General features: G+C 46.4%; 1 long non-coding RNA gene across 1 annotated transcript; it reads left to right on the top strand.

Annotated features, from left to right (window-relative positions):
- The first annotated feature begins 23,687 nt into the window (after nt 1-23,687).
- Nucleotides 23,688-42,533, top strand: LOC119965137. Its single transcript, XR_005460438.1, has 2 exons — nt 23,688-24,201; nt 42,263-42,533. It is a non-coding gene; the product is annotated as an uncharacterized LOC119965137 (long non-coding RNA).
- The last annotated feature ends 29,556 nt before the right edge of the window (nt 42,534-72,089 follow it).

Below are 72,089 nucleotides of genomic sequence, written 5' to 3'. Positions count from 1 at the left end.
TGGCCGGCGCGAGTTGGCGTATGCGCGGGAGCGCCAGTGTATGCTGGCGTGATCCCTGCGCATGCCCGCGAGGCCGCACAGGCCATGGCGGACCGTTACAGCGGCCTGTGCGGAGGGAAAGAGTGCCTCCACGGCACAGGCCCGCCCGCAGATTGTTGGGGCCTGATCACGGGCAAGTCCACCATGAAGGCACCCCTCCAGGCCAGAACCCCCTACCCCCCCCCCCCCCAAAGGACGCCACAGGCCTCCCGCAGAGCCAGGTCCCGCCGGTGAGGACCTGGTGTATTTCATGCCGGCGGGATCCGCCGAAAACAGGCAACCACTTGGCACATCTGCGGGCCGGAGAATTGCCGGGGGGGGGCGCTGCCAACGGCCCCCGACCGGTGCGACGCGATTCCCGCCCCCACAGTTAAACCGGCACCGGAGAATCCAACAGCTGGCGTCGGGGCAGCGGGGTGGGGTTCACGCCCCCCGCCCCCGGCGATTCTCCGGCCCGGCGGGGGGTCGGAGAATCCTGTCCCTGGTTTCTGAAGCAGAGTGAGACCACCAGTATGGGTCAATTCCTGGACTCGCTGTGGTTATTCATGAAGGTCTTGCATTCTCAGCCTTGCTCCTCACCTGAGGTGTGTTGATCTTCAGGTTATATCACCACCGTCAGCTCTCATTTTGATTTTATTCTTGGCACGTGTACCGAGGAACAGTGAAAAGTATTGTTCTGCATGCAGATCAGACATAATTCCTTAGATGAAAAGAAAATACATAATAGGGCAAACATAAAATACACAATGTAAATGCATAGACACAGGCATCGGATGTAGTACTGCTCGGTAGAGAAAATGTGTGAAAAGATCAGACCAGTCCATAAGAGGGTCGCTTAGGAGTCGAGTAACAGCGGGGAAGAAGTTATTTTTGAGTCTGCTCGTGCGTGTTCTCAGACTTTTGTATCTCTTGCCCAATGGAAGAAGTTGGAAGAGTGAGTAAGCCAGGTGGGAGGGGTCTTTAATTATGGTGCCCGCTTTCCCAAGGCCCTATCAAAGGGGAAAGCAGCCTATGGTCATCTGTCCCAGTAAGTGGTAACTTTACGTTTACACGATCCAGAAGGACTCTGGGCAAATAGTTAAAGTGTGAAGTACAAACTGTATCTTATAATTAAACAATTGACTTCACAACTTCACCTGTGTACTACAGTATTGGACAAAGAGAAACCTTTGTCTAATTCCCAGCTTGTTGGTCTCATTTCAAAATAATTGTTATTTATATCTGCACAAACTGGTGCGGTAGCACAGTGGCTAACATTGCTGTCTCACAGTGCAAGGGATCCGAGTTCAATTCCAGCCTTAGATGACTGACTGTGTGGAGTCTGCACATTCTCCCCATGTCTGCATGGGTTTCCTTGGGGTGCTCCGGTTTCCCACAGTCCAAAGATGTGCAGGTTAGATGGATGGGCCATGCTAAATTGGCCCTTAGTGTCCAAATATGTGCCATTTGGTAGGGTTCCGGGGATAGGGTGGGGGGAGTGCGCCAAGGTAGGGCAATCTTTCAGAGGGTCGGTGCAGACTTGACAGGCTGAATGGCCTCCTTCTGCATTGTCGGGATTCCATGAAGCCAGTGACTGTGCAACACCTCTTTCATTTGGTTTGATCATGTTCTAATTGCTTAAATGACCTCCAAAGCAATCAATGATGAACACTTTGCTTATTCAAATTCTCTTGAACATAACTTCCTTCCAATTACAATAGTTCAGCATTCAGTAGCAGAGGATACCTCAACAGAAGCACACATCAACAACAGCACATAGTGTCCAAGAGCTACATGGACAAGGATGAATTATATATAAAACTGGGAATTAAATGCCATGGGGTGGGATTCTCCAATAATGGGGCTACGTCCCCACTCCTGCATCAAAACGTTGGCGTTTCACTCTGGACATTACTAAAGAAAGTCCAGAGTGATTTTCCTACCTGAAGGGGGCTAGCAGAGCCTCGGAGTACTCTGCACAGCTCTGCCTACTGATACGGGGCCCTGCACTTCCGGTCAGGAGTCTGCGCATGCCCACGGCGGCGGCCTCCGGCAGCCGCCCCACGCGACATGGCGGACTCACAACACCGCGGAGCGTCCCTGAAAATATAGGCCCCCCCTGAGATTGCACGCGCCCGCGGATCGGTGGCCTTGGTGGCCGCCGAGCGCTAGACTGGCCGTCCGTGAGGCCCCCCCCCCCCCCCCCCCCCCCGTAAAGGACTGCGGACTGACTCCGCATCCGCCTCTGGTCGTTCCCAATAGGCAAATCGTGGTTACAACCACGCCGTTGGGAACTTGGCCAGTTGTCGTCGGAGAATCGGCGCAGGGGTTCTGTTTCAATGGCCCCCTACCCACACCGCGTAGACCACGCAATTCCCGGCGATTCCCCGGGGATTGCGGGAGTGGCGTTGTGCCGGTTTTCGGCGTCAACGTCCATTCTCCGCCCCTGCGTCGATCACGATTTTGGCATGGAGGCTCGGAGAATTCCACCCATGATATTTAGTTGAAGGCAGGAAGTCTGCAGGGAGACATGGGGTAGAGGTAGGGCTGGAGCAAAGGGAGGGGATCTGGAATGAACGGGGACATGGAGTTTCTGCTAATATTAATGGGAGAATCACATTATCGTTTTCTTGTAATTATTGGGAAAAAAGGCATTGTTTTTGGTCCCCAGTCCAAACTCTGTTCCCTTGTAATCAACTCCATCCCTCTCCTGATTACGCCAGTCTGTTCACAACCATGGTGCCACCTTTCTTCACGAGATGAGCTTCCAACTATATATTCATGCCATTGTTAAGACCGCCTATTTCCATTTCTGTATCAGCATCCAAATTTGCCTTGTCTCAGCTCCATCTGCTGCTGAAACCGTCATTTGTGCCGATGATACCCTTTCGCCCCCACTATTCTAGTGCACTCCTGACTGGTCTCCAACATTCAATCCTCCATTAACTTGAGATGATCCAAAATTTGACTGCCCAGGTCTTAGCTTGCGGTAAGTCTCCCCCCCCCCCCCCCCGCCCCCCTTTCATCCCTGAGCTTGCTGACCTTTTTTGCATCCAGTCAAGTAATGTCATTTTTAAAAATGTAAGCATGTTAGCACATAGCTTGGGCCATAGCCTGCGTATATGTACATGGTTATGTGTTATCAATAAATGCTGTTATCAAGCACGCTAATGTTACCTGTGAAGATATCTCAACTTCGAACACAAGTTTGTGGGGGTGTATAGTTCTGTTTTTATGTGAGGAGACATGTGAAACTCCAGTGAGAATAAATAGTCCAGTCGTCACGTTACAATTATTAGAGACTATTGAAGTAAAGACAAATACACACAAACAGGACTACCCTATTCTCATGCAATTAAGATGTATGAATCACAAAACACACACCATTTATACAGAATGGACCCCTTGTTCCAAAATATATCTACAATGCCTGAACTCCGGAAGACTTCTCTGTTTCCCCAAACAACATCAAAATTAAATAACCAGCTTATTGTCACGCACAATACAGGGATGATACTGAAGTCTGGAAAATGTCTTTTCCTGGTCCAGCAAAAATATTTAAAACTGCTGTCACAAAGGTTTTCTCCACTGTCTTGGCTCTAAGATTTGGAGGTTTGTTTCATGTAAACATGACATCTAGGCTGCTGGCTGGAAAAACTAGCTTTCAGCCTTGATGACTGGAAACTGGCCTGTCTGCGTTATGAGACTGTCAGATGTTAACCGCCTCCTTGCATTCTCAGGGTGTGGTCAATTATACCTTTGTTCCTCTTTGATTATGCCTTCTGTGTATTTAGCTGTCTGCCCCTATCAACTTCCTTGATTATACATTAACAAATGTATATCTCATGGATGTTTCCAATCGTCTATGAACTGTTCCTCCTCATAAGCTATTTACACCTGATTATTATCTAACTAGGCTTCGAATCCCATTATTGTAGGAGATGCAGATCAATGGGGTCTTTTAAAAACTATTTACTGCTGTCTCTAGGCAGATTTTGAACTGTTAAATGTGTTTACTGCTATTGTTAGGCAGGTTCATGACAGCACTTAATGTTCAACCATACAAGAGTCAGAACCTCTTTGTAAGACTAACTGAACGTGCAACATACACCATGATCGCAGCAAATGGAAAAACATAAAAACTCAGAGAAGCTGGAGCCGAAATTCAAAAGCTGGAAAATTAAAGGAGCAGCATTTTGATCTGCCTGAAAACACCTGAAGTGAAGACGCAGAAGGAGATCACCTGAGAGAAGCTCCTTTGCAGAATTGGAGATGGAGGAGGAAAAACTCCACTGTGGAGCCGAGGGCTGCACAAAATCTTGTAGAGGTCCATTGTGAATGTCCAGGGTGTAGAGTCAAAGGACCTAGCGGGTTGAGCAAAACATTCAGTTCTAAGCCAGGATTAGCTTCAAAAGATTCAGCGCTATAAAAAATCTGTCTGAGCAGATTGTTTCCGAAAGCATCGTGGCCAGTCTGGGTTCAAAAGCAGCATCACGTGATGGTCAAGCTCATTGCAACGAAGTAAAGAAAATTAATTTGAAGGTTTAAAAACCTCCACCAAAGCACTGCAAAACAACTGAAAATCTGCCAATATCACTGGAAGGCCCAGAGTTGTTGATTGAGTCAATCGTTGCACAAAACAAAAGACAAAGTGGCCGGGACGACCATCGCTAAGCGAGCCGGTCAAATCTCGACAAGCATGGGAAGATGCATTGAAAATAATGGTTACTGTGGCGCCATCTTTAAAACCTGTGCTGCACATACAGCTATATTCCTCTGAATTTAAAGCAACCATGGACAACTGTTGCACGTTTTACTATGGGCGTAAAACGCGTTTATTGGAGTGTATTAACACGCCTCCGAGTTCGACGTGTGCTTAACACTGCTAGGCTCTGTTCTATGTAATTATTTAGCTCTGGAGTCGCCAGTTGCCGTATAGGCAACGTCACAAGTATTCCAAGGTCAAGTTCAAAGTAATAAAGACGATACACCGATTAGTAAAGTTCAAACGATCAATATTTATTATACAGTTATAATAAATACTCATGCACACTAAGAGACTAAGCTATAACTAAACTTAAGCAAACAGAATACTTATCTAACAGGAACAGGCAAGGTCAGAGAACGAGGCCTTCGTCCTGGTTTTGTCTGCAGCCTTCAGCAAGCGTTCTGGTACTTGGGAGTCTAGTGGGCTTGGATCGCGTAGCGAGCGTTGAACTTACGGTTTCGGCGGCTGGTGCTCAACGGCTGGAGTCAGGATGCGAGATGTCAGTCAGAGCCGGAGCACGGGTTTAACAGACCGGACAACACGAGGTCCCTATCTTTTATAGGGGTTCCATTGTCCTTCCCTCTTCTCGGGCGGACTCTACCTATTGGATCAATTTCTTATCGATACTGGATTAATTCCCCAATGCGAGGGGGTCTCCGTGATGGAGGGGGCGTTTCTTATGTCCTTTTGTTTGGAGGTTTCTGGTGCCTCGATGTCTGGGTCTTGATTAGAATGTGTCCATTCAGAACCAAATGTATCTATTGTGTGGGTGTTCAAGTCTGATGGCCTCATTAGCATGCAAAGCGTTTTGCCATTTGCACCTAGCTAAGGTCTTTTCACCTGAGCCCAAACTGGTTTCTGCTGCTGCAGAATGCAAACTGCTCTTTGCAGACTGCTGTTCTGGCTAAACTGTCTGTTTCCCAGCAGCCTTCCATTTTAGTTTGGCTCAGTGTCCATTTTGCGTGGCCAGCATGGCTACATTCCCTCCTTGTGATCCTCACAATCATACTATTGTGAAGGATCACCTATGTACTTTGCCTCCTTGTGTTCTGACCTCTTGCCAGTTCCTGTTCTACTCTGTTCTAAACTATGGGAAGAAGAGAAAAAAATTTTTTTAACTAACATCTCTACTTGGCCCTATGTCAAAAGGGACATGCATTACTACAACTGGGAACCTCTACCTATCACTATTAACCTTAACCTTAACTTAAACATTTAATCACTCTAAAACCTTAACCATTCACACCACAACATCACACTTCCCAACTCGGCAGTCGAGTATGGAACAATATAATACATGGCTGAATTTTATTTACAGAGTGTTGTAATCAGTGAGGGGTTGAGGGGTTTGGTGGAATCCGAAGATGGGGGATTGCACTCTATAGATGGGTGAGGTGCTGGAACGAGAGGCTCTTCTCTTCCATTTCCTCAACCTGAGGGTCTGCACTAGGATGATGAGGATCGCGATCACCAACAGTGATTCGATTATGTAGGACATGGAGTACCACGTCATGAATTTAGTACACCAGGTCTGAACCTCGCTGATCAGAGCTGAGCACTGGGGGTTTGCTGTAATGGAAACATTTACGGTGGGGGTTGTGGGGGAAACGTGTCTTGTTTCCACACATATACATATGACATTAAACAGTAATAAGTGGGCTTCCATCATTTTGCTGTTCTTCCTCTTTCTCTTCCTTCTTCCTCCGGTATTGACAATCCTGGCTTCGACCTCTGTCTCGTCCTTTGAAACCTTTGGGATCAAGCACAGTATCTGTCAATACACAGTTTAAGACCTTTACTTGTTAGTGCATCTGTCTTTCAAAACCCAATTGACCCTTTAAAATGACTGGCTAAGTCACACCCTGTGACTCCCCTCATTTTTTTTTTTCAAAAAGCGAATTTAAAGACCAGCATACACCTAACAATCCTTCCTTCTGCGAGCCGTCTCGCAGGCTTTGCTGATTTACCGTCCGAATGTTCCCGGATGTAAATAGCATGTGGGATGGTGGCCGAAGGGCTACCTAACTTAAAATGAAAACAAACTTTGAAATAAACATCCGAATGAGTTGCGTATGGGCCGCTACGGGTACGAGTTGGATGGAATCCCCGGGTAGGGCGTGCTGTGCCATACCCGAGCTTGGCTGACCAAGGGTTGGTTCTCAGACAGGGCGGGTCCTCAGTGCCGTTTGTCCACTGCCTGAGTAACCTGGAAAAACGGGTACGAATGTGTTGACCATGACTTGCAGCCTCTATTTCGCCGAATAGAGGGGCACCTAAAAAACCAAGGGAGCCAAGATGCTCCAACTGAGGACATCACTGAAGTTCTCAGCGATATCTGCAGATAAACTATTTGGCGTGTGGCCTTACAACTTTGGAAAAGATCTCCAATCAAACCGAAGTTCTCAAAGGTATCTGCGGACAAGCTAACGTGTATGTGAGGTGGTCACAATCTTTTCAGCTGAAAAGAAGATGTCCATCCTCCAACTGAAACATTTACATTCCTGAAAACAAACAAACATAAAACGAAGACAAACATACGTGCAGGTTCCATCAGAAAGGACATCGTTTCCCTCAAACGATTCCTATCTTACATCATCTGGACACCTCACTTTGATTCTGCCTCTGTGAACAGGGTCACAAAGGGGTTGCCGTGTCGGGAGTCAGACACCGTGTCGTCCTGCTCTCCCGGATCCCACACCCTTGTGTGGATCAGGCATGCTATTTTGGAGTTGTGTGACCGGGGGTCACTTTCATCATTGCGGACAAGTCTGTAGGAATTGTCCCTGTGCCATTGTGTAGTGTCGAGTGTGTTGTCGGGGTAGTCGGGGTCGGGTGGTGGTTCTGGATATTTGAGGTAGGTGATTTCCATGGGGTCACTGGAGTCGGGGTCGTAGTTGGTGCAGTGTGGGCTGTATGGCTGTGTGGTGTCGCTGTCTTCAGAGTCAGTGTCAGTCCTGCTGTCTCTGCTGTGGCAGCTTGTGGGCGTGTCGGGGCGTGGTCTGTAGTGGTCTGTGGGCGGAGTCGTGGGCGAGTCCGTGGATGAACTGGTCTGTGAGGGGGATGGTGGAAAAGTGTCTCTGGTGGGCGGGGTGAAGTGTTCTGCTGCGTCTAGCAGGACATGGTGGGCATGGTTGGCCTGTGTTCCATATGCCTTTAACTGGTTTATATGGAACCACGCGGTCTTCCCATTAGGATACTTTATCCTGTAAACGGAGGGCCTAATTTTGTCCGAAATTGAGTAGGGACCGGAATATTTTGGAGCCAAAAAACTGCTGGGGTTATAAACAGATAACATTACCTGTTGCCCAACCTGGAATTCTGTGGTGTGGACGGTCTTATTGAAACAGGCAGTCCGTTGCTGTCGGCGTTTCCCTAGCTGGACTGCGGCTGCGAGCTGTGCAGACCTCACAGTCTCAACTAGATCTTTAACTGCCTTTTCATGTGTGAGGGCCGTCACTTCGGGGCTTGTCATGTCCAGTCCTAAAAGGAATTCTGTACCTTTCATAGGGCGTCCGGTCATGAGTGTGTGTGGTGTGTATCCTGTAGATGTGGAGACAGTGTTCCTTATGAACATGAGTGCAAATGGGAGCACTGAATCCCATGTGGAATTGTTCTGTTGAACCATTTTCCTAAGGGTCGTTTTTAGGGTCCGATTCATGCGCTCCACAATCCCGCTGGACTGTGGATGATACGCAATATGGAAGTTCTGTTTGATTCCGAATATTGTCAGGACGTTCCTCATGACCCGTCCTGTAAAGTGAGATCCCTGGTCCGAATCGATACTTCGGGGTAAACCCCATCTCGTGAAGATGTGGTGGGTCAGGATCTTTGCAGCTGTCTTTGCTGTATTTGTTCGTGAGGGAAATGCCTCTACCCATTTGGTAAAGGTATCTATCACCACCAGAACGTATTTATAGCCATTCCTACAAGGGGGCAATGGACCTATAAAGTCGATCTGGAGGTTTGTCCAAGGGCCGTTAACTGGGCGAGTATGCCGAAGTTGTGCTTTCTTAGAATACCGCTCCGGGTTATTCTGAGCACAAATCAGGCAATTCTCTATGTAGTGCGTTACATCATTCCTGAGATTAGGCCACCAACAGAGTTGCCTGAGGTGCCTCGTTGTTGCATCAATTCCCTGATGCCCGTGTCCGTCATGGAACAAGGCAATCATCTGATTCCTGTCCTGCTTCGGGACCACATAAAGTTGGTCCTTAATGATCACACCCTCATGTGTGGTCAGTGCGTGTTTAAAGTGCTCGTACGCAGGCACAAAGTTTCCCTTGAAAACCTCCCTGAGGTCTCCGTCCAGTTTCTGTGCTGCCACGAGATCTTTAATATCAGTCTGTGAGACTTGGACTGCGCTCACAGGGGTGCTAGCTGGTGCGCTAGCTGGGGGGGTCCATAAGTGTCCTCTCCTGGAACCTGCCTTAGCCAACGCGTCGGCCTTTACATTCCCAGGGGGTGATGACCTATGGTGGCTTCGAACTTTTATAATGCCGAAGGTCCTGTCCTTCGCTTTCTCTAGGATATGCTGGAGTAAGGGGGCTGATGGAAGGGGTTTTCCGTCTGCGGAGACAAAACCTCGTGTCCTCCACAGGGGCAGAAAATCTGTTAGGCTATTGCATACATATAAGCTGTCTGAATATATGTCTGCTGGGCTGGGGAAAGAATCGGGGTGGTCCACTATGTACGCTATGGCTGCTAGCTCTGCTGCCTGCGCGCCTAAGTGACCTGGTAACTTAAGAGCTATCTCTTCGAGAGCGCGCCCCTGCGCGTCCTCTACATAGATGCCGCATCCTGTGATACGCTCACCATTTAAAACTGTGGAGGAACCGTCTACATAAATCCTCAAGGGTCCACACGTGTCTGTGGGCTGGGGGCTTTGTTTCGGGTTCCCTATCTTCCTGGGGGGTGTTTTTGCTAAAAAGGGTCCTGTGTTATGCAGGGGAGCTACAATTTCACAGTCATGGGGCTGTCCGGGGTATTGGAGGTTGTCTGCTAAGTATGTGTGGGTGCGTGTCCGTTTTACTGTAATGTCCCGTCCTTGTAAAAGTAGGGTCCACCTAGCTGCCCTAATCTGGCTAACTGAACCGTCCTTCAGTCGACCGTCTAGTAGTAGCTGTGTGGGTGTGTGTTCGGTTAGAATGGTGATGGGGTTTAGTCCGGTGATGTATGAGAAATACTGCACTGCCCAGAAGACAGCAAGGAGGTGCCTCTCACAGGCTGAAAATCCTTGTTCTACCGGGTCTAACAGTCGGGAGGCATAAGCCACTGGTCTTAGCTGCTCGTGCCGTTCCTGAAGCAACACGGCCGAGAGGGTTAGATCGGTGCTCGCTACCTCAATTGCGAACGGTGAAAGTTGGTCGGGGACTAGCAGCGCGGGTGCTGCACTAAGGGCTCGTTTTAACTCTTCCACAGCGCCTGTATGCTGCGGAAGCCATTCCCAGGGGGCTCCTTTCTTAAGGAGGTCTGAAAGTGGGGCGGCTTTTGTCGCGAATCCGTCGATGTGGTTCCGACAATAGCCAACCAGTCCTAAAAACGACCGGAGGGCTGATACATTTTGGGGAAGGGGCAATTTGACAATCGAATCTATTCTTTTGAATTCGATCTCGCGTTTGCCGTGCGTGATGACTGTTCCCAAATACATCACTTTACTTTCCAATATTTGGGCCTTTTCGGGTTAACTTTACAGCCAATTTCAGTTAAGAGTTCCAGGAGTTCGGCCAGAAGCGAAACGTGCTCTGCCTTTGTGTCTGTCTGCAGTAGTAGGTCGTCTACATACTGTACCAGACATTCGGGTCGGGAAAATTTCTCTAATCCACTTGCCAGCTGTCGGTGGAAAATGGAGGGGGAATTGTGGAATCCTTGTGGGAGGCATGTCCACGTGTACTGCTGTGTTTTGAAAGTGAATGCGAATTTGTATTGGCACGCTTTTGCCAATGGTATTGACCAGAATCCATTACTGATGTCCAATACCGTGAAGTACTTGGCGTTGAGACCCTGCTTGAGCATGGTCTCGGGACTAGTAGCTACCGTTGGGGCTACTGCGGGGGTTACTTTGTTGAGTTCCCGGTAATCGATGGTCAGACGCCATGATCCATCGGGCTTCCTCACTGGCCAAATAGGGGCATTGTTGGTGGAGGCTACCGTTCTCAGTACACCTTGGTCCAACAAGCTGCCTATAACCTTTTCTATTTCCACCTCTGCTTCAAGGGGAAATCTATATTGCTTTTGCGGTCGGGGGTCCTGTCCGGTAACATGAACTTGTCCAGTCATTCTGCCACAGTCATGACGGTGACTTGCAAATGCTGTCCTGTGTTTGTTTAGTAGGGCCTTAATTTGTCTGTCGGTGTGGAGTGTAGTCAGGTCGAATGAGTACTCTCCCACTGCGCTAATCCGATTAGCGTAGTCTCCTACTGTGAGGGTGGCTGGGGCTCTGTCTGATCTCGCCATTCGCCAGACACACTGGTTCACTGGGTCGAACGACAAGCTATGAGCGTTCATAAAATCTATCCCCAGGATGTGCTCTGCTGTCCGGGGAAGATTTACTAAAACTACGGGGTGCCTTGTGCTAATGTTCCCTAGCTGGATCGCTACGGGTGCTGTGATATGTCCCTGCTGCGAGTGTCCGGTGAACCCGCTAAGTGTGATGGTGGAGGTGGTCGGCCACGTGTCTGCGTGTGCCGTGGTTGTGGAGTTAATGGTGGTGCGGGATCCTCCTGTGTCCCACAGTAACTCTATGGGCTTCCCTTTGACTTTTGCCGTGACTACGGGCCTCCCTGATGAGTCCCATAGTGTGTCACAGACCCAAGTGGGGGAGCCCGAACACCGTCAGTTCGTCTCGTCCACATTGGTGGGTCCTGACTGTACTGTTACATTGTGGATGGGTTTTGCCTTGTTGCGGTTCAGAGTGCCTGTCTGCTGGCCTCTCTGAGATCGCTGGGGTGCATTACACTCTTTTGCCCAATGCCCTAACTGTCCACAGTTATAGCATTCCTGTCCTTTCTGTTGAGGGCTGCTCTTGCCTTCATTTACCCATGCGGGCTTCTGGTGCTCTCTGACTGCTTGGATATCTGCAGCAGCCTGAGCCTCTTCTGGGGATCTAACTTTTCCTTTTGCCTGAAGCGATTGCTCCCAAGCGCGGGACAATCTTTTCAGGACCCATTTTTCGTTATGGGCCTCTTCTGAGGGGTCGTAACTATTGCAAGCGCTCTGTCCTGCTTCTGTTGCGTGTGAGATAATTGTGCGCGTCCACTTAACCATGTTTTCACGGGTTAAATGCGCTCTATCTAGCTGTCCGAAAACTGCGCTGAAGTGAATCCACAGCCTTCCTGCGAATGCTGTGGGGTGTTCGGATCTCTTCTGCCTGCACTTATTCAATCCTTCTACGGGGTCACCTCTATTGTACCCGATGGCATCTAAAATGGCAGTGTGCATCTCCTCTAGGCTGCCTCCTGCCACGTTTTGTGGGTCGGGGAGGGCTGCCACTACACTCTGGTCTAAGCTCAGCACGGTGAGCTTAACCTGCTCTCTCTCATCCAGGCCGTACATGGTAGCCTGCTGTTTTACTTTAGCAAAGAACTGGTGGGGGTCTGCGGTGGGGAGGAACGGAGTGATCTTTTCACAAGCGTCCCTTAGCTGGGTTACTGTTAAAGGGGTGGTGTAAGTTATGTCTGGGGCGCCTTCTGATTCGGCTTTCCTCTGTGTGGTTACGGGATTCATGGGTGCGGTTATGATCTGAGCTGTGGGGGGTTGGGGTGCCTGTCGTTTCTGCTGAGCTGCGGGCGCACATGTTCCCTGAACATAACGCTGCGCTGTCTCGCTTAATTCCTGCCAATCTGGGGCATTTTCCCCATCTAACTGAGCTCCAAAGGTGCTTTGGAAGCCATTCTGCACCGAAAGCAGAGATTGCAGTGCCGCAATCTGTTTCCTGCATTTCGCGTGGTCAACTGTGCTTTGTCTTTGTTCGGTCGTTGCAGCGTGGAGTGCTCTCAAAGCTGCTTTGAGATCGGAACATTGCCTCTGCAATGCCTCCACCTGCTTTTCCGATTCCTGTCGTATCAGAACGGCACGTTGCACGTCCTGATAGGCTTTCTCATACTGGGTCTGGGAACTGCTCAGATGAGCTAGACAAGACTGGTGAGCCCTCTTGGCATCATCCACCTCTCTATCCTTCTCTGCCAACTTCCCTTTAAGATCCAGGTTCTCCTTCTCGATGTCCCTGACATCGACCTTACTCATTCGGTTCCTTTCCTCTAAATCTGCCCGGAGCGTCCTGATGACCTCCTCTGCGTATAGGCAACGTCACAAGTATTCCAAGGTCAAGTTCAAAGTAATAAAGACGATACACCGATTAGTAAAGTTCAAACGATCAATATTTATTATACAGTTATAATAAATACTCATGCACACTAAGAGACTAAGCTATAACTAAACTTAAGCAAACAGAATACTTATCTAACAGGAACAGGCAAGGTCAGAGAACGAGGCCTTCGTCCTGGTTTTGTCTGCAGCCTTCAGCAAGCGTTCTGGTACTTGGGAGTCTAGTGGGCTTGGATCGCGTAGCGAGCGTTGAACTTACGGTTTCGGCGGCTGGTGCTCAACGGCTGGAGTCAGGATGCGAGATGTCAGTCAGAGCCGGAGCACGGGTTTAACAGACCGGACAACACGAGGTCCCTATCTTTTATAGGGGTTCCATTGTCCTTCCCTCTTCTCGGGCGGGCTCTACCTATTGGATCAATTTCTTATCGATACTGGATTAATTCCCCAATGCGAGGGGGTCTCCGTGATGGAGGGGGCGTTTCTTATGTCCTTTTGTTTGGAGGTTTCTGGTGCCTCGATGTCTGGGTCTTGATTAGAATGTGTCCATTCAGAACCAAATGTATCTATTGTGTGGGTGTTCAAGTCTGATGGCCTCATTAGCATGCAAAGCGTTTTGCCATTTGCACCTAGCTAAGGTCTTTTCACCTGAGCCCAAACTGGTTTCTGCTGCTGCAGAATGCAAACTGCTCTTTGCAGACTGCTGTTCTGGCTAAACTGTCTGTTTCCCAGCAGCCTTCCATTTTAGTTTGGCTCAGTGTCCATTTTGCGTGGCCAGCATGGCTACACAACAAGCCTTCGAACCTCTTTGTTAGACCGACTGAGCATACAATATAAGGACCAGATAATAGGCAAGATTCTCTGGCGTGTTTCGAGGGGCGGGATGCAGCTGCTGGAAAAAATCGTGGTGGGGTTGCACCATCGGAGTGAACAAACGGAGGATCTAGCCAATAGTATGAAATGCTGGGAATATTTAGCAGGTCAGGCAGCATCTGTGGAGAGAGACACAAGGTTAACTTTTCAAGTCAATCGTGCTGATGAAAGGTCATCAATCTGAAATGTTAATTCTATTTTTCTCTCTCCACAAATGTTGCATGACCTGCTTAATATTTTCAGAATTTCTGTTTTGGTTTCAGATTTACAACATCCCCAGTATTTTGCATTTACAGTTGTTTTTGGAGTTGCTAATAGAGGGATAAATATTGGCCAGGAAACCAGGGACAACTCTCCTACTCCTCTTCAAAATACTGCCATGGCATCTTTTGCATCCAGTTGAGAGGGAAGAAAGATGGCCTCTCCAACAGTGTAACACATTTCCGATCCTGTGCTGGAGGGGTAATGCAGACCTTGTGCTCAAGCCGCCACGGTGAGATGCAAACCAAAGGGAAAAAAACAATAGGCTGCAGCTGGATTTTCCCAAAATGATGCTGGAGCGTGGCAACTCTGGGCGAGCTCTCCCCTACATCTTTAATAGCTGTTCTGTGTTTTCATGTATGCAGTGATCTGCCGGGACTATAAGCAGAACAATACTTTTCATTGTACCTCGGTACACGTGACAAGAAATAAACAAATCAAATCAAACCCACAAACTACTGTTTCATCGGCAAGAATGCGACCACTGAACCACAACTAACAATAATGACATAATGACCATATGACTTCAATTATTACACTAAATCTACGCCAGAAAACCTGAATCCTTTAGAATAGGGAAAAGCAATCAAACTTGTATTATATATTTAATTGCTGACTGCATTGCACTTGAATAAATAATCTTAAAATAATATTTATTGCCACAAGTAGGCTTACATTAACACTGCAATGAAGTTACTGTGAAAAGCCCCTAGTCGCCACATTCCAACGCCTGTCGGGTACACAGAGGGAGAATTCAGAATGTCCAAATTACTAAACAGAATGCCTTTCGGAACTTGTGGGAGGAAACCGGAGCACCCGGAGGAAACCCATGCAGACAACGTGCAGATTCCGCACAGACAGTGACCCAAGCTGGGAATCTAACGTGGGACCCTGGTGCTGTGAAGGCATAGTGCTAACCACTATGCTACCATGGTGCCCTAATGCTTTTGTCATCCCTCTCCGGTCTCGCCTTTACCTTTTTTCATTTGAGAGACGCTTGAAATGATTCTTCTATTAAACGCATTTTAGTTGGTTTTGTTATTGTTGTATAACTGTTACAGTGAGCAGAGAAAGAAGTCTTTCACCCCCGCAGCATTGGATAGAGTTGAACCGAGATGTCAGAAATGAAATGACAATTATAATTCATTGTGATACTAGTTCTCACAGAGATCAGTTACATGGCACAGTGCACCATTTCTTTGATTAGGTCTTGCATGTGTGAGATTTGAGGCCAGAAATACTGCAACAAGGGCACTCTCAAAATTAAGTAGGACAAACGACTCATCATTCACTCACATGTTTAATAGGAGCTGGAATTACTTAGGCCAATGAATATCAAACAACGTGGCTTGAATTAAAATGAAGGAGCCACAAAAAGCTTTGGGATCAGACCTTTGCCACTTGTCCAGATGTCCCTCTGCCACTCAGGTGCAATCTAACATTAGAGCCACATTTTCATTAAGTTGTCAGCTGTGCACATCCTACTTTGTTTTTCAGTTTTGACTGTGGCTGAGAACCAATTTCTTCTGAACTCAAAGATAAGGATCCCTAAATTTGAATACAGTCCAGGCCGGAGGGAGGTTGGGCCTCATTGTGCCCCCCTCCCTCCTAATCGCTTACATTAAATAGATATCATTTGGAAAAATGACCACTGTACTTTTCAGCATTTATTTTCCGCTGTGTTCGTAGATTCTCCTGCAATAATGCAGCTGCAGCTCTCCTGCCTTCTGAACTATGTTGAATATATTCAGATTTTCAAGTATTTTACACTGAATAACAGCATATTATGCATTTATTTTTCTGAAGTTGGACAGTAAATTAAAAATTACATTTGATGGAGCACTGGTTGATAGCATCAACATCCCAGTGGGAAAAGCTTCAAAGGCGTTTCATCATCACAATGTAAGATCGGCTGCGCATAATGAATTCTGTTCCCTTGAGAAAAATGTTGTTAACAGTTTGATTGTTTTCACACTGCATGCAAGAAACACAGAGATTTCATTAGCATTTAATGATTAACCAAAAACAATGTGTCCAGTAATTTGTCATGATTGCTGACTGCATTTGTTCTTTGCCTGGCCTACTATTATTTTCAGATTACATAATCCAGAAGGTGTACGGGTCTGAGATGCAATGAATGTAATCAACAGATAAGATTGACCATCTCAAGTCAGGATCGTGTGATTAACAAATGCTGGTAAAGATCACTATGTCCTTACATCAACAGCGCATAGCTGGGAAAACAACAAACCATGTAATGTTCCATACTGACTCAAGATTCTGTATCTCATAACTAGTTAACTGCATGAGAAGCATTAAATATTTTTTTAGTATGTAGCTCTGTACTTATAAGATGCACATTTGGTGGAACGAAAAGCAAGAAAGCAATGTTCTCTTCCAAGACTACCTCCAAAAGTGGGGGCTAGTATCTGAAATCACAAACAGAGTTGACTACGCCCTGTAAGTGAGATGGATTTGCACTGTGGTTTGGATAGAATCTTAGTTGGGACAACGATATAGCAGAAAGCGTAGTTCAGTGGAACACTAACCCCAGTGACCTCCTTACACATCAGGGTCATTCAATTTGGCCACACATTGACTCGAACCATTACTCTGTGATAGATGCGTGCAATAAATAAGACACAGGACAGGGGCAGTGATTAAACTGACCGTATTTACAGAAGTGCTCAAGCATATTCTACAAAAGGGTTTCCAATAATGATTATTAAAAGGCACACACAGAAATCCTTTCTCAGAAAGGGACGAAAGAATGAGTCACACACACACACCCTTTATTGTTTGCCTATCTCTCAAAACAGAACATGCAGATTTCTACACTGAAATATGTGCGAAGCTGTTTCTGAGAATTGGACCTTGCTTATGCATGTAGTGTCTTGAAACGATATAGGACAAGTTAAATTCAGAGCTAAATAATGGTACTGCCACAATAAGACACCACAGTAAATGTGTACAGTGCACGTACTTAAGCATTGTCTTCATGAAAAAAGTGTTTCTGGAGTTTGCAGAGGCAGAGAACATTTAGGCTATTTGATGTTCCGATGACATGAAAATGACACAGAAATACACATCACATAGTTTGCATAATTATTTTGTACACTTGCAAATAAAAAATAACTGCATTTCAAATGTTTTTTTGGCTGCGAATTACTTTGGGACATCATGCAAACATGAAAGGTGCTATGCAAATGCCTCGGTTTGTGATAGTGGAGTCGGACACTTTAGGAACTTTCAAGCGGTTATTGGATAGACACGTGGAGCACACCAGAATGACAGGGAGTGGGATAGCTTGATCTTGGTTTCGGACAAGGCTCGGCACAACATCGAGGGCCGAAGGGCCTGTTCTGTGCTGTACTGTTCTATGTTCTCTTGCTGAATACCACTTTTCACATTCTCATGGTGTCCCAAGGTAATTCACAGCAGAAACATATTTTTGAAATGCAACTAATTTTATTGATAAGGTAGTAAATGTGCTTGATCCCACAGACAGCTGTCACACTTAAAAACAAAATGGAGGTGTAAGGTGACCATCTTTTTGTCTACTAATATACAAGGAACCACACTAGGCTTGAAGTGCAGTCCCAGTCAGTCCCGGAGGCAAGGCCACTTGGAAGGAATAGATTGAGCCCAGCAAAGAAGGAAACCTGCTTAAAATCCACCCTCAAGCAGGTAATTAGGGCTTGCTTTTTACCTACTAATTTGAAGAACCATGGTCAATCCTTTCTTTAGAGGTTCAACTGCACTTTAACTGGAGCAAAGCTAAAAACCTGCTATTATGAGTAGTAAACAACTGCACATTTGTCACTAGAAACTTCCAACCCTCATTTGTTCAGTGAATCAAAAGGGAATAATCAGCCCTGCAATGTTTCAAGCTTTTATCTGGAGACTCAAGTATAACAGTGAATCTTCTGATATTTTATAAACATAAGTGCATGCTACCACTTTTGCAATCACCGTTTCTTGTGTGTGAGTGGGGTGATTTTACGAATACATACAGTGTTCAGAAATGAACATTTATTCTACATTTTGCTTGAACGACTGAGAAATCTTGGGCGGGTTTCTCCCAACGGGCGGCTAAGTGCCGACGCCGGAGTAAAAACGGGAACGTTTTACTCTGGCATCGACGCCCGTTCCGGGACACCATTCTACGGCCCACAGGGGGCTAGGAGAGCGCTGGAGCAGCCTACGCCACTCCAGCTGCCGATCCCGGCCTGAACCTGGCGCTGCTGGGTCCGCGCATGCGCAGGAGGGCCGGCGCCAACTAGAGCATGCACAGTCGACTTCTTCCCCACATCGGCCCCGATGCCAAATGGCACAGGGCTACAGGAGCCGGCGCAGAGAAAAGGAGGCCGGGGCAGAGGGGCCGGCCCGCCGATCGGTGGGTCCCAACCGCGGGCCAGGCCACTACGGAGGCCCCCCCGCCGGGTAGGACCCCACTCCCCCCCCCCCCCCCAACAGGCCGCCCCCGCACCCTTCAATGCTGAGGTCCCGCCGGCTCAGAGGATGTTAGAACAGCGCCGGCGGGACTCGGCTTTTTGATGACAGCCGCTCGGCCCACCCGGGCCGGAGAGTCGGCGCATACCCCGACCAGCACCCCGCCGACCACACCGGCGACGATGGCGCCGAGTGCAGAGAATTTCGTCCCAGCATCCAGACGGCATGGCGCGATTCATGCGGCGCCGTGCTGATTCTCCGACCCGTCGGGGGTTCGGAGAATTCCGCCCGATGTCTTTTGTCTATTTGTGAGAATCACAGCATCCAAGTGTTACAAATGCTTTTTTCTGAAAAGCACATGTATCTGTGGTCAGTCGAGAGATAGAAAAATCATACCATCTCTACCGATAACACAGCAACTTAGGCAAGTGACCAGATAATCCATTTTGGGTGGTCTTGGTTGCGTAACATTTCCCGACTCCATCCTTATTTCAATTTATCTCCTGCAGGCACCCTCATTCAATCCTTTTGTTGTGCCAAACTTCAATATTCCAACATACTCTTGCTTTGTCTCACATGATCTACCCTTCATCAACTTGAAGTCGTCCAAATTCTTTGCCTATGTCTCGTTCACTTACTCGCTATACCCACTGACATACATGGATTCCTGGGTAAAGAAAACCTTTATTTTAAAATTCACATCCTTTCTTTTAAATCCCTCCATGGCCTCCCCCCTCCCCCCCCCCCCCCCCCCCCCCCCCCCGTCCCCTACATCCGTAATCTCTCGCAGTCCCACAACCTTCCAAGATTACTGTGCTCCTCAATCCTGGCATCTTGAACATCCTTGATTTTAATCATCCACCATTGGTGACTGTGCCTTGACTTGCCAGTGTCCTAAATTCTGGAATTCCTTCCCTAACCCTCTCTCTCACCTTTATATTTCTTTTTCCTTTGAGACACTGCCTAAAAGCTACATCTTTGACCAAGTTTTTGTTCATGTGCCCTTATATGGTTCGATGTAAAATTGTGTTTGATATCATTCCATGAAGTAACTTCGGTTGGTTTAGGTTTAATGCCTTGAAGACTTTATATAAAAATGCAAGTTGTTACTGTTGAATCAGTGAAGTAGAGGGTAGACATTCTTCTCCAGATCAGGCCTCCTGTAGAGGTCTTACCACATATTTCCAGTTGACCAGAGAGTTGGGATCTTTGTTTACAACAATTTGGATTTATATAGACCTATCCGTCAACATTGAGTGAAGGGAAAAAGAATGCACAAAATGCCATCAGTGGCATGAAAATTTTAGAAGGTGGGGTGAAGCTGCAGAGAAACATACAGAGGCAAGGACGGAACAGATGAGTGAAAATTAATGAACATTTTGCAGGGAAATGTAGAAAGGCTGGCAAAAATTCCATTGGCAGAGTACAAGGGTTAGAGATTGCGTGAGATGAATGAAGTTGAAACATGGATGGAGCAAAGGGGGGAAGGTCAGTGGGAGAGAGTGAGGTGGTAGCTGGGGTTGCTACTTGTAAGAGAGTTGTGATGAGTGTTTTCCTAGACCTTATAGAAAATATCAATTAAGGCACAGAAGGTAGTTTCAAGGGCTTATTGAAGGGGAGTATGAGCCTGGACTGGAGGTAGGAGAGCATAAAATCAGAGAAGTAGTAATCGGTTGGCTTAAGTAACAGAGGAAAGAAATGCAAGTTGGTGTGACTGGGTACAGCAGGAGAATGATGGAGGAGCTCGGTATAAAAAACGAAAAAAGAACAAAAAAATAAGATGGGTTTTGTGACTCCAACTTTTCTTATTTTTATCCCCGAAGTACATTTTTTTCTTATGCTTCATGCCCAATCTTACGCTCAATTGGGTACTTTATGGAATCCAATCATTTCAACATGCTACAAAACTAAAATATGCAAATTTATCAAAAATCTAAATCTTAATGCATTTTTTTGAAGTAGGTTAGGTCACTTTCCCAAGTGGAGGTACTTAAGAAGAGGCTTTAGAGTAATAGTCCATTGCTAACAGCTGAACATCAGATTCTGTCTGGACCAGCCATGAGCAATGTTAAAATACATTTGCTGCTGAGTATTAAAACTGATCATTTTAAGTGGTTGATTCTGGGCATTAACCTTCTTTTCCAGTTTGAAATACTGCTGTATCGGGCAAATGGCTTGGAGATCAGCAGTAGCTCAACTGGGAGCACTGAGTCAACAGGACATGGATTCAAATATCACTCCAGAGACATCAGCACAGAACCAAGCTGGTGCATCACTTCAATAGGAGTGTTTTTCTAAATGTATTTTATTCCAAACGTATATGAAAAGTTATAACAATTAAAGAAACAAACTTCCCAACACACGACTTTATGGTTTGTACAAATTTTCCCCCTTTTTTGCCCTCCCCACACCCCCCAGCGACGAACAGCTCCGCAAATACAGTCTCAAACATCCCCCACCTAGCCTCGAAAACCTCCGCTGAATCCCTTAACCCGTATTTGATATTTTCTTGCCAAAGGAAGTCATATAAGTCCCCAGCCAGGCTGCTATCCACGGTGGCATTGCTGACCGCCACTGCAATAAGGTTTGTCACTGGGGAATCAGAGAGACGAAGGCCACAACATCGGCCTTCCTCCCCTCCATCAGCTCCGGCTTCTCTAATATCTCAAATATTGCCACCGAAGTGTCCGGCCCAACCTCCTCCCCCACTAGGGAGAGGCAGCGAACACTCCAACGTTTCGGAGCCCCAGAGCATATGTGCGTGGTTCGCTGGTCCCGCCCACACTTTTCACACTCCTCTGCCACCCCCTGAAAGAGCCCAGTCATTCTTGCCCGCGTCATGTGTACCCTGTGTGCGACCTTGAGCAATAGGAGTTACCGTTGGCGATGCCACCATTTGGGTTTGCAGCACTCATTCCACAAGCCGAGAAATAGTGCTGAAATGCTGAAGGTTTATCGATCACATAGAAGAGGGATTACAGACCACACTGAACAGTCGGCAAAATGTCACAACAAACTGTTGGTAGCTTGCATGAATTGCGATATATTATATTGCGCAATGCCAGCTTGCCGCTTCTTAGGCGACTTCCTTAAACTATTAGTATTTATCCTCATCAAATTCAGTGTCCTTTGGATTTTTGGCACCACATTTTTTCTGGCAGCTACTTAATGCATAGAAAACTCTTCAGTGAGATAAGTGCCCTAGGGTCCCACTTCTTTCTGAAATACGCTCAAAATTGAACCTGAATATAAGGCGCTTTGGATTAGAGGCCTGCTATGACTTGTTAATGTGTATGACCTTGGAAAATTCCACAAGATCAGAGCGCTGCAGTATCAGTGAGTACTAACCTCTCTGCTCTGTCATTTTGCTGCTTTACTTCCCAGATCAAAAAATTAATCTCGGCAGGATTATAGCCACAGAGATATTTAAGTGCTTCTCATGAATTTAGGCTGTCCCAAATGGTTTACAGACTCTAAAATCACAGGCAGCCTGAGAAGGCAGGTTAAAAACATTTATTTAGTTGCCATTAAGTAAAGGCAATGCAACCTGAAACTCAAAGGTCCCAATCGGACTACCAGAGGTGCCGGTCCTGGGTCAGGTTTACGTGCGCAAGCTGGGTCGACCTCCACCCACTAACGGGGAAGATCATAATTTACAAGTCTCATGGGGGGTTCAATCTACGTGTCCCCAAGGGTCTTGTGAGGGTTATTGTACAGACAATGAAGTACTTTTGAAGTGTCCCTGTCCATATCCGAGGCCAAGTCACCCACATCAAGCTGATCCGGGCATAGGTCTTCCTGACTAAAGGATGGCAGATAGGGTGGTCGAGGCACAGATTCATCCAGTGTGGCTTCCCCTGAAAGGAATTCCCTACCCTTGAGGTTGTCCACGTGCTTCTGCACGGGCCTTTTCCTAGTCCTGACCGTGTAAGAAAACAGTTCCCTTATCGCCACTATAGTCTCTGGGACCCATTGGGCGCCGTCCCCAAAATATCGAACATAGACAGTGTCCCCTGGTTTAAAACCTGTCACATGTTCGGTGATCGTGGTTTTCTGGAGTCCTTGCTTCATTTCTATCTTCCTGCTAAGACCCGGAACGTTAAACTCAGGTGGGTACGGAAGGGTTGGCCCATTAACAATTCGGCCACGCTACCCCGATTGTGACGTGCAGCATTGTTTGGTAGTTGAATAAGAACCATGACAGCTTTGTTTCAAGCGAACTTGTATTTTGTTCTATTTAAACATGTGTTTTGTCTGGTCAGCCAAACCATTTCAGGACAGATGGTACGGAGTGATTTTGAAGTGTTTCACCCCGTTGGCTCTCATAAATACCTGGAACTCCTCGCTGGTAAATGGGGTTCTGTTGTTTGTGACAAGCACCTCTGGAATTCCACAGGTTCTGAATGATTGATGCATTTACTCCATGGTGATTCACAAGTGGAAGGCATTCGATAATGTCCAGCCATTTTGAGTGGACGTCTATAAGGATCAGAATCATTGATCCCATAAATGGCCCAATGAAGTCGGCATGCAAACGCATCCATGGGCATCCGGGTCATTCCCAAGGTTGGAGCAAGGCTGACGGTGGGAGGCTATGGTGTTCCTAGCACGCTGCACATTGCTGTACCGTTCGCTCGATGTCACCGTTGAGTCCTGGCCTTCACACATAGCTCCTCGTGAGCATTTCTATCTTGGAAATACCCATGCATATCTTGTAAGATTGTGTGGTGACCTGGCTGCAGGATGACCACACGAGCACCCCACAGGAGGACACATACTCTGCATTGAGCCCCTGTTGCTTTGTAGATAGGCCCGCAGCTCCTCTGGGGGACTTCCTTGTAACACGGCGTGCAGGACTACGTGGTTACTTTCACCAGCACAGGGTCCCTTCAGGTCTATGTGCAGATTTGTGCGGCTGTCATGAGTAGAGTGTCCATGAAGTTCAAGGTTAATATAACTTTGTCCATTACTGGCAGCAATGTTGTGAGTACTCCTCATCAGTTTCTGGGAAGATGTTCGGTCGGACTGTGGTGACTCTTGGCCATCAAATCTGTTCATGGTATTGCACCATTGGTCATTTTGGTGGTGACTGAGTCAAGCAAGCACTGTCATTAGAGAGTGCCGCTCTCCGGAACGGGGACTGCCCAACACTGTGTACACCACAATCATTGGAAGTCGAGGGCTCCTGGGTCCCATTCTCGCGGGTGAAGTACATTTCTATGGCCCTATTCAGGTCCAAGGCCCGCTCCGCTAATAGTTTTCTGATACGTTGCCATATTGTTGATTCCATACATCAAATGATCTCTCAACATTTCAGGGAGGGATGGACCAAAATCACAATGTTCTGCCAACTTACGAAGATGCGTTAGAAATTCCGTTACCGACTATCCAGGGATTATGCTGGCCATATTGAACCGATACCTCTGCATTATTACATACGTCTTGATGTCACAGTGATTCGTGACAAGTTCTACGAGCTCACTGAAGGATTTCAAGTCCGGGACTGTCAGGTAGGTGAGACTCTTGATTACACTGAATGTCGGGGGCCCCAAAGGTGGTCAGGAGTATTACCTTCTGCCGGTTTTCTCCGCTGATGCCATTTGCCTGGAACAAATACTGCATCAGTTCAGTATACTGGCCCAGTCTTCTATGCCTGAATCAAAGGCAACCAATTTATGCACAGCATGGTCGCATAAACAGCAATTAGATCAATGACCAGATGATCTGTTTTAGGTTTTTCTTTTCTTCAAATTATGTTTTTACAATCATTAGAGGGGGCAGAAGGGGCCTCAGTTTAATACTTCGCCTGGAAGTATCAGGGGAGATAGTAACATGATGATGATGTGCTGGACTAGTAATCCAGTGGACCAGGCTCGTGGTCTGTGTTCCAATCCTACCAAGGTAGCTGGTGGAATTTAAATCCAATTAATAAAACCTGGAATATAAAGCGAGCCTCAGTAATGGCGACCATCAAACTATCATTGATTGTTATAAAGACCCATCTGGCTCATTCACTAATGTCCTCTACCGCACTTATGTATTGCTGAAAAAGGAGACATCTTAAACCCATCAGGGCATTCCCAAGAATACAAAGTAAGTGAAATTGTTAAATTTACACTGTCTGCGGAGAGAGGGCTGATTGGTTCGGAAGTCAGTTCTGATTAGAGGTAGAGGTGTTGACATGGAAAGCGCACCAGTTGATGGTGGTTAACATTTAACTGCCAAGCATTGTTTGAAATTTAAGACAGGCAGTTTGACTCTGATTGGTCAAGGCATTGCTCCAAGGAATGAACCAGCGAATGGTTGTCATTTATTTTGTTTAGGTGAAACAGGTACAATGTGTGTACATGTTCTTTCTGTCTACAATGAACAGGGCTCAATGTATTAATATATCTAGCTTCCAATACACGTAAATGCACCACCCTATGATCACAACTGAAACTTTTGAGGTAACTTGCCCTTCCAGGGTGATCTAAGGGAGACTGGGCACATTTCGGAGCTGAAGGTCTTAGGCCCGCTCATGAGTTTACATGATATACAACTCAAAATGATCTGATAGGATGCATCAGTGACCTTGTAAATAGGCATGATGTGGAGATGCCGGCGTTGGACTGGGGTGAGCACAGTAAGAAGTCTTACAACACCAGGTTAAAGTCCAACAGGTTTGTTTCAAACACGAGCTTTCGGAGCACGGCTCCTTCTTCAGGTGAAGAAGGAGCCGTGCTCCGAAAGCTCGTGTTTGAAACAAACCTGTTGGACTTTAACCTGGTGTTGTAAGACTTCTTACTTGTAAATAGGGCCCAAGCTATTTTCTCACCATGCAAACGTGATGTTGAAATAGGACACACCAAAGCCATTAAAGCATCTCACATATTTGAGCAACGGGTAAAGCAAGCTGTTTCAGGCTGCTACTATACAGTACCAACATGCGTGGTATTTACCACCAACAGGGCGCTGCCAACAAGCCAAGAACACATTCTTCCTGTCACATAAATCAGTAACGTGGTATATGACTTTTAGCGTCAGTGTGATGTTCAGTATGTAAGCCATACACCCAAAGGCTGGCAGATCGTATCAAACAGCATGTACCTCCCCTGTTCACAGCGGGCAAGGTACAGACTGTACCCAACAAGCCCATGTTTGCAAAACTCAAAACATAGTATCCAACATTAGAAGTGATTCTGCAATTGGATAACATTTGCTAAATTATTATTAGTGTGCTAAAAATTACGCTGACAACCACTTTTGAATTGCCAGTTGGGCTCAGAGATATTTCTAGTTTTAAGGACAACACCCTTCTTGTCGACATTTCTAATTTTGCTGATTAATCCTTACTTCCTGAGTTCAGTATCATGCATGAGGACACTGGGAGCTAAGAATGGGAGAATACGCAGCCTTAAATGTGGAGATGAGATCTACACGCAGAGACAATGGAAGCCTATGGGATTTGAAGTATGATACACTTTCTTCATTACCTCAGGGTGCGATCCAACAGCCACTATGCGCCCAAAAGGCAGTGCACCGTGGCTCAGCATGGCAGATAAAATCTGGGAGACCCCGCTCCTGGGATCTACCTGGCTCGCAACACCTCACGAGATCTAACAAGACCTTGTGAGATGTTGCGATGTAAAACCCACCCATTGTGGCTGGAATCACCTTTTAGCAAATCTGCATATTAGAGCAAGACAACTAGTCTCACTTTATTTTTTAAAAATAACTTTAGAGTACCCAGTTTTTCTTCCCCAATTAAGGGGCTGTCACTGCCTCTGTCTGCTGTGGATCCATGTCTGTGAGGTGATCACTGGACTGTGAATCTGCCTTAGGACTAGGTCTCACCAAGATGTGTACATCTCCACTGGTCGAGGGTGTAGGTGAACACCAGTGATGGTCCTTCATTTGAGGATAAGTCTGCTTTCTCCTCCGAGATGATCTGGGGGCTGGGGGGCTCTGTCATCTTCTCAAATAAGTCATCCTGCTTTTGTTTCATATACCTAGAATAGAGAGAAGAGAGAATTAGTCATCGACTAAGCAGGCTCATCCATTAAAGATCACTCATAGTCATTTCTCACATCTTGTCAATGTTTACTGGGTGCATCTTCACTGGCTTGTTGGGGGAGGCCAATCTCGCCTTTCGCACAAGAATGATCCCTACCCTCACCAGTAACCTCTTTGGTCTGCTCTTCAAACATGGAGAGGCACTGCAAGTCCAGGGTTCCCCCTCCTGTCTTAGCTCTCGCCCTTTTGTTATGTGAGACATTGTCCTGCATAAAGACAGATGGCTTGACTGTGAGTTCGATGAATAAAAGAGCATTTCAGAAGCATGTGTATGCTGAGTCATCTCTGGTAAGGGATTAAGACATCAGTTGTGCAGTAAATGAAGTGGTGAGCTTAAACCGGCTGGGACACATATGTTGCTGACATCCCCGAGGATTCCAGCCCTTAGACTGCCTGATATCCTTATGAGAGTGTGAGTTTGCAGTGAGTCGAAGTTTCCCTTACTCTGGCGAAGTGAAGCAGATCATTCATCCTGTTGCAGCACTGCAGGATGGCCCCTGGCAACCACCTCCCAGGCCGAAGTGGTCAGGTGGGAGGACCTCCTTCTCCTAGCCCTTGGAATGAGGACCCCCCGCCTTTCCTAGATGGCTGGAGCAGAGTACTCAGGAAGGCTTCGCTGAATCGGGATGCTAATGGTTTGCTTCTCCTTGGGAACATTGCTATCCTGTCTGACACACATCTGCTAGCAGTGAATAAATGTCTGTGCGGATGCTATTTAAACAAGGCAGCAGGACTTTATCCCCACTAGGTAACGAGCAGGATGGGAGAATCCCTGCCCTCCCTGTCATGAGATTCGCTGGGCGCCTTCTTGATGCATAATTAATGAGCTAAAAGGCAGAAGATCGCATATATTCACCTGTCCCACTGTCCAATGGGAATCATGCCAACTTTCGCGTCCACTATCAGACTTAGTCTCCAGAACAGAAAATTCCACCCTCTGGTTTTATGACAAGTTTAATAAATAATTTTTTAAAAAAAATACATTTAGAGCACCCGACTCATTTTTTCCAATTAAGGGGCAATTTAGCATGTTCAATCCACCTACCCTGCACATCTTTGGGTTGTGGGGGTGAAACCCACACAAACACGGGGAGAATGTGCAAACTCCACACGGACAGTGACCCAGAGCCGGGATCGAACCTGGGACCTCGGCGCCGTGAGACTACCACTGCGCCTAGTTTAATAAATAATAAGAGTAAATTCCATAAATTCTGTGCAGACTACATCTTAGTGAACTTTGTGCATTGAATGGCGGCAACTGTTGTGACACTCACCAGAGAAATATTCCAAATGAGATCCCAACCTGTCCACAAGATGACTGAAGAGCAGTTGTTGAACTCAGTAAAAATTGACAGCAAAGTTGAAATGTTTTCAAGCAAATAAATTAAGAATTCATTGGCCAGCTAGGTTCTATTTTCTGACTGAAGTATCTGAACTATTTTGATAGAATCATTGATTGCCAGCTGCTTGGAGGTGAAGTTCAACGTTCAAACCTGTGGGCCATACCTCTCGACTGTCACATTTTAAATTGGCCCTAAATAGTTGTAGAGGCAGACAAGACTCAAAATCTGACAGGATCAGTTGGTTGCCAGTTATACAAGAGATATGCGCCCCTCATTCCCGCCTCCCAGATACATATCTTAACTTTTCAACACATTGTGCATTATCCAAAGAGCTGCATGGCTGCCTTGCCGGCCGTGGCAATGGTATTCCGTGCCCGTCCATCCCAACCCCACAGCCCACTTCCTGGTCAACCCCCGCTACTCCCTCCAGCCCTGGCAGAAGGCCCAACCCCCCCCTCCCCCCCCCAGGCCAACGGCACGACTGTCAGCAAACTATGGTCACGTTGGACTCCTTCCGTACCCCATCCCTCTCTCCCTCATCAGCCACGGTGCCAATTTAACGATTTTTAAACCTCGCCATCGGGAATTCGCCCAGTTAAGGCGGAGAATCGCGGGGCCCTGGAGAATATCGGGTCAGGCCCTCTAATGACATGCCAACGGCATTTACTGTATGTGCATTCTGGATTTCATTGTCGCAGCTGTAGAAGCATCAGAGAATTGTGTTTCGGCATGAGCCTGGAGCCCGCCATGATTTCATCGTCAAAACCGATTCTCCGCCCAATCGCATTTCCCGATTCCAGCGTCAGCCGACAGAGAATCCCGCCCATGCTTTTCCCCTGGTGTGCAACATAACATGACAACAAAATTAAGCCTTACCTATCAGAATCTAATTAAATATTGGTGGTATCGTCAAGCATGCAACAAAAATTGCTCTATCCCCTGTGACTGACATTGAAAGTAAATAGAAAATAATTTGTGTTATGTGTGATGACACAAGGTTACAATTGTGTTCTTTACCAGCCATAATCGGCACTGTCACTAAAAGTGCCAAATAGAGTCCCAAATCTGATCTGAAAGGCTGCTATTTATATTAGCAACTAGTGTGATGATTAAAAAGCTGAGGCGGTTAGAAATGTGGCCTTGGCTGTCCTGTGAATTATGTAAATATTCCTACAATATATCAAATGGAAAACAAAATTCAGGAACATTTTTATAAAAACATTTCTGCTTAACACATTTACTAACAGGCTGGTCTTCAGATGGTCTCTGATGCCACACTATTTTAGGCTCTGTGAATGGGGGACAGAGGGGAATGTCCAATTTGGTGCCTTCACTCTCTTGGTTGTGTCCTTGTCCTTATGGTTGACCATGCATTCCCGAGGGCCTGCGGATACCATCAGGAACTGCTTTGTCTTACCTAATTTAATTTAGTTACACAAAACCAATACTATTAATGTTGGCTTGCTTGTTCTGGGTAAACTGAAGCACAATGGAAAATTACAAACCAAACTAATGAGTGAAAATGTATTCTGGGGCCAAACAATGACACCGTTGTTCGTTGTTTTCTTTTTTGCAAACAAATACTGGAAAACAAATCAAATGTGCAGAGAATGCTAGACAGTTGGAAATTTAAAAGCTTACAGGTCTATAAAATAACAATTGAAATTAATTTTGCCATAATATCCTTATGGCATACAGAAACAATACAGAGATAAACAGTTAGTCACACGACAAATGCTGTCAAACCAAAGGGACAGATTTGTATTCCGGCTAACACTGTGAACAACACGTTCACCAATTCCCCACTGCTGCATGACATGGCTAGAATTTTAAAGGCCATATGTTATCAGGAGTTCCTGGCTCAGCTAACACATTCCTGTTTACCAAAAGTGGTTGTTTTTCTCCAATTTGCTTTTCCTATCCTCAACTCCTCTGTTGAAGGCAGTGATTCATACAGCAGGATGCTTCCATAGATGCTAATGAATCCCTGATGCCCCAAACTCCCAACAACAGCTTAACGCTAGAGGTGTGATTTATAATTAAAATGTGAGAGTCCATTTGCAAACTTTATTCATGCTCACGGTGCTGCATTTAATTGTTTGATCCTTTTTTAAAATAAATTTTTGTGTACCCAATTCATTTTTTCCAATTTAAGGGGCAATTTAGCGTAGCCAATCCACCTAACCTGCACATCTTTGGGTTGTGTGGGGGAGGGGAAGCCGACGCAGACACGGGGAGAATGTGCAAACTCCACACAGACAACGAACCAGAGCTGGGATCGAACCTCGGACCTCGGCCACGTGAGGCAGCAATGCTAACCAATGCGCCACCGTGCTGCCTAATTGGTTAATCCTTAACAATGTCCACACATAGGTGGCATGTGGCACAATGGTTAGCACTGGGACTGCAGCGCTGAGGACCCGGGTTTGAATTCCGGCCCTGGGTCACTGTGTGGAGTTTGACATGCTCCCCATGTCTGCGTGGGTTTCACCCCCTACAACCCAAAAATGTGCAGATTAGGTGGATTGGCCACACTAAACTGCCTCTTAATTGGAAAAAAAAAGAATAATTGGGTACTCTAAATTTATTTAAAAAACAATGGCCGCACATTGACTGTCCATTTTTAATAAAACCAGCAGTCACAATTAATTTAATTTTTTAAGATATTGTCCAATTTCTTCCTTTTGCTGCCCTTGAAGACAGGTATCTTGCTGCGTAAAGCTTCATAAGTGACGTAGTTACCAACGTTATCACAGTTTAGAATTTCTGTGCCTCCAGCTTCTTGCAGGGATCTCCTTGACACATTTCCAGGTTATCAAAATCTGGTGCCATACAAATGCTGCCCAGTCACTGATACCTCGTTTGCTAAATAGTCCAATTATATCAATTTTGCCACAGGTGAGGTCTCTCAAACCCTGCCGGCTTCACCACAATGCTGGATTTCCTTCGGCCCTGAGCCTTTGATTGTATTCATGTGGCAGTTAAGACACCCAAAGACCCGCCAGGCATCTTCATTAATTAGAATGGCTTCCACTCCATCCAGTTAGTTTGTGACCACTCCAGGATGCTGTGCATATCTGTATCAGATATCCAGGGAGCTACCATAACTTCTTCACTCTTCACCAATCATATCTGCCACAGGTGTTCTCTCCACCCTACCAGCTAAGTAGATCTTGGAGTGTCCAGTACCTTCTGACAAGAATTCTCAACCACTGTTCCTGTCTCCAGCACACGCAACTGCTTCTGCTCACATGATGTGCTCCTCGTCATGTGCAAACTATCTCTACTGTAGGGCCCACTGAGGTGTGCGTATCGGGGCTGGTGGATAGTGCAAAGGAGGCTCACCTTCAGAGTGCTCATCCTCCTCTGAGTACTACATACCTTAGTTCCTCATTATTTTCATAGAGGACCTGTACGAGATGAAGGAAATTAGTTAGTGCAGCCATTGAGAGAGGGTGCAAATTCAGCATTACACATACAGTTATGTATCAATTCAGCTTCAGTGACTGTTTAGTGCCAAGTGGCATGGTCACATGTTATGATTCATATCTAATTCTGCCTCTGGAGCAGCCCCACCTTTCCAGTGGAGATGCCCAGAGTTTGTGCCAGCCTGTCAACCACCAGGGTGACCTCCTCCATTGCAGGGAAGGTGGCAATGGCTGTTTGTCCATAGCCAGTTCTCCACTGGAGCTGTGGGCTCTCATCTCCTACAATAAAAAACATATGAGTGTGAGAAGTGGCAGATGGAACGGTAAAATTCATGGAGGGTAATTGTGAGGGATGGGTACAATAGGGTAAGTACCTGTGAGTATTGTCTGTTGATGTGGAAAATTGTGGAAGAGCATGGAGAGAAGGGTATGTGTGGAACGACAAATTGTGTTGGGCAGAGGAGTTCTGTGCAAGAATACCATGTGGAGTTTGCACATTCTCCCCGTATTTGCGTAGGTTTCGCCCCCACAACCCAAAAGATGTGCAGGGTAGGTGGATTGCCCCTTAATTCGAAAAAAATGAATTGGGCACTCTAAGATAGGTTCTTGATTAATAAGGGGATGGGAGAAGGCAGGAGAATGGGGATGAGGAACGTTTCAGCCATGATTGAATGGCGAAGCAGGTTCAATGGGCCGAATGGCCTAGATCTGCTCCTGGGGCCAGTTTAGCTTAGAGGGCTGGTTTAGCTCAGTGGGCTAGACAGCTGGTTTGTAATGCAGAACAAGGCCAGCAGTGCGGGTTCAATTCCCGTACCAGCTTACCTGAACAGGCGCCAAATGTGGTGACTAGGGGCTTTTCACAGTAACTTCATACGTGTGACAATAAAAGATTATTATTATATGTTATGATCTTATTATTCATTCCCCAGTTTCACCCTTTAAGGATCAATGCTCACTTTAGATTTTCTTTGCCTTTTTATAATACTTGTAGAAGCTTTTACTGTCTGTTTTAATATTTCTTGCTAGCTTTCCCCTATACTCCAGTTTCTCCCTATTTATTATTTTAGGAGTCATCCTTGGCTGGTTATCAAAACTTTCCCAATCTACCACCCTGCCTGCCGATCATCACAGCATTATATGCTTTTTCTTTCAACTTGATGTCTGCTTTAATTTCCTTAGTTAGCCACAGATGGTTCATCTTTCTGGTAGAGTCTTTCTTCCTGAATGGAATATCCACATGATTCATCTCAACAAGTCCCTCTGGTAGTGTGTTCTACATTCTAACTAATCCCTGGGTAAAGAGAATTCTCCATCACATATTCTCACACAAATCTGGGTTGGTAACATGGTACAATCATTTTCTGTCGAGAATAATCTGTAGCAGTCAGTAGGAAAGCTGCTAAACTGTGATCCAGTGATTAAATCAGTGCCCACATATTACTGCCATGGACAAAATAAACAGACATTATGCTCCAAAAATGCAGATTTATTTTGGAGTCAGTGGGAGAGAACAAGATTTTCTGCATTTCTCAGCTTGTCAGTGCAGGAAGAGATTGGGGTGTGGGGGGAGCATTTTTAAATGTCGCCCCAATTTCTTGACCCTCCAGAATTCCCCAAATTACCAATTGTGGTTCCTTGAGCCCCACCCCGACCCCACCTCATAAGGACAGGGCGTGTCCAGGTCCACTCCCCAACAGGGGCAACCTGGCACTCGGACAGCTTGGCATTGCCATGCTGGCACCCTGACAGTGCCACCAGGGCCAGGATGGGCAGGGCATAGGGCCCGGGCAGGCACAGGAGGCCACACAACGTTGGCGCCTTGGCCATCGCGCGTGCAACGCTCTTACCACCTCCAGGTTTGCCGACTAGGGGGCATAGCTGACGGTGGCAAGAACAACTTGTCCCACCTCCATAACCACCCCCCCACCCCAGCCGACCACCTTGTCCCATGTGCACCCTCCCTGCATCAACAGTGGTGTTCCGGTCCGCCCAGCGGGTGTCACCGGATGGGACCCATCACTTCCTCCTCCCTTTGGGTGCCAGATGGCCCTAGGCTACTCCTTGGGACTGGGGTGCAGCCGGAGCAAGCTCCGGGAGCTCTCCCGCCACCTGGTACAACCAGCCCTGGAGACCTGCTCTCATCTCGACCAGGATCTCCATGCATGCCTCCCTCCTGCCCACCTCCTTCTGGCACTAGCTCAGGTCAGCTAGCGCCCGGACAATGCCATCAACATCTGCAGCCACGACCCATTGTGACTGGGCCAAGCTCTGGAGTGCCGCTGTAATGTTCAGGTGGCCCTGGTACATAGCTGCCTGTGACAGGGCAGCCCTGCCCTTGCCTCAGTGATCACCCACACAGAGTGCCCCAAGCCTTGGTTATCCTGACTCATGGCCGATTCCTCACCCCCAGAAGCCTCTTCACTAACATGCCCAACCAAGGTGAGTTTCTCTGCGATGGTGTAGGGTGTTGGAGATAACTGTGACAGAAATTCGGTGCCTTCGCCGGACTTTGCTCTGGGGTGTTGTGGGCTGGCATCTGGCAGTTTGTGTTGCTGTCCATTGCTGCCTTATTGCTGGTATTGGTGTGGCCTGGGGCAGGGGGCTCCAGAAGGGCCCGCCTCATCACCAGGCGATCCTGCAAAACATAAGACATGAAGCATGGTTAGGTCATGGGTTGGGGTGCTGTGGGGGTGTTGGGGTGCTGTGGGGGTAGTGGCTGTGGTGTGGGGGTGGTGGGATGGTGGTGTTGGGGTGGTGGGCGTTGAGCCGCACGTGCTTTAGGGACTCGGCAACTTGAAGGGGTCTCATTTATTTGCCCAATGCCGACCTCTGGCTCGACAGCTTTTCTCCGGGCCCACTCTAGTGCCTGGCGCTCCGTAACGGTGAGTGGCCGAAGGTCCAGCGGTCCCCCTCCGGTCTTCTGTCTCTCCCTGCCGTTGTCACTGCCTTCTCCTTGGGAGATAGGGATAGACAGAAAGTGCAAAATGTTAGGCAGTCGGACACGTGCGTCACAGGAAGTGTGCAACTGGTGGCTTTTGTGGCCAGGTCAACCGGCCATGGTGTGTAGTATAAGTGCTGGCATGTGGTGCAGGGTGGGGTGCGAACTGACTGCAGGCGGGTGGGATTCGGTCACCCATTGGGTGGGGGGGTGAAGCACGGGTTGGTGGCAGAGGCACAGTCCTGGCTACTCACCCTGGCTGCCCTGAGGATGTCATGCAGCTTCTTCCGGCACTGCTGGCCGGTCTTGGCAGTGGGGCCCATGGCGCTCATGACCTCTGCCACCTGCGCCCAGGCCCGGTGTACGGTGACTGGTGGCAGCTTCTTTCCCACTCCGGGGAACAGGGCAAACCACCTCTCCTCCATGGCTCCATCAGGGTCTCCAACCCCACATCCATGAACCAGGGTGCCACTCTTCGTGCTGCCATCTTGTTGGCTGGGATGCGTGTGTGTGGGGACTGGAGTGCTGATATGCGGGTGCAGCTTATCAACCTCTTGAGTGCCAATCCTGACGCCGATGAATCAGACACTGCTTGTCATTGGAATGGCTCGTGTTCCACCTGGTGCTAGTGCTAGTTCAATAACGGATCATGAATTGCTCCGGGACTGGCGCCACTTTAGTGGTCGTAGAAGTCCACCGATTCTGTCCCGGCATCAACACAATTAGTTGCTGAAACTGGGAATATCCTCCCCTTATCTTTCCTTCACATATGCCTTCAGATTTATGTTCTGAACAAGACAAAATCAGAGGAAAAGGTTGTTGTGAAAAGCAAGGCTATCAACATTTCATTTTAGTATGCTTGTGACAATGTATATCTGCTGATTTAAGACAAGGAAATCATTTTTATGAATGCAACAACAAATATTTCTCAATTGAGAAGTGTGTCGTAATTCTAAACCATAGCTGAATGTTGAATAAAAACCTGTTTGAGAATCAGCATCAAATGGGCTATACATAAAAGGCAACACGGGCAGCACGGGGGCACAGTGGTTAGCCCTACAGCCTCATGGAATATTCTAACTGCAACAAATAAACTAACAGCGCCCCGGTTCGCGGATGCAGAGTCGGAGACCCTGATGAAGCCATGGAGGAGAGGTGGATTGCCCTGTTCCCCGGAGTGGGAAAGAAACTGCCACCCGCCGCCGTACACCGGGCCTGGGGCAGCACAGTAGCACAGTGCTTATCACTATTGCTTCACAGCTCCAGGGTCTCAGGTTCGATTCCGGCTTGGGTCACTGTCTGTGTGGAGTCTGCCCGTTCTCTCCGTGTTTGCATGGGTTTCCTCTGGGTGCTCCGGTTTCCTCCCACAAGTCCCGAAAGACGTGCTATTAGGTAATTTGAACATTCTGAATTCTCCCTCTGTGTACCCGAACAGATGCCGGAATGTGGTGACGGGGGGCTTTTCATAGTAACTTCATTGAAGTGTTGATGGAAGCCTACTTGTGACAGTAAAGGTTATTATTATTATTATAAAATGGACAAATTCACACCCCCTGCCTGCGCACCATGAGGTAAGGGGTTATCTTATATTTAATTTCAAATCCAACCTTTCATGCTTCAGCAATTAGATAGCATGCCTTAAATTTAGTTACCACAGTGTTACAAAAAAGCAGAACTGAGCTCCAAGCTTCAACTTTTAGTTCAAACTTGTTAAACAACCAGTGACTTACTCCTAACTATTTTCTTTTAGCAGGTTTTATTATAGATACATAGAAGCAGATAAATGGCAAGTAGATACACTTAAGAGCAAATCATTAACGTCCACAGTTTACTGCTAAGGCTCCCTGCAGTAAGCAGTGATGTTGTGCAGCTCCACTCATACCTGCTTCATTGTCATTCTGTAAGCACTCATACTTAATATGTGGAGAATAGATTAATTCCATGGGCCTTACATTTTCACTGCTCAGAAAGGGAGAGTTCAGCAATTCAATCTAGTATTTTTGTTTCAGTCAGAACCTTGTTGTGCATGATACAATTATTCCATAATAATGAACCACCTTACTCCCAACGCCAATTACAAATAGCAATAGGAGTACATATTTTAAATTAACATCTTGAGTGAAAAAACAGATTATATATTTTATACATAATGATGAAGAAACCCACTGATGTTTCAGTAAAATCAATGTGTTTTTGATCCTAGCAAATATGGTGGCAATCCATTTAAATCAGCAGTAATTTAGAAGCCCTTTTGCGCTTTGTTGGGGGGTGAACTTCCTTAAAAGGCATTTCTGAAGTAAACCATCGAGTATTATTTAAGGGCGGCACAGTGGAACATGGTAGGGTGGCACAGTGGTTAGCACTGCTGCCTCACAGCTCCAGGGATGTGCAGGTTAGGTGGGATTAAGGGGATAGGGCAGGGGAATGGACCTAGGAAGGGTGCTCTTTGCAAGGGTTGGTGCAGACCCGATGGGTTGAATGGCCGCCATCTGCACTATAGGCTTCGATGATTCTAGGTATGGTCTCATAACACCAGGGATAATCTCCAGGATACGGGTTCAATTCCAGCCTCGGGAGACTGTGTGGAGTTTGCACGTTCTTTCCATGTCTGCCTGGGTTTCCTCCGCGTGCTCCGGTTTCCTTCCACAGTCCAAAGGTGTGCAGGTTAGGTGGATTTGCCATGCTAAATTGCCACTTAGTGTCCAAAAGGTGGGGTTACTGGGTTATGGGGATAGGGTGGAGGCTTAAGTAGGATGCTGTTACCAAGGACCGGTGCAGACTCAATGGGTCAAATGGCCTCCTTCTGCACTGTAGGGATTCTATGATTCTATGATTCTAAATAGAGAGAGACGGCAGAATTCTGCAGTAGAAAAGGATCATGAATAACTGAATAAGAAACAGAAAATGCTGGATACAGGCAGCAGGTCTGGCAGTATCTGTGGAGAGAGAAAAAGTTAATGGGCTGGATTCTCCGCTGTTGGGATTCTCCATTTCGCCGGCAGCCCGGGGATTTCCCGACGGCGTTGGCCTTTCCCCCAATGCTAAACCACACGGGGAGATGGAGAATCCCGGGGGCACGCTGCACCAGAAATCTGGGGCAGGATTCTCCCGTACCCAGTGGGGTGGGGGGTCCCAGTGGGACGGAGTGGCGTGAACCACTCCAGCGTTGGGCCACCCCAAAGGTGCAGAATCCTCCGCACCTTCAGGGGCTAGGCTCGCCCCGGAGTGGTTGGCACTCCGCCGGCCGGTGGGATAGGGGCTTGGTGCCATGCCAAATGGCAGCAAAGGGCCTCCGCCGGCCGGCACGAGTTGGCGCATGCGCGGGAGCACCATTGCGTGCTGGTGTCATCCTCGCGCATGCACGCCAAGGTTCGTCTCCGCATCGGCCATCGCGGAGGACCACAACGGCCGATGCGGAGTAATAGAGTGCCCCCACGGCACAGGCCTGCCCGCGGATTAGTGGGTCCCGACCGCGGGCCAGGCCAGCGTGGGGGCACCTCCCGGGGCAAGATCCCCCCGCGAATCCCGAGAAACCCTGGAGCCCGCCTGCGCCGCCAGGTCCCGCCGGTTAGGGACCTACTCTGATTTATGCTGGCGGGACTGGCTACAGACGGGCAGGACTTTGGCCCATCGCGGGCCAGAGAATTCGAGTGGCTCCGGCGTCCATTGAGTCACGCCAGACCCCGCCATTCTCCGAGGCGGTCGGCGCGACTCACGTCGGGCCAGTTTTTGGGGGGCAGAAGAATTCGGAGGACGTCAGGGCAGGATTCACGCCGACCCCGTGATTCTCCCACCCGACGGGGGGTCGGAGAATCCCGCCCCTGGTGCGGTGGGATGGAGAATTCTGCCCAATGTTTCGAGTCTATTGAATATGGACTCAAAACGTTAACTCTGTTTCTCTCTCCACAGATGCTGCCAAATCTGCTGAGTTTAGCCAACATTTTGTTTTATTTCAGATTTCCTGCATGTGCAGTATTTTTCTTTTATTATCATGAATAACAAAATCAGCAAGAATTTAGGAAGGTAAATGCAATGGTTAGCCGTTATTGCTGGAGTATAAATATAGGGAAATCTTGCAGGGCATTATGAGACCATACCTAGAATCATAGAAGCCTACAGTGCAGAAGGAGGCCATTCAACCCATCGGATCTGCACCAACCCTTGAAAACAGCACCCTTCCTAGGGACATTCCCCTGCACTATCCCCTTCATCCCACCTCACCTGCACATAACCGAACACTAACGGGAAATTTAGCATGGCAAATTCACCTAACCTGCAGATCTTTTTGTGAACCCAGAGCACCCAGAGGAAACCCACGCAGGCACAGGGAGAAAATGCAAACTCCACACAGCCACCCAAGGCCAGAATTGAACCCTGGTCCCTGGCGCTGAGAGGCTAGCTGTGCACAGTTTTAGTCCCTTTATTTTTGGGAGGCATACTTGTTTTGGAGGCAGTTCAGAGAAGGTTCACTGGGCTGATTCCTGGGATGATGGGTTTGTGTCATGAGGAAATGTTGAGCAGGTTAGACCTATACTCATTGGAGTTTAGAAGAATGAGAGGTGATCTTATGAAACCTGTAATATTCTGAGAGGTCTGGCAGGGCAGAGGCTGTGAGGATGTTTCCTCTTGTGGGGAAGTCTAGAACTGGGGGGCATACTTTCAAACTAAGGGGTCTGCCATTTAAGATGGAGATTAGGAGGAATTTCTTCTCTTAGAAGCATACAGTTCTTTGGAATTCCCTTCCCCAACAAGCATTGAAGGCCGGTTGATTGAATATATTCAAGATTGTGATAGACAAATGTTCGACCAACAAGGGGAGGGGAAGGGGGGGCGTGGTGCAGATAGAAAAGTGGAGTTAAGGCTGCAATCCCATGAGCGATGATCCTATTGAATGGTGGAGCAGGCGTGAGAGGTCAAATGGCCTACTCCCACTCCTAGATTTTGTGTTCTTTGGCTCTTATGCAGATATAAAAGGTTTCAGGTTTGATTCCTCAAACCAACACAATGCTGCCCATAGCTGGTTCTGAATAAAGACATTTGAATCTTTCCCCGAACAATTGGTTAAGTGAAATATACCATTGGTATAAATTAATAATTCCATGTTAAATCTATTTTTGGATTTGTGACTCAGCATCTGTAACCTGCCTTTTGTAAGGGGCGATGAAAGGATTCCATGCCGAGTTGTAGAGAAAAACAAAACTTATTTTATTTAACACATTAACAATTATGTACAGCTCTAGCCATAACCCTAACCCTAACTATAACCCTAATGTAGTACCCTACTCGGTCTTCTCTAGTCGGTGCCTGACCACCGACTCAATACAAAGACATATGAAATTAGCTTAGGGTTCCCCGCCCCCTTATCGTATTTTGCAATGGGGCAGTGGATCATCCTTACCCCGTAAGGCCCGTGAGGGTTATAACAATGCTTAAACACCTAGGGCGCGATTCTCTGCAAATGCGGTGAGTCGTAAAGGCTGCCGTGAAACTGGGCGTGTTTCACGGCAGCCTCCCCACCCCCTCCCGGGACCCGATTCTCCCCCCCAGGCGGGGCTAGCAGCGGGGCCCCGTGAAGCACGGCATCGCGGGCTTAGCGACCGTCGCTAAGTCCGCGTGCCAAGCGTCACGCCGGCTGACGCGCACGATGATGTCAGCCGCGGATTGGACGGCTCCAACCCACGCATGCGCAGCGCCGTCATCTCCCTCGGCCGCCCCGCGGACTGATCCTGCGGGCGGCGGAGGGAGATCGCGGGCCCATGCCCCCCTTGGCACGGCCGTGGTACTGCCGTGCCAATCGGGGCCCTGGATGCCCAGAACGGGCATGTTGCGGCCATTTTTACGACGGCAGCAAGCAGGTGTGTTTGCTGCCGTAAAAACGGCCGTAAAGGCCCGGGAACTCGGCCCATCGGCCTGGGGAGAATCGCTGTTCACCGTAAAAAGCGGCGATTCATGTCGTGGGGCGGCCGTGGGGTGGGGAGAATAGCGGGAGGGCGTGAAAAATGTCGGGGACGCTCTCCCGCTATTCTCTGACCCGTCGTGGGCAGCGGTGAATCGCGGACTACCGTTTCCTATTTGGTGGTGGATTGCTTTTGAAACCCCTGCCTCATTCCTTTGTAGTCCTTTTGTGTCAGTCTCCATCAATCACACTGACAGGTTGATATTGTAAAGTAGCGCAGTTAAGGCTCTTTAATCCAAAGAGCAGGTCAGATTCTATAAATCTTAAATTTAAAGTTATACGGGCTTTACAAACAATTAATTGTAGTCAGGCTGAGCATGATTATTACCAGCTGCTGAACTGCAATGACTAATTTTCCTTAAATGTAATTATACAAATAGATTCTGAGTGCCAAGTCAGAAATTAAGCTCTATGGTGACTACAAACATTTGTTCTATGAAAGTAAGAAACTCATTTTGTTACAGGCAGTAATTTCACTCTAAAAGGACTGTCATTCCATTCCTTCACATGGTAATTTACTTGGAATACTGGGCAACTTCGCTATATGCAATTACATTCTAAACTGATGCTACAGCATCCAGGTCTTTGAACTATTAAATACTATGGCTTCAGTAAAGTACTTATTAATTACCATCACATAAAAAGGATATGGAAAACATATACTTGGGACAATTTACTTGTACGATAACGCACCCATTTACCAGCAGTGAAAATCTTCATCTATAAACAGTTCGTTTACAAAAAATCTAGCTGCTTCAAAGGAAACAAGATTTGGCATTGTAACTGCTTTCCAATACCTGGACATAAATATTTGAATCTGTAATTAGAGCCTCCCAGGGCAAATAATCATTTTCTGTTACGTACTTAAAATTTTCCCTCAATCTCAAAACCACAATATAAATACAAACATATTAACAATGAGAGACAGGAAAATTCCATCTGGTCAAGCCAGACTGTCCCACACAATTGGGGTGCCTTGTGTATCACAATATATTGACTCTGCCCATGTAAAACCTTGCGATTTCATTGAAGAGATAAAATAATTATATAGAAACCTAGGTCAGTTTAGAATATCCAGGAAACTCCGCTCCAACCCCCTTAGGCGCTTGAAACCAGTCAAAATGATCACTCTGGCTCTGATAATGCCATTCAGTGCCTGTGCTTTTGTACAAGATGATCTCTGTCCCAGCCAGAAACCCTTCCAGTTCTTCTTTGAAGGAGCTGGTTATGAACCGGCAGTGGGTTCCAGAGATTCCCTGCGCTCTGGGATACGAACTAAATAATGGCTTTCGGGCAGCACGGTGGCTAACATTGTGGCTTCACAGCTCCAGGGTCCCAGGTTCGATTCCCAACTTGGGTCACTGTCTGTGCGGAGTCTGCACGTTCTCCCCATGTCTGAGTGGGTTTCCTCCGGGTGCTCCAGTTTCCTGCCACAGTCCAAAGGCATGCAGGTTAGTTGGAGTGGCCATGCTAAATTTCCCTCAGTGTCCAAAAAGGTTAGAGTGGTTATTGTCTTACAAGGATAGGGTGGAAGTGAGGGCTTAAGTGAGTCGGTGCAGATTCGATGGGCCGAATGGCCTCCTTCTGCACTGTATGTTCTATGTTTAAGCTAGATCTTACATTATACAACTTAAAATTGAGGACCCCAATCCTCCCTAATATATTTAGTTAAACTGTTCACTCAAACACAATGAAAGCTCAGGTGGACGAGCAATGCAGAAACGTCATTAAGACCATGTGCCAAATATCTTTGATAATCTGACCTCACATTCATTTCTGATTTATAAATTGTCACCATCAAAGCAAATAATTTTTTAATTTTGAGCTTTTATTTTTCTTTCTTTTTTCCAGGTTTGAACATCAAGGATTAGATTTTCGATTTACCACCTGTGCATAAAACTGGAACTTCAGATCCTCTTCCTAGAACCTGCACTATTTTCTCTTCAATTGTATGACAGTTGGGCATTTTCTATAATGAATGTTCAATCCGCGAAACTGGTGCTATCGCTCTAATCCCATGGACAATCCAGTGTGTGGATACATCCATCAAATACCTCAATGCAGCTCACTTGGCCTGCAGAAGTACACAATTGACAAAGGAAATGAAATCAACATGATTCTACAGCATTCATGTCTTTCAACTACTAAATACTAAAATATTATGGCTTCAATAAGGTACTTATTAATTACCATCACATAAAAAGGATATGGAAAACATACAGGTGGACAATTCACTTCACGTGATAATGCCCCCATTTATCAGCAGACTTCAGTGAAACTGTACATCTGCAAACAATTTGTTTGCATCAAATCTAAATGCTTCAGGGCAGCACGGTGGCCTAGTGGTTAGCACGGCTGCCTCATGGCGCTGAGGTCCCAGGTTCGATCCCGACTCTGGATCACTGTCCGTGTGGAGTTTGCACAATCTCCCCGTGTCTGCGTGGGTTTCGCCCCCACAACCCAAAAATGTGCAGATAGGTGGATTGGCCATGCTAAATTGCCCCTTAATTGGAAAAAATAATTGGGTAATCTAAATTTAAAACAATAAATAAATAAATCTAAATGCTTCAAAGGCAATAAGCCTTGGCATTTTAATTGCTTTCCAATACCTGGACGTAAATATTTTAATCTGCAATTAATGCTTATCAGGACATTTTAATTCCCATTGTACTCTCCAGATTAATATTATGGTAATGAATGGAGGAATTTCTGGGGTATTGTATTGGGGGGCACGATAGCATAATGGTAGCACAGTTGCTTCACAGCTCCTGGGTCCTAGATTCGATTTCCTGCTTAGGTCACTGTCTGTGTGGAGTTTGCACTTTCTCCCCCTGTCTGCGTGGGTTTTCTCCGAGTGCCCCAGTTTCCTCCCACAGTCCAAAGATGTTCAGGTTAGGTGGATTGGTCATGCTAAATTTCCCTTAGTGTCCAAAAAGGTTAGGTGGGGTCACTGGGTTACGGGGTTACGGGGATAGGGTGGAGATGTGGGTTTAGGTGGGCTGCTCTTTCCAAGGCTCGGTGCAGACTCGATGGGCTGAATGACCTCCTTCTGCACTGTAAATTCTATTATTCTATGATTATTGGTATTTGGTAAAGTAAGGTTTAAATGCCTGGGTTAGAGTGTGTTTGACTGCTGCAGTTATGTTTTCAAAGAAATCCTAGTTTGAAAGGTTGGGAGCCAGGGGTGCAATTAAGGCATCGTAAAAAGCTTGGGTTAATCGAATTTTGTTTTGAGTAAGGGGTAAGGAGCAGGGCCTATAGTGAGATCAATATGGAGGACCCTGATAATGGAGGAGTCAATTAGATTTCAGCGTGGTACAGTGATGCCGTTACTGGGTGGCGCTAAGGCATCAGGCATTTTGAGAAAGCAGGCCAATTCAGTTTTGGATCAAGCTGTGTTTTGCTCTCTGCAGTTCAGTTGAAAGAAATTAACAGGCTTTGAACCAGTGTAGACTTGTCTTAGAATAAGAGAGAGCTGAAACAAACTGAGAAACAGCTTCTGAAGACATACAGCCAGAGATTCTGCAGGGGTCTGACAGGAGTCACATCTTGTCTTTAAAGCAGTGTTAAGAGAGCTCTCTTTCTCAAAGAACATCTTTTTAAAGGAAGCATCCTATATTTCATTGGTGGATGCAATGGATTGAGAGCTGAGATTTTTTTCCTTGTTGTTTAAGTGGGAGATAGCAATTAATGGTATTATATTCACGTGATAGAGCGGTGTTGTTTAAGGAGTAACTGTAAGCTATTTTCTGGTGTGATATTAAAGATTTTAATATTGTGTTCGTAATAAATTTTGTTTTAATATACCATATCCCTATTTATTTTTGAAAATAAATTTAGAGTACCCAATTCATTTTTCCAATTAAGGGGCAATTTAGCCTGGCCAATCCACCTACCCTGCACATCTTTGAGTTGTGCAGGCGAAACCCACGCAAACACGGGGAGAATGCGTAAACTCCACACAGACAGTTACCCAGAGCCGGGATCGAACCTGGGACCTCGGCGCCACCCAGTAACCACTGAGCCACCGTGCTGCCCTTCATATCCCTGTTTCTGTGTGTAATCACACCTGGAGCGAGGTATCTTTTCCTCAGTCTCAGGAAATTAAAATAAAATATTGGGGTTTATGTTCAGTATCACAGCCACTGTTGGGGTTTGGTCTGGGATCATAGTATTTTTGCTCAAAATGAAATGATCGAGTTGAGACCTCATGTAATTGAGTTAGCTGCAGTAGCAATGGCAAATAATAACTTTTTGTTACTTTTAAATTTTCCTTCAAGCTCAAAATTTCTGTGTAAATACTGTAAAAATACTAATAAAGATGGACAGGAAACTTTCATCTGGTCAAGCCAGACTATCCCACACAATTGAGATGCCTTGTTTACATAGATTTACATAGAACATACAGTGCAGAAGGAGGCCATTCAGCCCATCGAGTCTGCACCGATCCACTTAAGACCTTACTTTCCTCCTATCCCCATAACCCAGTAACCACTCCTAACCTTTTTTGGTCACTAAGGGCAATTTAGCATGGCCAATCCACCTAACCCGCACGTCTTTGGACTGTGGGAGGAAACCGGAGCACCCGGAGGAAACCCACGCACACACGGGGAGAATGTGCAGACTCCGCACAGACAGTGACCCAGCAGGGAATCAAATCTGGGACCCTGGCGCTGCGAAGCCACAGTGCTAATCACTTGTGCTACCGTGCTGCCCAAACCGTCGTGTGTCACAATACATTGACTCTGTGCCCCACCCAAAATCTTCCAAATATCTAATGATCCTAATTAGTTAAGAAAAAAAAAATCATCTTTCATGTTGATTAATGTGATCGTAGGTGTTTAATTTTAATAGTATATTTATGCTAATTTGGTTGTCAGTGTAATCCTTAGCACAGTCAGGATTGTTTTGCAGGTGCTGCCCATTCACAGCATTAGACATTATTTGCAAAATCTTTCCACAAAATGGCAAAGTGCCAGGTTCCTAGTGAAAATCGATGTGTTTCTGTCGAGCTCTTCCCAAACGTTGCCATTTTCTAGAAGGGGTGGTGTTTTGTGCCATTGTGAGAGGCGAGGCCAAAGACGTTGGCAATCCCAGCTCCATAGAGATCAGGGCATCTTTTTTAAAGGTCACTCTGATTTCAGAATTTAATGATCCCACCCCCCCCCCCCCTCCCCCGCCCCCCATGAACATTAGGTTTCCCTCACCATTCATGATCACCGGCATCAACCCTCTCCCAAAGACTGCGGGCATCAATCCTGCCACCACAAAGATCGCTGGCATCAAACGCACCCCCTCCCCAATGATGAATGGCATCAAGATGCCCTCCCCCCCCCCCCCCCCCCCCCACAAGGATCACTGGTATCAGGGGCCTCCATATTTATCTCACTATAGGCCCTGCTCCTTACCCCTCCCCTTCAGGTCTCTTCCAGACACACCCCTTCAGGCCCCACCTCTTGGCGGTACCAACCTGGCACTGCCAGGGCTCTGCCCTGCAACATCCCATACCACCTGGGGGGGGGGGCTACACTGGCCTCTGAGCCCCGTGGTGCGGTCATCACATCCAATCTCCATTTTTGGAGGCCAGTAGTAATTCATGTGGCACTACATCACACCAGTGGGTGGGAATATCTGACATTCCTGGAAGATTCAGAGTTAAGCTGCTTTTGAATATTTAAATACATTAAAATGTATGGTAATCAGGTTTATGCCCTCACTGGGTGTGAAACTGATTACATTACCAGTGTGGGGTGGGAAAGATCTCATTCTGAGATCTCCCCCTCACAAATCCCATTATCCCATCTCACAAAAATTTCTGATCATAACGGGATTTGAGCTGTGGTGTAACAGGGCTGGAAAATCACCCCCTGTGTTCCTAGTTTTACAGCCACAAGTTGGTGAGTATGGTCAGTACTCTGCCTTTTGCAAGCAATCAAATGAACGTGCTGATTGATAACATCCGCATGTCACTGGGACGTATGGCCTATGTACCCGACATCACATCAGCAATGAAAGTCATACAACACATTACTCATTTGTGTGGTAGGCACGTCTTTTTGACTTCATGGTAGAATGCCAATAGTAGGATTGTAGTACGCTACTGACCGTATGCAATCAATCCAACTCTAGAATCAACCTAGTGAATCTCCTCTGCACCAGTGGCAGTACCTCCTTTCTCAAATGAGGAGACCATAACTGTACACAGTACTCCAGGTGTGGCCTCACCAGCACCCTATACAGCTGCAACATAACCTCATGGTTTTTAAACTCCATACCTCCAGCAATGAAGGACAAAATTCAATTTGCTTTCTTAATTAGCTGCTGCACCTGCAAACCAACTTTTTGCGTTTCATACACAAGGACACCCAGGTCCTTGTGCTGCAATTTTTTACCATTTAAATAATAGTCTATTTTGCTGTTATTCCTACCAAAATGGATGACCTCACATTTACCAACATTGTACTCCATCTGCCAAACCCCACTCACTTAAACTATATATATCCCTCTGCAGACTTTCAGTGTCCTTTGCACACTTTACTCTACCACTCACCTTAGTGACATCAGCGAACTTTGACACATTACATTTGGTCCCCAACTCCAAATCATCTATGTAAATTGTAAATGTAATGAACTCCAATTGGCTTTATTGGTTGGCCAATTGGAGTATGAGCTCCCTCAATGATAGCTCATTGAGGGGGCCCATATAATCACCTGTGTAGGCTTTGTGAGGCAGTCTTAAATTGACTGGACTGCTAGCAGCACTGTTTGTCGCTGCTTCTGTAATATCGTTATTGTAAATAAATATTGGTGTGGTGATGGAACACCTGCCTCCCGTGGATTATTACAGTAAACAATTGTGGCCCCAACTCAGATTCCAAGGGCATACCACTAGTCACTGATCGCCAACCAGAAAAATATCCATTTATCCCTACTCTTTGCTTCCTGTTAGTTAACCAATCCTCTAGCCATGTTAATACATTACCCTTTACGCCGTGCACCCTTATGCAATAGTCTTTTGTGCAGCATCTTTTCGAATGCCTTCTGGAAATCCAGATACACCACATCCACCTGTTCCCCATTGTCCACCGTGTTCATAATGTCCTCAAAGAATTCCAGTAAATTTGTGGGCAGCACGGTCGCACAAGTGATTAGCACTGTGGCTTCACGGTGCCAGGGTCCTAGGTTCGATTCCCCGCTGGGTCATTGTCTGTGCGGAGTTTGCATGTTCTCTCCGTGTCTGCGTGGGTTTCCTCCGGGTGCTCCGGTTTCCTCCCACAGTCCAAAGACGTGCAAGTTAGAACATAGAACATAGAACGATACAGCGCAGTACAGGCCCTTCGGCCCTCGATGTTGCACCGACATAGAAAAAAAAACTAAAGGCCATCTAACCTACACTATGCCCTTATCATCCATATGCTTATCCAATAAACTTTTAAATGCCCTCAATGTTGGCGAGTTCACTACTGTTGCAGGTAGGGCATTCCACGGCCTCACCACTCTTTGCGTAAAAAACCCACCTCTGACCTCTGTCCTATATCTATTACCCCTCAATTTAAGGCTATGTCCCCTCGTGCTAGCCACCCCCATCCGCGGGAGAAGGCTCTCGCTGTCCACCCTATCTAACCCTCTGATCATTTTGTATGCCTCTATTAAGTCACCTCTTAACCTTCTTCTCTCTAATGAAAACAACCTCAAGTCCATCAGCCTTTCCTCATAAGATTTTCCCTCCATACCAGGCAACATCCTGGTAAATCTCCTCTGCACCCGTTCCAAAGCTTCCACATCCTTCCTATAATGAGGCGACCAGAACTGTACGCAATACTCCAAATGCGGCCGTACTAGAGTTTTGTACAACTGCAACATGACCTCATGGCTCCGGAACTCAATCCCTCTACCAATAAAGGCCAACACACCATAGGCCTTCTTCACAACCCTATCAACCTGGGTGGCAACTTTCAGGGATCTATGTACATGGACACCGAGATCCCTCTGCTCATCCACACTACCAAGAATTTTACCATTAGCCAAATATTCCGCATTCCTGTTATTCTTTCCAAAGTGAATCACCTCACACTTCTCCACATTAAACTCCATTTGCCACCTCTCAGCCCAGCTCTGCAGCTTATCTATGTCCCTCTGTAACCTGCAACATCCTTCCGCACTGTCTACAGCTCCACCGACTTTAGTGTCGTCTGCAAATTTACTCACCCATCCTTCTGCACCCTCCTCTAGGCCATTTATAAAAATGACAAACAGCAACGGCCCCAGAACAGATCCTTGTGGTACGCCACTCGTAACTGAACTCCATTCTGAACATTTCCCATCAACTACCACTCTCTGTCTTCTTTCAACTAGCCAATTTCTGATCCACATCTCTAAATCACCCTCAATCCCCAGCCTCCGTATTTTCTGCAATAGCCGACCGTGGGGAACCTTATCAAATGCTTTACTGAAATCCATATACACCACATCAACTGCTCTACCCTCGTCTACCTGTTCAGTCACCTTCTCAAAGAACTCGATAAGGTTTGTGAGGCATGACCTACCCTTCACAAAACCATGCTGACTATCCCTAATCATATTATTCCTATCTAGATGATTATAAATCGTATCTTTTATAATCCTCTCCAAGACCTTACCCACCACAGACGTTAGGCTCACCGGCCTATAATTACCGGGGTTATCTCTACTCCCCTTCTTGAACAAAGGGATCACATTTGCTATCCTCCAGTCCTCTGGCACTATTCCTGTAGCCAATGATGACCTAAAAATCAAAGCCAAAGGCTCAGCAATCTCTTCCCTGGCTTCCCAGAGAATCCTAGGATAAATCCCATCCGGCCCCGGGGACTTATCTATTTTCACCTTGTCCAGAATAGCCAACACTTCTTCCCTACGCACCTCAATGCCATCTATTCTAATAGCCTGGGTCTCAGCATTCACCTCCACAATATTATCTTTTTCTTGAGTGAATACTGACGAAAAGTATTCATTTAGTATCTCGCTTATCTCCTCAGCCTCCACACACAACTTCCCACCACTGTCCTTGACTGGCCCTACTCTTACCCTAGTCATTCTTTTATTCCTGACATACCTATAGAAAGCTTTTGGGTTTTCCTTGATCCTACCTGCCAAAGACTTCTCATGTCCCCTCCTTGCTCGTCTCAGCTCTCTCTTTAGATCCTTCCTCGCTTCCTTGTAACTATCAAGCGCCCCAACTGAAACTTCATGCCTCATCTTCACATAGGCCTCCTTCTTCCTCTTAACAAGAGATTCCACTTATTTGGTAAACCACGGTTCCCTCGCTCGACCCCTTCCTCCCTGCCTGACTGGTACGTACGTATCAAGAACATGCAATAGCTGTTCCTTGAACAAGCTCCACATATCCAGTATGCCCAACCCTTGCAGCCTACTTCTCCAACCAACACATCCTAAGTCATGTCTAATGGCATCATAATTGCCCTTCCCCCAGCTATAACTCTTGCCCTGCGGGATATACTTATCCCTTTCCATCACTAACGTAAAGGTCACCGAATTGTGGTCACTGTTTCCAAAGTGCTCACCTACCTCCAGATCTAACACCTGGCCTGGTTCATTACCCAAAACCAAATCCAATGTGGCCTCGCCTCTTGTTGGCCTGTCAACATATTGTGTCAGGAAACCCTCCTGCACACATTGTACAAAGAACAACCCATCTAATGTACTCGAACTATATCTTTTCCAGTCAATATTTGGAAAGTTAAAGTCTCCCATAGGAGTTAGGTGGATTGGCCATGATAAATTGCCCTTAGTGACGAAAAAAGGTTAGGAGGGGTTACTGGGTTATGGGGATAGGGTGGAAGTGAGGGCTTGAGTGGGTCGGTGCAGACTTGATGGGCCAAATGGCCTCCTTCTGCATTGTATGTTCTATGTAAAACTATGTAATTAGTTGAATATGACCTGCCTTTCATGAACCCATGCTGTGTCTGCCCAATGGAACAATTTCTATCCCGAGGTCTCGCTATTTCCTCCTTGATGATGGATTCAAACATTTTTCCTTTACAAAAGTTAAGCTAACTGGCCTGTAGTTACCCACCTTTTGTCTACCTCCTTTATGAAATCGGGGCATCACGTTTACTTTTATACTTTTTCTGAGCACTGTGAAAAATTGCTTTAAAGTCCTCCACTGTTCCTCTATTGTCCTACCATAAAGTCTTTGTTCCCAGTCTACCTTCACCAACTCCTCCCTCATCCTCCTTTGTTTAAGCACAAGACCTTCTCACCCTTGATCTGTATTTTAAATTCAATACCGTGATCGCTCCTTCTGAGAGGATCCCTAACGAAGAGATCATTAATTATTCCTGTATCATTACACAGGACTAGATCTAGGTTAGCTTGTTCCCTCTTAGGTTCCATTACATACTGTTCGAGAAAACTATCGTGGGTACATTCTAGGAACTCCTCCTCAAGGCTGTCTTGACCGACCTGGTTTGACCAATCGACATGTAAATTAAAATGCCCCATGACAACTGCCATACCATTTTTGGAACTCAGTCTGGCTCCAGGTTTGATATCTATGTATGCTCATGTATGCTACTGGAGTTAGCATCTGCCTATGACCATTTGGCATCTGCCGACAATTGGAAAAGACATTGAATTACATTGGTCTGAATTTTACATTTATCATGCAGGCGTGGCAGTCACAATGCATCACGAAATGGCCCATGATAATGTCAGTAGGCCTTCCCGATGTCAATGCACCACCTCATGATATTTTGGCTGGTGGTCGCCTGCAAATATTGGAAGCTTGCCAGCTGGCAATTAAAGGGCCAATTAAGGCCATTAAAAGTCTAATTGACCCTGATTTTGAGTGGCCCGTGCGCTTTTACGCTTAGTGCACAGACCAATTTGGCAGGCAGTCTTCATGTTTTTTAATCAATCTAAATCCACGGCAGATTATAAATTCCGGGAGTGGGGAGGTGGGGGGTTAGGAGTATTGAATTGAGTTGCGAATATGTTGGTTATAGTTCATTTTTGTAATCATTTTTATTTTTGTTTATTTGAATAATTTGAATAAATCTCTGTGTCATAATATGCACTCATGTTCAGAATGAGATACAGACAGGCAGTGATTAACACACACAGGAACCAATCACCACACAGAATACAGAACAACCAATCACCAGGCAGGACACTACAGGGTACATTATCAGTATAAAACACATGAGGCAGGAAGGCTCGGCCTCTTTGTACTGGTGATAGCTGTAGCAACATTCAGGATGCAATGTACAGTCAACACCTACTACACATGGCACAGAGCAAGTCTGGGCAAGGTTAGCAAGCTTAGATTAATAGAGTGTCGACCCACAACGAACTGTGTGCATTACTCGGCAAGTTCAATAAAGCAGTGTTAAACCATCTACAGCGTTGGAAGCCTGCTTTCAAGTGATACTGCATCGAGTTGCAGGCTGTGTTAATCCAACATATATAACACATCACTCTGCAGAGACTTTCTGTAGGCTGGCCCCTTCATTGTTCGAAGCTGCGCAAGCATAAGGTCTGACATGGGTATTGTGTACTCCAGTGTTCTTCAAAGTCGGGGGCCCGACCTGCGGGTGGGTCACGGGCGGGTGTCGGGAGGGTCGCGGAGTCGTTGTCTGCAGTGCTCCTGATCGCGCAAATCCCCGCGCAGCAGCCGGCTTTTCATAACGCCGGCTGCAAGCGGCCGCGAACATGTTAAAAAAAAAAATTCCCCCAAATTGTGCATGCGTGCACGATGATCGGTCACACATGCACAGTGCAGCCGCTATTTTTTTAAACAGTTGCAGCTTTTTGTTTTACAAGGTCTGTAGTGGTTTTTATTCATTTATTTTATTCATTTAATTTTTACTTTTTTCATTTTTTAAATTCATTTTTTTTTACCAGTTCGGGGGGGGGGGGGGGGGGGGGTTTATTCATTTTTTTCATTTATTTTATTCATTTCATTTATTTTTTTTACAAACTCGGGGGGGGGGGGGAGTTTATTCATTTATTTTACTCATTTTATTTTTTTTTCCAAGTTCGGGGGGGTTTTATTTGATAAACTTTTACAGGGAAAAAATTCAGAACTTTGGACAGATGGAGACTCCATACTTTCCGACACCGGAAGGCTTCACCTTCATCCAACAGGTTCCATTGGAGGAGCGTATACGAGGGCCAAAGGGACCCAAAACCATTTCCTCCATTTTTGTCAGCAGCAAACAAGGTAAGAGAAAATGGTGGGTCGCGAAGGAAGGCTGGCGTGGGTCGCGAAGGTCGGCCGGCATGGGTCGCGAAGGTCGGCCGGGTTGGGTCCCGAAGATTGGCCGGTTGGTAAAAATGGGTCCCCGGAAAAAAAGTTTGAAGAACACTAGTCTACTCTGATGGAGGGACCCTCCTCAGATGAGGAGAGGACAAGCAGGGAGAGGATGCTAGTTGCTTGCAGACAGCGCAATAGAGTCTGCCCCCAAGGCCGAGAGGCACAACCTGAAGGGGTCAAAAGCCAGAAGGCATTGCAGGGAGAAGGGGCAGGAGAAGGCGCTAATACCCAGCTAGTAGAGTATGCAGGCTGCGTTCGAGCTCCCTCGACATGGCAGATGTACAGTTCCGAAGGAGGCTCCTCCTCTCAGGAGAAACAGTCACCCTGATTTGCAACATGAAAGGCCCTGAGATAGCCTTAAATTGTGTAGATGGCCACCCTATGCCAGTGGCTCTGAAGGTCACAGTTGCCCTGAGTTCATTTTGTCTCGGATTCATTCCAGTGTGTCTTTAAGAGATCTTTGAGGAGTGTTACAATCCAGAGTGCAGAGCTGCATCACGTTGGTGACAGATGCACCGTTCCAAAAGGTGAACACTTTCATTCAGTGCAAGATGACGAGGCCAGCCAGGCAGAGCAATCCACGGGTTTCCCTGCAATAGCAGGCTTTCCAAGGATTCAGGGAGTCATTGGCTGCACGCATGTGCACATAAACGCACCTTGCAGGGGAGCTGGGTGCGTTTGTGAATAGAAGAGGGTTCCACTCTCTGAAAGTTCAGATTGTGTGTAACCACAAGCAGATCCTACAGGTTTGTGATATGTATCCTGAAAGATGCCATGATGCATATATCTGATGTCACTCTGAGATGCCAAATCTCTTCATCTCCCCAGCACACTTGGATCGCTGGCTGCTGGGTGCTAAAGGATGTCCATTCAAAAGATGGCTGATGACACCCAAGGACACCTGCTGAGGAGAACTACATCCACAGTCTTGCCTCTACAAGGTCAATCATTGAGAGGAAAATAGGCAGAGTTAATAGGAGGTTTCGCTGCCTGGACACTCAGGACAATGACTGCAATATCCTGCCGGAACATGTTTCCTTTATTGTAGTAGTCTGCTGTGCCTTCACAATCTGGCTCTCTCAAGGTGGGAGCTTATGGAGTGTAAAGACACTGATGCCATTCCAGAAGCCACCGAGTATGAATTCAGCGCTGAATCAGAGGAGGAGCCTAATCAGCACCAGAGTGATGAACAGGATCCAGCAATGGGGATGCTTATGGGAGCCAGGGCGACCAGAAAGCCCTGATTTAGAGGACTTTCCAGTAGAACTCCAAAGGCAGGAATCCAAATGATGGCAGACAGACTTCCAACCTACCGTTTAGGAGTGATGAAGCCCTCCTGACCCTCTTCTTTCCTGTCCCTCCCTTTGAAATTAACATTGCAGCCCTGTCAATGTGTTCGATATGAGTGTCAGGTCTCCTCCTTAACCATTACGTAAAGCACAATAAAGCCATTTGACATGATGTAGCACTTTAATAGTGATATACAAGTGTCAATGAGAAATGATTCTACCATGAAAGCCTTTCTGTGATCATAGTGACTTAAATTTTCACTTATGAGTGCTATGTCATAGTGTTTCCTTTTGCCGGCAGCAGCATTGAAGGCAGGCTGTTGGCTCTGATGCCCTGTAACCCTCGGTGACTTTGACAGCTGTCCTCTGCCCCCGAGGCCTGTGAAGGCCAACTGGGCAGGAGAGTCCAGTGTTATTGCGGTCTCCTCAAATGTGATGGTCACTGGCAAAGGGATGGAGGAGTTGCTGCCATCACCAGGAGCACCCTGAAAGGAACCCCCAGATGCGGGGAGCTGCAGGTTGTCCACCAACATGAGGTTTTTTTGAACCTCCTTGTTCAGCAGAGATAAATAGGGTGTCAGCAGAGTCACTAGCTGTCTCGTCCATTTCTCACAGGGGCAGTGACCTGCTGAGGCCTTTGTCAGTGTGTGGACTCTCAGGTCTGAATGCAACCTCAGAAACCCCTGACTGAGCTCCTGGATCTGCCGCTCTATGAGAGTGGCCATCCTCTCTATGGATGATGCTGCCCATTCAGAGAGCTCTGGGTTAACACAGTGCCCTTACTCTGCATGGACTCCTCCAATAAAGGGACCTTGGCACTCAGACTCTCGGATGTGTCCACGACCTTAGTCATCTCGATGCCTTGACCCTCTTGGGGCCCATACGGGCTGCTGTGGCATCAGAGTCAGCTGGATGAGATCTGTACGCTCAATTGGAAGCTTTCGAAGAATTGGTTTCCTGGATTGAAAATGATCAAGACGCTTTCGCATGATCCCATCTTCATCGTCAGTTCTATAAGGCCACGAAGGAGTCCACGCAGAGTAGTCCAAAGAAACTTAGTTTAGGTACAAAACTACATCACACAGCAGATCCCAACAGGGTCTGCCTTGCTGGTGCCTAACTGGCTGGCTTTATATATCTTACAACCAGACATTGTTAAGAGGTCCTCCGCCCCCTTAATGGGGAGCTCGTTTTCTGCAAGGTTCATGGGCAGTTAATTATTCCCACCAAATAAGATACTCATCCAGGGATGAGGGATTTCAGTTGCACGGATAGATTGATGAAGTGCAGAATTATTCTCTTTAGAGAAGAGAAGGTTGAGAGTAAAAATAAGGGGTCTACTCTTCAAGACAGAGATGAGGAGAATTCCATTTCCGGCAATAGACTATCTACTAATATCCACTACAAGCCCACTTGCTCCCACAGCTAACTGGACTACAGCTCTTTGAACCCTACACCCTGTAAGGACTCCATCCCTTTCTCTCAACTCCTTCGCTTCTGTTGCATTTGTACCGATGATGCCACTTTCCAAAATGGTGCTTCGAAAATGTGTTCCTTCTTCCTGAACCGTGATTTCCCACCTACAGTTGTAGACAGGGCCCTCAACAGTGTGCGGTCCATCTCCCGTGCCACTACCCTCGCCCCCTCCACTCCCTCCCAGAACAGGGATAGAGTCCCCCTCGTTCTCACATTGCACCCCACCAGCCTCCGTATGCAAAGCATAATCCTCCGCCATTTTCGCCAACTCCAGCATGATGCCACCACCAAACACATCTTCCCTTCACTCCCTCTGTCAGCATTCCGCAGAGACCGTTTCCTCCAAGATAATCTAGTCCACTCCTCCACCATACGCAGTCCTCTCCCATCACCCATGGCACTTTCCCATGCAATCGCAGACGGTGTAACACCTGCCCTTTTACCTCTTCCATGCTTAACATCCCAGGCCCCAAACACTCATTCCAGGTTAAGCAGCGTTTCACTTGCACCTCTTCCAATTTGGTCTATTGCATTCGCTGCTCCCAATGTGGTCTCCTCTATATCGGAGAGACCAAACGCAGGCTGGGTGATCACTTTGCTGAGCATCTTCGGTCTGTGTGCATTCAGGACCCTGCCCTTCCTGTTGCTTGCCATTTTAACAAAAGACCCTGCTCCCATGCCCACATGTCTGTTCTTGGCCTGCTGCAATGTTCCAGTGAAGTGCAACGCAAACTGGAGGAACAACATCTCATCTTCCGGTTAGGCACGCTACAGCCTTCCGGCCTGAACATTGATGATCAGATGATCAGCTCTACCCCACCTCTACCCATTTGTTTTAATTTCATTTTAACTGACTTTTACCATTTTGTTTTCTTAGTATACATTTAATTCGCCCCCCACCATCTTATCCACCTTTCCTTCACCTTTCTCCTCTTTGCTTCCCCTTCCCCTCCCCCACATCTAGTTCATCCTCTGACGTTAGTTTCCCTGCTGTTTGACCTTTCACGTCTTTTGTCCTGTCCGGGGACTGCCATTAGCACGCTTTGCCCTTGGTTTCTGTGGCCATTAGCACCTTGGTTTCCCTGGGTTTTTGTGGCTATGACTCATCTTTCATTCTCACTCCACAGTATAAATATTTCCCACTTTCTCTGTCTGTTAGCTTTGACAAAGAGTAATCGGACTCGAAACGTTAGCTCTTTTCTCTCCCCACAGATGCTGCCAGACTTGCTGAGATTTTCCTCTTTCGATGAGGAGAATTACTTTTCTCAGAGAGATATTAATCTGTGGAGTTCTTTTCCCCAGAGACCATTGGAGGCACAGCCATTGATTGTTTTTATAGATAGATTCTTGACTGACAAGGGAGAATGAAAAGACTACACTCAGATCAGCCATTATCTTATCAAATGGTGGAGCAGGCTTGAGGAGCCGAATGGCCTATTGCTGCTCCTAATTCTTATATTTGTATTTCTTCAAAAATTATAAGGAGTCTAGATAGAGCAGACAGAGAGAAACTATTCCCATTGGTGAAAGGCGTGTTAACTAGGGGACACTGATTGGAGGTGTTGGTGAAAAAATCCACCCCAACATGAGGAAAGATGGTTTTCCACAGAAAGTGTTTATGATCTGTTATACACTGCCTGAGAGTGCAGCGGAGGCAGAGTCACTCATGTGTTTCAAAAGTGAATTGGATAATCAGCTGAAGAGAACAAAATTCCAGCACTGCAGGAAAAGGTTGGGGAAGTGTGACTAGTTGACTGCTCTTGCAGGGAGCTGGCATAGACACATGGGGCTGAATGGCCTCCTGTACAGTACCCATTCTATGATTGTCTGATTCTTGATAAAGACTTGAAATGAATTACTTGTATTTATTAGTGTCTTGCATGACTATAGAATGTCCAAAACACTTTAAAGCCAATGTAGTTTTTTTGAAGTGTGGTCACTATGGCAATGTAGGGAACATGCATATTTTAATTGGTGTCTTTGTCATGGAAGCCACCTATCAATTGTCTGCTCTACAATTATTTTTCTACCATACAAAAGATCTATCAGCGTGGATATTTATGTGTAAAAATAGACTTTTTAAAGTCACTACAATAATACTAGACCATATATCATACGTTCTAGACTAATCTGCACATGTAGAATATATTTCTAATTTTGCATCTCTGATATCATTCACCCATTTGTTTTAATTACAAGCCATCTGCTCATTCACTCACCATGATGTGATGCCAGCTGTCTTTATAAAAAAATAAATTAAGAGAATATATAATGTTTAATTTCAGTCTTCTTTCCTGCTTCAATGCTATTGGAGTTAGATTTCTTCAGAATATTTGATCCATTACTTTGAATCTTCATCACCCATATTTCCCTCAACCCGACATTTTCATTACTGGCACCAAACTTGGAATATAGTAGATTAAAGCAGATTGTAGAAATTGACCTTCAATGACTTTGAGAAGCAGGAAGCATTAAGAAATCTTGAACAGTTGAGTGCAGAAATAAACATCCTTCTAGCTATTTTTACATATTAAAAATACATTTGCACATTAAACTTGATGGAAGGAGAAAGTGCTTGCATGGAAAGAGAGCGTCAATATAATAAATAAAATTACAAACATTGGAGATTGGTATTTAATGCATGTGTGGTAGCTTGTAATTTTTTTTTAAATTTAGAGTACCCAATTATTTTTTCCAATTAAGGGGCAATTTAGCATGACCAATCCACCTAAATTGCACATCTTTGGGTTGTGGGGGTGAAACCCACGCAGACACGGGGAGAATGTGTAAACTCCACACGGACAGTGACCCAGGGCTGGGATTCGAACCCGGGTCCTCAGCACCGTAGGCAGCAATGCTAACCACTGTGCCACAGTGCTGCCCGTAGCTTGTAATTTTAAGTATTCCTGAAGTCATCTAAATCATAATTGCATGCACCTTTAGAGCATATCTTTATGCTTACATAGAGGAACAAAGGTTTGTCATGCAATGAAGAATATTGAAAGTGCATTGGATGGTTGTTTTAATTCTTTAGTGGAATGTAGGCATCAGAGTTTATTGCCCATCCCTTAAGAAGGATTGCCAATTATCATATTAGAAAGGTTTAAAGGCATGAATAATTGTTTAGGGGTTACTGGAAATATCTGTTGACACCAACAACTAACTGGCCTTCCAATTGAGCAGTAGTGTTTAAACTGTAATGACACCTGGCAAGATCTGGTGACCTATTTGTCGGGGTGAGGGGGAGCAACAGTTAAATTGTTTTTGTGATGTGTACTAGGTAACAATATTGTGAAAATAATCTTCCCGTAAACTGCTTCCTTTTTGAGAACAGGCAGGATATTTCTGTGGCTCTGATGGTCCCCACAGCTTCGCAGTACCGCATCCAGCACCTTCCTACAATGGAAAATCAGGTGAAAAGTTTCTTCAGTATATTGGAATGAATTGCAAATTGTGCACTGCCCCAGTGATGACACGATTCATCACTTCATTTAGTTGTGGAATGTTCTGGTTGGAGATGTTCAAAAACATGAGGGGGGCTGGACAGAGTAGATAGGGAGAAACCGTTCCTGCACGGAAAAGGATCAAGAATGAGTGGGCACAATCTTAAAGCGATTTGCAAAAGAAGCAAATGTGATGTGAGAAAAAACTTTTACGCACGAGTGGTCGGGTCTGGAATGCACTCCCTGGCGTTGTGTTGGAGGCAGGGTAGAGGCATTCAAGAGGGCATTAGATGATTTCTTGAATAGATACAATGTGTAACATTCAGGGAAAAGGCAGGAGAATGGCACTAAGTCATGATGCTCGTCTGGAGAGGCGATACAGACATGATGGGCCAAATGGCCTCCTTCTGCACTGGAACAATTCTGTGATTCTGGTACTCGCTCAGATTGTATGCTTTCATGTGAAAGCAAAGATCCATGTTTCTCTCTCGTTTCCTTGAACTGCAGTGGTTACACATTGACAGCAGTGAAGGGGATAGATGATCCGGCACTTGCATGCTCCTGCCAATGCTGCTCTGAACCAACTGCAGTCAGGTGGCGCAAGAGCAGCTGGGAGATAATCCCCCCTCTCTGTGTAGAAGTGCCTGACACTTCTGCAAACTAACACTGCTACTAATTGTTCAGTGACATAGAGAAGATAATTGCATGAATGGACCCTCGTGTCATCACCCCATGGTGCATGCATTGGTGCGTCAATGATACAATGACATAGTTCAGGGATAATATTCCAAGTAAATTTTCTGAGTGCAACTGTTCACATGGTATTCATATTTAATCACTGATAAAAATACTGAACAGTTCCTACTCCACACTATATATAGCTTCATTTAGTCTGAATAATGTGGCTGCAGTTACGCAGGGAAAATTGCTGAAATACCTTAGGTTGGAATTCCAGCACATTTGGCCTGCCTTTTATACAATGAAACTACATGACTGAAAGAGAATCCTGAAGTGGCCCTAGAAAGTTATAATAGTTCAGAAAACTATAATTACATGAAACATCTACAAACAGCTGTAAAACCATATGTGAAGAGTTAAAGCAGGAGAAATCTAGAGTAATTCAGTATTTTACAGCAGTGGCCAGACAGGGACTGAACTCATGTCAAACGAATTGTGAAGGAAACCATTTTCTGCTCCCCATTAGTTCATTATTGTATTTAAGGTTACTTTATGAAATTGGTTGGCTTGCAAAAATTTTTGATCAGTACTTATTTTAAAATGTAGTGGATGGGAAACGCAGACAATGGAGATTATTGTATAAGGGTAAAAATCTTGCTTATTGGGATGAAGTTCGGTAGGGCAAAGATGGCTTGAAGTGTTTGGGAAAGGGATAAATTTGAGACCAGGAACTTGCTCAGTGAGTAAGGTATTGTTGTGCACTGCAAATCTTGGGGAAGAATTTGCAAAGAAGCTTCCAAGCTATCCTCGGGGATGGTGAAGTGTTTTTTGTTTATTTCTGAAATAAAGGAATCAAATATTTTGTTTCCCCAAAGTAGCTGGATAAATATTCAAATACTAGTTAACATAAATATTTCACTGCATTCACTTTAGCAGATTAGTTCCTTCCCTTTATAGTTCATTAACATCGGGTCTGGCTTTTTATAGTAAAAGTGTGGATTCTGTACAACATTTGAGTTTTTAAAAAATGTTCACCTTTATTTCTTCACCAAGTACCTCTGCGAAGTACATCAGGCTGGATTCTCCGTTCCTGAGGCTAAGTGCCGATGCCAACAGAGGATCCGTGGTGTTTCATGACGGGCAAATCAGCGCAAAACTCTCACCAATTCTGCTACTGGTGAGAGGCTAGCACTGGCGCCACATGAAACACCCGCAGAATGTACGGAAAATGGTTGGAGAATCGCCGAGTCTCGTGCTGCACATGCGCAGGGCTGACAAGCTGCAGCCACGCGTATGCCTACACCCCTTACACACGTACCGGTCATGCCGGAAAAGATGGTGCCAGCCATGCTGGACCGCGTATCTGCCCATCCCGATCCCAGCCCACCTCCTGGGCCATCCCCTACCATTTCCCCCCCCCCCCTCCCAGCCCTGGCGGAAGCCCCCCGGCCAGCGGCATGGATATTGGCCGGGTGTGGTGCCGCTGGACACTGTCCGCATCCTCTTTCTCCCTGCAGCCAGCACGTCAGGCTCCTGACTGCTGGGACCACACGCGGCCTGCGCCATTGGGAACCCGGCCCATCGGAGGCGGAGCATCGCGGGTGGGCCCACTCATCACATACCAACGGGGATTGCGACTGTGCACGCTGCTTGTCCCGATGACGGCAATTTGATGGGGGCGTCTGTCAAACCGCCTCTTGTCCCAATTCCGGCGTCGGGAGCCATTCTCCACCCGATCGCTGTTCCTGATTTCGGCTCGGGGTTACGGAGATTCCTGCCCATCATGTTTTTCTGCAAAAGTATTTTGATTAATATTTTTAAGTAGTTTTTTTGCGTTCTCTTTCCTTATCATTGTAAATGACTGCAGCATGGAAAAGCCTGTCACCTTTTAAAACCTTGTGTACAGCCTAGTTGATTTTTTCTGGTGAGATAGAATGAAATGAAGTTATCCCTCCTTTCTTATACAACTGCAAAATACAAGGTGTCACTATTACCTCCAACCTCAGCCCAGAAGGAGCCGGATGCATAAAAGGTCATGGCCATAGTCAGCTTCTTTTATTTTTTCCATGGGATAAGGGTTTTGCTGGCAAGGCCAGCATTTGTTGCCCATCGCTAATTGCATTTGAATTGAATGGCTTTGCGATTTCAGAAGGCAGTTAAGAGTCAACCACATTACTGTGGGTCTGGTGTCATGTAGGGCAAACAGGGTAAGTGCAGAAGATTTAATTCCGCAAAGTTCACTAGTAAACCAGACAGGTTTTTACAACAATTGGCAGCACGGTAGCACAGTGGTTAGCACTGTTGCTTCACAGAGCCAGGGACCAGAGTTCAATTCCGGCCTTGGCTCACTGTCTGTGCGGAGTCTGCACGTTCGCCCCATGTCTGTGTGAATTTCCTCCGGGTGCTCCGGTTTCCTCCCACAGTCCAAAGTGCAGGTTAGGTGGATTGGCCATGATAAATTGCCCTTAGTGTCCAGGGATGTGCAGGTTAGGTGGGGTTATGGGGTTACAGGGATAGATTGGGGCAGTGGGGCTAGGTTGGGTGCTCTTTCAGTGGGTCAGTGCAGAGTCGATGGGCCGACTGGCCTCCTTCTACACTGTAGGAATTCTATGGATAACAGTTGTCAAGGTCCTCATTACTGAGACTAGCTTTATATTCCAGGTTTATTAGCTGAATTCTAATTCCACCAGCTGCCATGCTTTGAACCCATGTCCCAAGAGAATAGCCTGGGCCTCTGGATTACTAACCCAGCAACATTTACTTGCAGGCAAGGAGATGGGTTGAAGTGTGTATACTTTAATGCAAGAAGCATCAGGAATAAGGTGGGTGAACTTAATGCATGGATCGGTACTTGGGACTACGATGTGGTGGCCATCACGGAAACTTGGATAGAAGAGGGGCAGAAATGGTTGTTGGAGGTCCCTGGTTATAGATGTTTCAACAAGATTAGGGAGGATGGTAAAAGAGGTGGGGGGGGGGGGGGGGTGGCATTGTTAATTAGAGATAGTATAACAGCTGCAGAAAGGCAGTTCGAGGGGGATCTGCCTACTGAGGTAATATGGGTTGAAGTTAGAAATAGGAAAGGAGCAGTCACCTTGTTGGGAGTGTTCTATAGGCCCCCCAATAGCAGCAGAGATGTGGAGGAACAGATTGGGAAACAGATTCTGGAAAGGTGCAGAAGTCACAGGGTAGTAGTCATGGGCGACTTCAACTTCCCAAACATTGAGTGGAAACTCTTTAGATCAAATAGTTTGGATGGGGTAGTGTTTGTGCAGTGTGTCCAGGAAGCTTTTCTAACACAGTATGTAGATTGTCCGACCAGAGGGGAGGCCATATTGGATTTAGTACTTGGTAATGAACCAGGGCAGGTGATAGATTTGTTAGTGGGGGAGCATTTTGGAGGTAGTGACCACAATTCTGTGACTTTCACTTTAGTAATGGAGAGGGATAGGTGCGAGCAACAGGGCAAGGTTTATAATTGGGGGAAGGGTAAATACAATGCTGTCAGACAAGAATTGAAGTGCAGAAGTTGGGAACATAGGCTGTCAGGGAAGGACACAAGTGAAATGTGGAACTTGTTCAAGGATCAGGTACTTCGTGTCTTTGATATGTATGTCCCTGTCAGGCAGGGAAGAGATGGTCGAGTGAGGGAACCATGGTTGACAAGAGAGGTTGAATGTCTTGTTAAGAGGAAGAAGGAGACTTATGTAAGGCTGAAGAAACAAGGTTCAGACAGGGCGCTGGAGGGATACAAGATAGCCAGGAGGGAACTGAAGAAAGGGATTAGGAGAGCTAAGAGAGGGCATGAAAAATCCTTGGCGGGTAGGATCAAGGAAAACCCCAAGGCCTTTTACACATACGTGAGAAATATGAGAATGACTAGAGTGAGAGTAGGTCCGATTAAGGACAGTAGCGGGAGATTGTGTATTGAGTCTGAAGAGATAGGAGAGGTCTTGAACAAGTATTTTTCTTCAGTATTTACAAATGAGAGGGGCCATATTGTTGGAGAGGACAGCGTGAAGCAGACTGATAAGCTTGAGGAGATACTTGTCAGGAAGGAAGATGTGTTGCGCGTTTTGAAAAACTTGAGGATAGACAAGTCCCCCGGGCCTGACGGGATATATCCAAGGATTCTATGGGAAGCAAGAAATGAAATTGCAGAGCCGTTGGCAATGATCTTTTCGTCCTCGCTGTCAACAGGGGTGGTACCAGAGGATTGGAGAGTGGCGAATGTCGTGCCCCTGTTCAAAAAAGGGAATAGGGATAACCCTGGGAATTACAGGCCAGTTAGTCTTACTTCGGTGGTAGGCAAAGTAATGGAAAGGGTACTGAGGGATAGGATTTCTGAGCATCTGGAAAGGCATTGCTTGATTAGGGATAGTCAGCACGGATTTGTGAGGGGTAGGTCTTGCCTTACAAGTCTTATTGAATTCTTTGAGGAGGTGACCAAGCATGTGGATGAAGGTAAAGCAGTGGATGTAGTGTACATGGATTTTAGTAAGGCATTTGATAAGGTTCCCCATGGTAGGCTTATGCAGAAAGTAAGGAGGCATGGGATAGTGGGAAATTTGGCCAGTTGGATAACAAACTGGCTAACCGATAGAAGACAGAGAGTTGTGGTGGATGGCAAATATTCAGCCTGGAGCCCAGTTATCAGTGGCGTACCGCAGGGATCAGTTCTGGGTCCTCTGCTGTTTGTGATTTTCATTAACGACTTGGATGAGGGAGTTGAAGGGTGGGTCAGTAAATTTGCAGATGATACGAAGATTGGTGGAGTTGTGGATAGTGAGGAGGGCTGTTGTCGGCTTCAAAGAGACATAGATAGAATGCAGAGCTGGGCTGAGAAGTGGCAGATGGAGTTTAACCCTGACAAGTGTGAGGTTGTCCATTTTGGAAGGACAAATCTGAATGCGGAATACAGGGTTAATGGTAGGGTTCTTGGCAATGTGGAGGAGCAGAGAGATCTTGGGGTCTATGTTCATTGTTCTTTGAAAGTTGCCACTCAAGTGGATAGAGCTGTGAAGAAGGCCTATGGTGTGCTAGCGTTCATGAGCAGAGGGATTGAATTTAAGAGCCGTGAGGTGATGATGCAGCTGTACAAAACCTTGGTCAGGCCACATTTGGAGTACTGTGTGCAGTTCTGGTCACCTCATTTTAGGAAGGATGTGGAAGCTTTGGAAAAGGTGCAGAGGAGATTTACCAGGATGTTGCCTGGAATGGAGAGTAGGTCATACGAGGAAAGATTGAGGGTGCTGGGCCTTTTCTCATTGGAACGGAGAAGGATGAGGGGCGACTTGATAGAGGTTTATAAGATGATCAGGGGAATAGATAGAGTAGATAGTCAGAGACTTTTTCCCCGGGTGGAACACACCATTACAAGGGGACATAAATTTAAGATAAATGGTGGAAGATATAGAGGGGATGTCAGAGGTAGGTTCTTTACCCAGAGAGTAGTGGGGGCATGGAATGCACTGCCTGTGGTAGTAGTTGAGTCGGAAAATTTATGGACCTTCAAACGGCTATTGGATAGGTACTTGGATTAGGGTAGAATAAGGGAGTGTAGGTTAACTTCTTAAGGGCAGCACGGTAGCATTGTGGATAGCACAATTGCTTCACAGCTCCAGGGTCCCAAGTTCGATTTCGACTTGGGTCACTGTCTGTGTGGAGTCTGCACATCCTCCCCGTGACTGCGTGGGTTTCCTCCGGGTACTCCGGTTTCCTCCCACAGTCCAAAGATGTGCAGGTTGGGTGGATTGGCCATGACAAATTGTCCAAAATTCTATGATTAACCTAGGACAAAAGTTCGGCGCAACATCGTGGGCCGAAGGGCCTGTTCTGTGCTGTATTTCTCTATCTATCTCCATCTATTACCACTACGGCACCATGGCCCCACCTGCAATGCATTCCCTATCCTGCTCTGAAGTTGGAATTGTGGCTGCAGCATATGGCTGGACATCCAAAGCAGACTCCAGAAACATCATCGTCATTGAGGCTCAGGTGTGAGAATTGCTCGCTGAAAATTCTGTCCGGACATGGCTTCTTGATGAGCCCTTCTCCTCCATCTCCAGGTCTTCCCTCATCTAGCAGCTTTCCCTGATGATTGGGACCTCTGACTAATTTCCCTGTTTTACTTGATTGCAAGAGGACGGTCTACTCAGACACTCATGTCAAGGAGCGACTGGTTTGTCAGCAAAAGCACTTCAGCACCTGCCAGCATCCTGCAGACTTCTGAAACTTGAAACAACTATAAAAACATCACCTAAAACATGCTGAATAATGAAACAGCAGAAGAATTCAATCAGGAATTATACTATAAGAAGCTGATGAACCCTTTTAATAGTGTGAGTGATGGCGGTGGGACGGAAGGGTGGGGTTTCTTCATGTTGCTCAACAACTTCAGCAGCCCAACTTTAAGATGTTGCAGGCTGGAACTCCAAAATGTCAATGCTGGTGTTAAACCTACGGTGGTTGACATCATGGTCTGCCAGTTGTCCAGATTTCTGGTGGCTGTTAACTACATGTACGGAAATACCTTTAACAAGGATCAGAGACCACGCAGAACAACTGCTGGAAGAGGGAGAAAGGCTCTTACTAGGAAATTATATATGCACAGGGTGCTTAGAGAGCAATTCTGCATGACCTTCAGTAAAGGCCAATGTTTGAGACGTCTGCACTTCTCTAAGGGCAATGTGAAACCCATTTTGTGGCCTTGGAATTTTATGGGAAGAATATTTTTCCAAAGCTACCAAGCACTGAGCAATGTTGCTGTCACAGCTTATTTACATCAGCAGTTATATTATGCTATTATTAACATTACCACATTGCAGCCTCCAGCTGCTCTTTTCTCCTCACATTAAGGAGGAAAATGCAGAGGAGCAAATAGGCGTGGATATCTCGACTCACCATTTTATTCTGCGGGCCAGTGGGTTGAGATGTCAGCCTGGTGTTCCAATCAGCTGTGCTGTCAGGTTCTTCCCCCAGTATCAGGAAAGAACTTTGGCCATGAACCTTGCCATTAATCTGACAATTGAATAATTACACATGTATAAACAAATGTATCAACATTGATGTTGTTATGGGCTAGGGTGTAACAACTCCAAAATGTATTATGGAGTCCACCTGACCTATAACTTTTTATTGATTTTGGCTAGGATGAGCACAAAAGCCTTCCTTTCAGGTGTTATTCAACAGACTTCTTAGGTGCTTTTAATAAAAAAAACAAGCTTTATTCTAAGAATTTAGTTAACATTTGTATGAACACACACACAGCAACATTTTTTATCAATTCCAAACATAAAGACCCCACACAGCTACAGTAATCTATGTATAACCTTTAATGAATTCCCACTTAACTGTTCCAATTCAATAACAAAATCCAAGTAAAACCAGAAACCCTTTTTCAAAGGCGTGGCCCAGTACACGGCATTCTCACTGGTATAAGACTATTGTTATTGATACTCTGGTTGCCTTTTCTAACAGCAGATTTGAATTCCTTCCAGAAAGCAATTATCTCTTTTAAGTTACCAACAGTCTGGAACAGCTTTTAAAATCAAGATAGAGAAAAACACTACTTTCAACCTGTGAAGTTCAAACCAGTCCAAAACGTAAAGCGAAAGTAAAAACTCACAGAGCCACAGCTTAGCTCCACCCACACAATGACATCACTGAAGTCATGTGATAAGACAAAAATCTTTCTTAAAGGGACACTCCCATGACAATGTCAATTCTTTTAGTTGCACACCATGGGCGTCCAACCTAGCCAGGTTTCTGGATGCAGTGGATGTGAGACAGGGCATCCTGTTCCCCCAAGGCGGGCAGAGAGCCAGCAGTAGGGTCACCAATACCATCTGGGAGGCAGTGGCAGCGGCCGTCAACGCGGGCTGCATGACCAGGAGGACCGTTGTGTAATGTAGGAAAAAGAGCAATGATTTCCACTGAGCTGCAAGGGTAAGATACCACCTCCCTCCTGGCATTAGTTCTGCCTGCCACAACTCAACTTCCCAACTGCACCCAACCCCCAGTCAGATGCTGAGCCTCTGGGCAAGGTTATCCCAGAACTGATAGATTCTACACATGACCGTGAGATTAGGAGGGATTGTTAGGGACACTCTGGCAGGTATTTAGCCGATTGGAGGAGTCCAAAAGGATACGGGCACAGGAGATAACGCCGGCAGTGCGTGGCACTGAGGTCAACACTGCTATGTGGCGATCGGAGTGGAAAGCCTGAAGCACAAGGTCAGCATATTGAGTGCTGGTGTCCCAAGACGTGGCTCAGTCTGTGAAGACCATGATGTAGAGATGCCGGTGCTGGACGGGGGTGGACACAGTAAGAAGCCGCACAACATCAGGTTAAAGGCTAATAGGCTTGTTTGAAATCACAAGCTTTCGGAGCACTGCTCCTTCATCAGGTGAAGACTTATCCTCTGTGCCGGCGTCATCAGCCAACCTGTCATCCTGGGGTGGTCCTCGAACATGCCGGGATCTCTGAATGCCCCAGGATGTGGTTGTCATGCACGCTCCCTGGGAAGGGAGACATGGCACAGGTGCCGCACTGTCCCTTTGTTGTGGCACATGCAGTTCATCATCTCCTCGAAAGACCAACAATGCCTGTACACCTTGGGCTGTCACCGGCGTCTTCCTCTGGGTCCCTCCTTGGTGTGAAGGGTGGTTGGGTCTTCATGGTATGCGACGGCCCCCTGAACATAGGGTGCAGCCTCCAACTTGTGCAGACGCTACTGCCGCCTTCTCCATTGTCTGACCGCCTGGGCTGCCACAAGCACCGTGAGGGCATCTTCTGCAGGATTCATAACACCAGCCATTCTGGTCGCTGTAAGGAATTGGAAAAGGAGAGAGACCAACAATCAGTTTGGTCTTCCATCCCAGGACCCTCAATTCCCCAGCCTCCCCACAAACCCCAACCTTACTCGGGTCTTCTCTCAGTGTTCCTCAAACCAGTTGTGCTGGGAAAGCTTGCTCTGCACATCCATCCGGCCCACAGCGGGAGCCCCTAGACCCCAGACACCAGAACCTTGCTGGGTACTTTAGGCGGACCGTGCTCATGTGCCCACCCCTGAACAACAAACTCACCCTATAGCCACGAAGCCCAGCTCTTGAGTGTTTGAATGATGGCTGCTGTCTCAATGGTGCTGGCACGTCTAGCATTCAAGCAAAGTGTTCAGGCCTCAAGGTTTGATTCAAATGTGGTGCAATAATCATCATCTGAGACATGGCACGTGTACCCACGAGAAGCCACTTGAGAATATTTTGTTCATTAAACGGTCAACTGTAACAAAGATTTGAAAATCAACTGCATAATATCCCACATATCACACTAACCATTAAACAACAAGGAAACTTTACCGTTTAATATTGGTACCAATACAAAGCGAGATAAGCTCATTTTCACAAAGAAAAACCAAACGCACATGATCAGCCTCGCAGGTTCCTCAACAGATCTAGAGGATAAGTCTGAGAATGTGTTATCATGTCCAGAACTTTGTCGTAGAAATGATCTGTCCATCAATGTGTGACTTGTTCCACGTACAGTGCCATTCTCCATCCAGGAGCCGCAGCTGTGCAGGCCCAATCTCACCGGTACCAAATCCTGACATCCACATATTCCACTGACACTCAAGGCGCATTTGAACATCCTTGACTTCCAATGTGTTTAACCCGCAGTGACATACCAGTCTGCAGCACACATCAGAAACAAAAGCATCAGCAATCTGCAAAATTACTTCTTCAAATGCACCAGCAGGTGGTCCATTTGGAATAATGTCATGTACCAGTTCCCACAGCATATTTTTGCTTCAAACCAGATTGCCTTCTGGACTCATACGTACCCCTGAGCCTGGACTTCCAGGACCCAGTTATCTTAGTAACAATAATAATCTTTATTGCCACAAGTAGACTTACATTAACACTGCAATGAAGTTACTGTGAGAAGCCCCTAGTCACCACATTCCGGCGCTTGTTCGGATACACAGAGGGAGAATTCAGACTGTCTAAGTCACCTAACAGCAGGTCCTTCGGGAATTGTGGGAGGAAACTAGGGCACCTGGAGGCAACCCATGCAGACACGGGGAGAATGTGCAGACTCCACATAGACAGAAACCCAAGCCAGAAATCGAGCCTGGGACCCTGGAACTGTGAAGCAACAATGCTAAGCACTGTGCTACCGTGCTTCCCGGTTTTAGAAAAAAATGGTCCTTCTTTCCGGCTGCAGAAAAGGAAGGAAACAGCAACAACTGCCTCCAGACATCTGCAGCCACCAGCAGGCGCAAACAGCAAACACAACCTGCAGCTGTTCTCACAATTACCAAGGCTAATTCCTTAGTAGCAATAGCCTTCAGCAGTGAAGCTGGAGGCTGCTCACAGTGAAAGGGAGTTAAAGTGACCTTTAGCATAAAACCAAGAGCAGGGCTCTGACCTGGAAGTGTTTGGTATGATAGACAGGCAACAGCTGTAGTTGCCATTGTTATGAGTCACCACAATATTTAGAGATGGCTTAAAGGCCTCATGGACAGACCTCATGGACACAACTTACAGTGCAGAAGGACGCCATTTGGTCCAGTGCGTCTCCACAGGCCCTCGGAAAGAGCACTCTGCTTAATCCCATGACTCCACCATATCCCCGTAACTTAGTAACCCCACCTAATCTTTTGGACATTAAGGGCAATTTAGCTTAGCTTGTTAATCTCTGATTAATTTGCTGTCAGTCTAGATTCAATAAAATCTGAGATGGATTTGCAGGTATCATATCATTTAATAATAACTAACTTGCAAGGCTGACTCAATCCATAGGGCCACAGGACACACATACTGTCTTCTGCAGTATCCCAGGATAAAGAGACCCTCAAACAAAGGAACACTGGAGATATACTTCAAATTACATCAAGATTCGCATACAAACTTCCCATTGGTCATTTTACACACCTCCTGACCTGGTCATATATCCTGACCTTATCCTGGGCCCATTTTTTACCCAGCATCCTTTTCACTACTCTCTCCACGAGGCTACCATCCCCCGAGCCATGCTTTGCTCATCCCTTTGTTCTCTGTCTGTGAACACATTACCCTCAGGGTCCTACTGTCCGTCATATTCGTTTGCTCACTTCCTCAAGCTAATCCACCTAACCTGCACATCTTTGGACTGTGGGACGAAACCGGAGCAAGGGGTGGAACCCCACGCAGACACGGGGACAAAGCGGAAACTCCACATAGACAGTCACCCGAGGCCGGAATTGAACGCGGAGCCGTGAGGCAACAGTGCTAAACACTGTGCCACCAAGCACGTCACATGTAGGTGTGATCCAGAACCCGCCATCGGGAGCAGGCCGGTTAGATAGCAAACTGATTCGCGTCCAGCGCAAATCTCAATTTTGGCCTTTCCCACTGTTTAACCGGTGTGCCAGATTCGTGCCAGGCACAACACAGTGGTTAAATCACGCCCAATGTATCAGGCCAATTGGCAGCATTAATAAATTTCAAAGAGGGTATTTCACGCAAAATAAATAAAATTCTATGATGAAAAGATCTGTTATATAGTTGAGTTAGAGGACCAGTGTTCAGGATGAACAATGGGTATCTAATGCTGAGCTTCCATGGTATGTGCCTCTGGCATCGGAGAAACAATGTTACCAGAAAATAATCTCTTGTTCTGAGAACGACAATGAAGATCCACAGATCTGATTTACAGGAAACAGTCAAACAGAAATATTTATTGTCAAGGGATTAATTCAAAAAGGCCTTTGCAAACAGCATTCGGTATCAGAGAGAATGATGACACGAGTACCCCCAGAATTGTCACGGGAAAGATGGAGAATTCAATGGACAAGCAAAGCGTCCGTTGAATCTGAGGGATTCTGTTCAATGTAAACGTCTTCCTTTATTTCAAACTTTGTATTTCTACATATTTACCTCTCATCTCAAAGTTATTTGGCTGCTTGTTCCACACTGTAACCAATCACTGTTTGTCGATGTACCATTTGTCACTGTTCTCTGTTGATCATTCTTTTGTCTATCATGTACGTACTGTGCACGTTCCCTCGGCCGCAGAAAAATACTTTTCACTGTACATGTGACAATAAATCAAATAAAAATCAAATTTCTTTAGTTGTCTCCCATTTCAAAACAGGAACCCAATGAACTCCCCAATATCACGAGCAAAATAATATTCTTGTTTGTTTGCGTTCATCCCAATCTTATCTTACTTTGTTGTCCTCTCTTTCCATACAGGTCAGCAATGCACTATTCACTTGCATGCCTGCAGCACCAGGCAATGTAAAGTTACATTCACAATACTCCAGCACATAATTCCTCCCTCACTGAATATTCAAACCTTGCCGACGGAATGGGGGTGATGCTAAGAGCACAGACGTGGTGACTCACCCGGGCCGTCCTGAGGAGGCCGAGCAGCTTTTTCTGGCACTGCTGTCCGGTCCTCGCGGTGGGGCCCACGGCACCCGTGGACTCTGCCA

This window comes from Scyliorhinus canicula, chromosome 4 (assembly GCF_902713615.1).
Source record: "Scyliorhinus canicula chromosome 4, sScyCan1.1, whole genome shotgun sequence".
NCBI classification, from domain to species: domain Eukaryota; kingdom Metazoa; phylum Chordata; class Chondrichthyes; order Carcharhiniformes; family Scyliorhinidae; genus Scyliorhinus; species Scyliorhinus canicula.
This window is presented reverse-complemented; position numbering and strand designations above follow the sequence as displayed.